This window comes from Coregonus clupeaformis, chromosome 36 (genome assembly GCF_020615455.1).
Source record: "Coregonus clupeaformis isolate EN_2021a chromosome 36, ASM2061545v1, whole genome shotgun sequence".
NCBI classification, from domain to species: domain Eukaryota; kingdom Metazoa; phylum Chordata; class Actinopteri; order Salmoniformes; family Salmonidae; genus Coregonus; species Coregonus clupeaformis.
The window spans coordinates 20,564,748-20,636,836 of NC_059227.1; the positions used below are offsets into that span (position 1 = coordinate 20,564,748).

General features: G+C 44.0%; 1 protein-coding gene and 1 long non-coding RNA gene across 2 annotated transcripts; one reads left to right on the top strand and one right to left on the bottom strand.

The window, feature by feature from the left end:
* The first annotated feature begins 4,652 nt into the window (after window positions 1-4,652).
* Window positions 4,653-6,996, top strand: LOC123482719. The gene is made up of 6 exons (XM_045211302.1): window positions 4,653-4,741; window positions 5,607-5,626; window positions 5,794-5,988; window positions 6,095-6,300; window positions 6,390-6,417; window positions 6,635-6,996. The coding sequence occupies exons 1-6, from the start codon at window positions 4,734-4,736 to the stop codon at window positions 6,835-6,837; spliced, it is 660 nt and encodes a 219-aa protein (XP_045067237.1). The 5' UTR covers window positions 4,653-4,733; the 3' UTR covers window positions 6,838-6,996.
* A 40,745-nt stretch (window positions 6,997-47,741) lies between these two features.
* On the bottom strand, window positions 47,742-53,127 carry LOC123482720. The gene is made up of 3 exons (XR_006657844.1): window positions 53,082-53,127; window positions 47,923-47,991; window positions 47,742-47,827 (listed from the first exon to the last, which is right to left on the bottom strand). It is a non-coding gene; the product is annotated as an uncharacterized LOC123482720 (long non-coding RNA).
* Window positions 53,128-72,089: the final 18,962 nt, after the last annotated feature.

The window sequence follows — 72,089 nt, forward strand, 5'->3', positions numbered from 1 at the left end:
AATGAGGAGTCTCTGCAAGCGGCCTTTTACCAGGGTCTGTCGGAGCAGCTCAAGGATGAGTTGATCTCCTATCCGGAGCCTAGTGACCTGGACAGCTTGGTAGCCTTGTCTATTCGGGTGGATAATCGAGTCCGAGAGCGAAGGAGGGAGAAGCAATGGGTTCCATCCAATCGATCAGCTTCTCAGGTTCCAGTCGGGTCGGGGATTGGACCAGAATACGTCGATCATCGTCCACCACACGGGATTAGTGGAGAGGTCCTGTCTCCCGATTCTGAACCAATGCAAGTAGGGCGGCCGGGTTAACCAAGGAGGAACGCCAACTCAGACGTGACTAACTGTTGCCTCTACTGTGGTGGTTCGGGACATTACCTCGCCACCTGTTCCCGGCGGTCGTCAAACTGCGCGGCTCGCTAAAGTTGGGAGAACTTGTAGCGAGCCGTTTCGACCTCTCAATACCTCTGTCAGACCCCGTTTCCCGGCTACCCTTATGAACAGGAATCAGAGCTTAGCGATTAACGCTTATCGATTCAGGTGCCGATGGAAGCTTTCTTGATGCCGAGTTGGTGGAACAGCTGGGGCTTTCCAAGGAGCAATTGCCGGAAGCCATTGAAGCGACCACTCTGAACGGCAGTAGTCTGGCACGTATCACGATGAGGACTGAACCGGTTAAGATGCTGTTGTCGGGGAATCATTCGGAGATGATTTCATTCTTCATTCTGCCGTCTTCCCATGTTCCTCTGGTCCTTGGATACCCCTGGCTGAAGGAACACAATCCCACGTTCGATTGGGTGACGGGCAAGGTAACGAAGTTGGAGCCTTGATTGTCGTGCTAACTGTCTCAAGACTGCCTGTCCCCATTCGGTTCCCAGTCAGGTGATTGAGGCTAAACCCCAGATTTGTCCCTGGTTCCCGAGACATATCACGATTTGGGGGAAGTGTTCAGTAAGCAGAAGGCTCTGCTCACTCCCTCCCCCACCGACCATATGATTGTGCCATCAACCTGTTCCCTGGAGCTGTCTACCCCAAGGGAAGGTTATACAGTATCTCCCGACCTGAACGTGAGGCTTTGGAGACCTACATCAAGGAGTCCCTAGCTGCTGGTCTCGTTCGTCCCTCGTCATCACCCCCTGGGGGCAGGATTCTTCTTTGTGGGTAAGAAGGATGGCTCTCTTCGACCGTGTATTGATTATCGGGGGTTGAATGACATCACGGTCAAGAACAAGTATCCCCCTGCCCTTGATGAGTTCTGCCTTCGACTCCTTACAGGGTGCTACGGTGTTCACCAAGCTAGACCTACGCAATGCGCATCACATGGTCCCGGATCAGAGAGGGGGACGAGTGGTTGACGGGTTTCAATACACCGATGGGTCACTTGGTATCAGGTGATGCCGTTTGGACTGACCAATGCTCCAGCGGTATTCCAGAGTATGGTGAACGACGTCCTGAGAGATATGATCGGTCTCTTTGTGTTTGTTTACCTGGATGACATTCTGATCTTCTCGAAGGAACCTTCCGACCACGTCCAGCATGTCCGGCAGGTTCTGCAGCGATTGTTGGAGAATCGCCTGTTCGTGAAGGGCGGAAGTGCGAGTTTCACGCCCACACGACATCCTTTCTGGTACATCATCTCCAGGGGAGAGATTAGGATGGACCAGGAGAAGGTTAGAGCCCGGTTCTGGAATGGGCTCAGCCGGTACGAGATTGCAGCTCCAGAGATTTTTGGGGTTTGCGAATTTCTACCGCAGATTCATCCGGGATTACAGCCGTGTGGCCGCTCCGTTAACTGCCTTGACTTCCAGTATCAGGACCTTCAAGTGGAATCCGGAGGCGGATCGAGCGTTTCTGGATTTGAAGAGGCGATTCACCACGCACCGATTCTCTCTCAACCGGACACGGCCCGTCAGTTCGTCGTTGAAGTGGACGCGTCTGATGTGGGAGTTGGCGCCATCCTGTCGCAGCGATGCTCCACGGACAGTAAACTCCATCCCTGCGCCTACTACTCGTCGCCTTTCGCCTGCGGAGAGGAACTACGATGTGGGTAACCGGGAGCTTCTCGCGGTGAAACTTGCCTTGGAGGAGTGGCGCCACTGGTTGGAGGGGCGGAGCAAACCGTTTATTGTCTGGACTGACCACAAGAATCTTGCTTACGTGCAATCGGCTAGACGTCTCAACTCCCGTCAGGCCAGGTGGGCGTTGTTTTTCGGACGATTCAATTTTTCCCTGACGTTCCGACCTGGATCTAAGAATGGCAGGCGGGCGCCTTGTCCCGGATGTTCTCCAAGACGGAAGAGAGTGGGTCCAAGACCGAGACAATTCTCCCCCGGAACTGCGTCGTGGAGCAGTTATGTGGAAGATTGAGGAGGAGGTGATGGCGGCCCTTCGGACGCAGCCCGGTCCCGTAACGGTCCACCCGGTCGGTTGTTTGTGCCTGAGTCGGTTCGTCCTGCTGTCCTCAAATGGTCCCACGCCAGCAAGATGGCTTGTCACCCCTGGCGTGGCTCGGACGATGGCGTTTCTTCGCAGACGCTTTTGGTGGCCTGCCGCGGCCGGGGATACTCGGGGTTTTGTTGCTGCCTGTCCAGTGTGTGCGCAGAATAAGAGTACCAATCGGCCCAGCTCTGGACTACTTCACCCCCTTCCTATTCCCCGCGACCATGGTCGCATCTGGCCTGGACTTTGTCACTGGGTTGCCCTCTTCTGAGGGGAACACGGTCGTTCTGACTATCGTGGACAGATTCAGCAAGTTCGCCCACTTTGTGCCAATTGCCAAGCTTCCCTCTGCCTCGGAGACGTCCGAGATCCTGGTTAGGGGAGGTTTTCAGGGTCCACGGGTTGCCCAGTGATATCGTTTCCGACCGTGGCCCTCAGTTTACCTCTGCTGTCTGGAAGTCCTTCTGTTTGGCCATTGGAGCTACAGTCAGTCTCACATCTGGTTTTCACCCCCAATCTAATGGTCAGGCGGAGAGAGCCAACCAGAAGATGGAATCCACGCTACGCTGCCTTGTCTCCTCCAACCCCACCTCCTGGGTCTCTCAGTTGCCTTGGGTTGAGTATGCCCACAATACTCTCCCTACATCTGCCACTGGGATGTCTCCCTTCCAGTTTCTGTATGGCTACCAACCTCCCTTGTTCCCTTCTCAGGAGAAGGAGCTCTCAGTGCCCTCTGTTCAGGCCCATATTCGTCGTTGCCACCGGACCTGGCATCGGGCCAGAAAGGCACTCCTTAGAGTTTCGGACCGGTATCAGCTCCAGGCGAATCGTCGCCGGATCCCCGCTCCCACCTATACCATCGGAGATAGGGTCTGGTTGGCCACACGGATCTTCCTTTACGGACTGAGTCTAGGAAGTTGTCACCGAAGTTCATTGGTCCGTTTGTGGTGAAGGTGATCAATCCGGTGGCAGTTCGACTCAAACTACCGAGGGACGCTCAGAGTCCATCCCACCTTTCATGTCTCCTGCCTCAAGCCTGTTCTCCTCAGTCCTCTGTTGCCTCCTCCGCCTCCTCCTCCTCCTCCTCGGATGATCGGAGGTGGTCCTGCCTACACGGTGCGACGCATCATGGATTCCAGACGGCGGGCCGGGGTTTCCCAGTATCTCGTGGACTGGGAGGTATGGTCCTGAAGAGAGGAGTTGGATTCCGCGGCGACAGATCCTAGATGCTGACCTCATTCGTGACTTCTACCGCCTCCATCCTGGCGCTCCGGGGAGTCCGCCCGGTGGCGTTCGGTTCGGAGGGGGGGTACTGTAACGATCCCTGCAGTCTGAGTCGGTTTCTGTCTGGGTACTGGTTTTTCTGCTCGGGATCTCCAGTTTCCCGAGGGTTCTGGAACGCCTCCTGCCTGGTTGCCGGGCAACGTTGTTAGGCGGGAGCTCTCTTGATTTCCGCACCTGCATCCCATCAGCAATCTGCACACCTGGTCCTGATCATCACCCTTCTTAGGCTCTGTCCTAACATCCATTCCCTGCCGGATCGTTAGCCATGAACAGTATGTTTATCAGTGGATCAGCTTAGAGCATGTAGCGTTAGTTTTGTTGTTTTGCACCTTGTTTGCTTGTTTTGTACTTACCTCCGTTTTGTTCCATCTGCAGTCACTCATCCGAAACCTTCATCCAACCTCGGCCTGATGGTCGGCGGCTGCCGAGCCAGTACTGGACCTACCACTGCACCCTCAACAACCCATCCACGCCACCCGCTCTGTTCCCTGGATTATTCAGCCTCACTCGTGGATCTATTAAATAAACACTCACCTTTGTTTCAACCTACCTTGTCCTGGTCTGCTTCTGGGTTCTGGCTTAGTAAACCGTGACACCAACATCATTCCCCTACATGGTCCCCAAGCCTTATAGCTGGTCCAGAGACAGTGTCTAACAATACTGGATGTGATTTCTGTATTAATAATACTCATAGTGTTGGTGACATGTTATATCCCTTTATTTTTTATTTTTTACTTTTACAATGAATGTTAAAGAGGCTTTTTAGGTTGTTTTAGAGGCTAATGGTTCACTATGGCATACCAGCCTTTAACCAAATGCCAGTTGAATAAAATAGGTGATGCTGCAGTTTTAAAAGCCTTCTATAGTGTCTCTTCAATATGAAAGTGAAACTGTTTCTGATAAAATCATCTCCCCCTCCCTTTTCCCTCAAGCTGTGTATTTCACTTTCCTCTGGGCATCAAAGAACATAGTCTGATTGTCTTTCAATAGTCATCATCCAAAGAAATTCACACACTATTATGGTTCAGTAAGTACATTTTCCTCTTTACATTTAGCACTAACTTACACATGATACAGTTAAAGGCAGATCTGATCTGAGTATTGTTCGTTCAATTGATATCCAGACTTAAACAACAAAGACAGATAATAATTTCCGAATTGATAGGCACACAGAATAATTAATGGCATCATTGGCTGCATTTACACAGGCGGCCCAATACTAATCTTTTTCCGCTAATTGGTCTTTTGAACAATCAGATCAGCTCTTTTGTCAATAAATGGTCAAAACTTCAGAATTGGTCTGCCTGTGTAAATGCAGCCATTATGTTGCAGATTAGTTGTTCTTAGGAGTGCACCTGTCTGAAAACTCATGCATTGCTCATTATTCATCCTTCGTCCAGTTATCTTATTTAACACCACTATGATTTATCAATAAGTAAAGTTGATGTGGTGTGTATAGGCTACTGGTGCAGACATGAAAATAGAATGGGTTTTATGATGCTAATTATATGGGTGTAAAATAGATGTGAGCAATTCACTTTCACTTTCTTGTTTCCTGTAGATCACATGGTCAAATAAAGGCAAGAAGGGTGCCAAGTAGGGAGGTGGGTGGGAGACTGCATAGCTTATCTCAGAGGGAACTGTCAGTCAGAATGAAAGTGAAAGATGACTATGATGTAAAGTGGTTGTCCCACTGGCTATCATAAGGTGAATGCACCAATTTGTAAGTCGCTCTGGATAAGAGCGTCTGCTAAATGACGAAAATGTAAAAAATGTAAATGTAAATATTTACATTGTCTGCACACTGGTTGTTATAGTATACAGTAAGATATGTATTTTATTGTCTGTTACATGATTAATACATATTTTTTCCCTGTTCACTCCCCTTACAGATCCAAAATGGAACGCGGAGGTAATTATTTTAACAGGACACAGGTCTACCACTTATTTAAATAATGTTTAAGGCAGATCTTAGGTTAGGCTTATATCTGTCTGGGCAGTGATCTAAACCAAAACATTTCTACTTTTAGTTTTAAGGTCTATACTTGACTTTTCTATTTTTTGTCCATTACAAAACAGAGGTGCCAATGTTGATGAAATACTACACCATCACCACTGGCAATACTATGGGTTCTCATATCCAGTTTATGAGACAACTTGGAGGAGGCTGTACTGAAGTGATGTCACCAGAGCAGAGTGATGTCATCATGGCTTTCTGTCCCATTGTCTCTCGTGCTGGTACTGATATTGAGGCAGCACTGCAGCAGATTCCAGGTAATTTAGTCAGGGCAGAATCAATCCCTCCAAAATGAATGGGAAAATAGGGCAAACAAAATAAAATGGTAATGAGGTGATGTGTATTTTGTTTTCTTTTTGACAGCTGGTAAACCTGTCATTCTGGTAGTGCTGCATCACACCTTCAACCCAGACTACACCGTACCTGACAGCAGCAGCCTAGTGACCAGAGGTGATGTAATACTCACAGTGGACTGTCTCTTCCATGAGACCCAGGGAGGACTACTGGAGTGTCATCACAATGAAGCAGCAGTCGAAGATAGTCTGAAGAAGCTTAATATACATCCTGTGGTATTTACTCATCACCACCATTTTGACACTTTGTTAATGATGTACTATGAGAACTAAAGATAACGTTTTAATCTTTCTTTCTTTTACAGACTGAATCTGGATCTGCAGTCAGTCGTTGTAAGTCCACCATTAATTCAAACTAAATTCTACAACATAACACTTTATTTACAACTAATAACTATATAATCCATATACATAGTTGTTGGTAATTATGACATGTTTTTATACAGAGGTTATATTGTTTGCATTTCAGAAACATTGACTCTATTTTGATAATTGTACTTTACTGTAGCTAACTAACATACAGCTTTTTATGTTTGCTACTATCTTACAGGTCGCCAGACACCACCATTTGTATTTGTTGTTGGGCTTGTTATTTTTGTTGTTATTTTGTGTTTGGCTGTATTTTTATTGTTTCTAGCAAGAAACAATGAGATTTATCAAAATAACCTAATGGAAATAGAGCAAGTAGCTCTAAAAAGCAATAGAGGAATAAACTGTAGAAATTACACAGACAACACAGATAGACTGACTTAATTATACATTAAAAGTAATGAATAAAGCCTAATAAAGCACCTACTCTACCTACCTCTATCTATCAGGATAGTGTATTAGTTTAAGATGGCACGATGCTCATGTAATATTGTAGGCCTACTCTGATTGTATATTCTGTGTTGTCACTTTATTCTGTTTCGACTGCCCTTCTTTTTAAATATTAAGGTCATTGAATTTCAGTTGCTGTATGAGTGTGAGTCAATTATGAAGCACAAATAGTCATCATTACACTTTGACATTAAAAACATGACACCTGTGTTGGGGTAGGAGTGATGCTGCGTTGTTAACCAAGTGGGAAGGTGCTATTTACCAGTTGTGAAGTCGTAAATACCAGTTTGCACTCGTTGAGAAACCCCTTGACTCTTTCCATATTTTGTTACGTTGCATACTTATTCTAAATTGGATTCAATAGTTTTTTCCCCTCATCAATCTACACACAATACCCCATAAAGACAAAGTAAAACAGGTTTTTAGAAAAAAAAATTGAATTTATAATAAATAATAAAATGGAAATTAACATTTACATAAGTATTCAGACCCTTTACTCAGTACTTTGTTGAAGCACCTTTGGCAGCGATTACATCCTCGAGTCTTCTTGGGTATGACGCTACAAGCTTTGCACACCTGTATTTGGGAGATTGTCCCATTCTTCTCTGCAGATCCTCTCAAGCTCTGTCAGGTTGGATGGGGAGAGCGCTGCACAGCTATTTCCAGGTCTCTCCAGAGATGTTCGGTCGAGTTCAAGTCTGGGCTCTGGCTGGGCCACTCAAGGACATTCAGAGACTTGTCCCAAAGCCACTCCTGCGTTGACTTGGCTGTGTGCTTAGGGTCGTAGTCCTGTTGGAAGGTGAACCTTCGCCCCAGTCTGAGGGCCTGAGCACTCTGGAGCAGGTTTTCATCAAGGATCTCTCTGTACTTTGCTCCGTTCATCTTTCCCTCGATCCTGACTAGTCTCCCAGTCCCTGCCACTGAAAAACATCCCTACAGCATGATGCTGCCACCAAAATGCTTCACCGTAGGGATGGGACCAGGTTTCCTCCAGATGTGATGCTTGGCATTCAGGCCAAAGAGTTCAATCTTGGTTTCATCAGACCAGAGAAGTTTCTCATGGTCTGAGAGTCCTTTAGGTGCCTTTTGGCAAACTCCAAGCGGGCAGTCATGTGCCTTTTACTGAGGAGTGGCTTCTGTCTGGCCACTCTACCATAAAGGCCTGATTGGTGGAGTTCTGCAGAGATGGTTGTCCTTCTGGAAGGTTCTCCCATCTCCACAGAGGAACTCTGGAGCTCTGTCAGCGTGACCATTGGGATCTTGGTCACCTCCCTGACCAAGGCCCTTCTCCCCCGATTGCTCAGTTTGGCCGGGCGACCAGCTCCATGAAGAGTCTTGGTGGTCCAAACTTCTTCCATTTAAGAATGATGGAGGCCACTACGTCCTTGGGGACCTTCAGTGCTGCAGAAATTTTAAGGTCCCCTTCCCCAGATCTGTGCCTCGACACAATCCTGTCTTGGAGCGCTAAGGACAATTCCTTCGATCACATGGCTTGGTTTTTGTTCTGACATGCACTGTCAACTCTGGGACCTTATATAGACAGGTGTGTGCCTTTCCAAATCATGTCCAACCAATTGAATTGACCACAGGTGGACTTTCAAGGATGGTCAACGGAAACAGGATGCACCTGAGCTCAATTTCGAGTCTCATATTAAAGGGTCTGAATACCTATGTACATTTTGTTTTTTATTTTTAATACATTTGCAAACGCTTTGTCATTATGAGGGTGTTGTGTGTAGATTGATGAGGACAAGGCTGTAATGTAACAAAATGTGGAAAAAGTCAAGAGGTCTGAATACTTTCCGAATGAACTGTACATACAGTTAAAGTCGGAAGTTTACATACACCTTAGCCAAATACATTTAAACTCAGTTTTTCACAATTCCTGACATTTAATCCTAGTAAAAATGCACTGTATTAGGTCAGTTAGGATCACCACTTTATTTTAAGAATGTGAAATGTCAGAATAATAGTAGAGAGAATGATTTATTTCAGCTTTTATTTATTTCATCACATTCCCAGTGGGTCAGAAGTTTACATACACTCAATTAGTATTTGGTAGCATTGCCTTTAAATTGTTTAACTTGGGTCAAACGTATTGGGTAGCCTTCCACAAGCTTCCCACAATAAGTTGGGTGAATTTTGGCCCATTCCTCCTGACAGAGCTGGTGTAACGGTGTCAGGTTTGTAGGCCTCCTTGCTCGCACACGCTTTTTCAGTTCTGCCCACAAATATTCTATAGGATTGAGGTCAGGGCTTTGTGATGGCCACTCCAATACCTTGACTTTGTTGTCCTTAAGCCATTTTGCCACAACTGAACCAGACTTGTGGTCTACACATTTTTTCTGAGGTCTTGGCTGATTTCTTTTGATTTTCCCATGATGTCAAGCTAAGAGGCACTGAGTTTGAAGGAAGGCCTTGAAATACATCCACAGGTACACCTCCAATTGACTCAAATGATGTCAATTAGCCTATCAGAAGCTTCTAAAGCCATGACATCATTTTCTGGAATTTTCCAAGCTGTTTAAAGGCAGAGTCAACTTAGTGTATGTAAACTTCTGACCCACTGGAATTGTGATACAGTGAATTATAAGTGAAATAATCTGTCTGTAAACAATTGTTGTGAAAATGCACAAAGTAGATGTCCTAACCAACTGCCAAAACTATAGTTTGGTTACAAGAAATGTGTGGAGTGGTTGAAAAACGAGTTTTAATGACTCCAACCTAAGTATATGTAAACTTCCGACTTCACCTGTACATACAGTCTACTACTCAATGGGGAGAGCATGTACAGCAACAACACCGGGACACAGTGCCTTTCGCTCCCGCTTGACAAGCACTACTGTCCGGCAACAGCGTGGAAAGTAGCTACCTAGTAGTCAATATAAGGGTGACAGTCACCGTAAGCACACACATACAACGGATGAAGCAACAGTACACCCATCATCAGTACTTTTATTAAAAAATAATCAATGGTCAGTTTTATAACTGAACATTGACAATTTTTTGTTTAAAACTAACAGTGAAATACAGCTCAGATTCATCCTCTGGTTTCAAAACAGAAGTCCAAACTCTTGCAGTATGGTAGCTCAATATACGGTAGTTCCGTGGTTAGAAACAGAAGGAAAAAAACACAGCTTAATCACACCTCTACAGCAGAGCGCTTTCGACACACACATTCCTTTCGGTACACCAACTCCTTTCCACACGCCCACTGCTTTCATTTCGACACACCCACTTGCCCATACTCCGGTCGCCATATTGGGCTGCAGCTACCCCTTTCTCGTTCTCTGAGATCACTCACTCTTGACTGTAATGAAATAAACGTCATCATGCTACCACCATAGAGGTACTATATTTACGGCTACCACCTCTTCACTCGCTGTAAGTTTGACTTTCTCTCATAATCAAACAGATCAACTGGCAAGAACCACAAGGCTACAAGGTATGTCATGTTTACTTTTTCAAATACATCGCAACTTAAACATTAAACATTAGGCTGTTTTAATCAAACCAACTTTGGACCTGTTTGTTGTTGATTGTGTGTCGAGGGAAATGTCAATAGTTACACTGTTGTTTTTGTTGCATGTGGAAATCCTTCAAACATCCAAAAACTCATCCCTGTTCCAGGCATTAAAAAGGAGTAAAAGAGTAATGTTGGAGTTTGGCGTAGAATTAGAAATAAATGGATTCCTATTAGATAAGAGGCTACACTGATATTGCTTTCTATTGATGATAGTACGCCTACTAGTGAAGGTGAAAGATTATCGTTGGAAACAGTCACACAGAAACAGTCACAGGTTGTGAAGTAACAAATACTTTATTTTTATTTGTTTCTTTTCCTACAGAACCACAATGGAACACACAGGTAATTTTCAATAGTACATCATGTCTTTGAAAATTTTTGTCATTTATACTACTACAGTCACCTCCCAAATTATTGGCACCCTTGATAAAGATTAGCAAAAAACACTGTATAAAATAAATACCAAAAATACTGAGCAATGTTGTATGGTCCAACATTTTTGAAATTTAATTTATTTTATACTAATACAATTGCTTAGAGAGAGATTTTGTTTAACAAGTAATATATACTTTTCTCTCAAAAAGATAGGTGTCAATATTGTTGGCAGCCCTAAAGATTCTTATATACTGAGTGTACAAAACATTCGGAACACTTGCTCTTTCCATGATATAGACTGACCAGGTGAATCCAGGTGAAATGTATGATCCCTTATTGATGTCACCTGTTAAATCCATTTTAATCAGTGTAGATGAAGGGGAGGAGACAGGTTAAAGAAGGATTTTTATCCTTTGGATTATTGAGACATAGATTGTGTATGTGTGCCATTCAGAGGGTGAATGGGCAAGACAACATACACTGCTCAAAAAAAATTAAGGGAACACTTACAATGTAACTCCAAGTCAATCACACTTCTGTGAAATCAAACTGTCTACTTAGGAAGCAACACTGATTGACAATACATTTCACATGCTGTTGTGCAAATGGAATAGACAACAGGTGGAAATTATAGGCAATTAGCAAGACACCCCCAATAAAGAAGTGGTTATGCAGGTGGTGACCACAGACCACTTCTCAATTCCTATGCTTCCTGGCTGATGTTTTGGTCACTTTTGAATGCTGGCGGTGCTTTCACTCTAGTGGTAGCATGAGACGGAGTCTACAACCCACACAAGTGGCTCAGGTAGTGCAGCTCATCCAGGATGGCACATCAATGCGAGCTGTGGCAAGAAGGTTTGCTGTGTCTGTCAGCGTAGTGTCCAGAGCATGGAGGCGCTACCAGGAGACAGGCCAGTACATCAGGAGACGTGGAGGGAGGCCGTAGGAGGGCAACAACCCAGCAGCAGGACCGCTACCTCCGCCTTTGTGCAAGGAGGAGCAGGAGGAGCACTGCCAGAGCCCTGCAAAATGACCTCCAGCAGGCCACAAATGTGCATGTGTCTGCTCAACGGTCAGAAACAGACTCCTCCAAACGAGCTTCAATGCCATACAACAATCCTTCAGTAACCTCCAACTGCTCTTAAACACTAGTAAAACTAAATGCATGCTTTTCAATCGAACGCTGCTGGCACCCGCCCCACCCGACTAGAATCACCACTCTCGACGGGTCTGACCTAGAGTATGTGGACAACTACAAATACCTAGGTGTCTGGTTAGACTGTAAACTCAACTTCCAGACTCACATAAAGAATCTCCAATCCAAAGTTAAATCTAGAATCGGCTTCCCTATTTGCAACAAAGCCTCCTTCACTCATGCTGCCAAACATGCCCTCGTAAAACTGACTATCCTACCGATCCTTGACTTCGGCGATGTCATTTACAAAATAGCCTCCAACACTCTACTCAGCAAATTGGATGCAGTCTATCACAGCGCCATCCGTTTTGTCTCCAAAGCCCCATACACTACCCACCACTGTGACCTGTACGCTCTTGTTGGCTGGTCCTCACTACATGTTCGTCGTCAAACCCACTGGCTCCAGGCCATCTATAAATCACTGCTAGGCAAATCCCGCCTTATCTTAGCTCATTGGTCACCATAGCAGCACCCACCCGTAGTCTGCGCTCCAGCAGGTATATCTCACTGGTCATTCCCAAAGCCAACACCTCCTTTGGCCGCCATTCCTTCCAGTTCTCTGCTGCCAATGACTGGAACAATTGCAAAAATCTCTGAAGCTGGAGACTCTTATCTCCCTCAATAACTTTAAGCATCAGTTGTCAGAGCACCTTACCGATCACTGCACCTGTACACAGCCCATCTGAAATTAGTCCACCCAACTACCTCATCCCTATATTGTTATTTATTTTGCTCTTTTTGCACCCCAGTATCTCTATTTGCACATAATCTCTTGCACATCTAGCATTCCAGTGTTAATACTATTGTAATTATTTTGCACTATAGCCTATTTATTGCCTTACCTCCATAACTTGCTACATTTGCACACACTGTATATATATTTTCTGTTGTATTTTGACTTTGTGTTTTTTACCCCATATGTAACTCTGTGTTGTTTTTATTGCACTGCTTTGCTTTATCTTGGCCAGGTCGCAGTTGTAAATGAGAACCTGTTCTCAACTGGCTTACCTGGTTAAATAAAGGTGAAAAAAAAAAAAAAAACTTTATGAGGGTGGTATGAGGGCCCGGCGTCCAGGTGGGGTTGTGTTCAGCCCAACACCGTGCAGGACGTTTGGCATTTGCCAGAGAACACCAAGATTGGCAAATTCGCCACTAGCGCCTGTGCTCTTCACAGATGAAAGCAGGTTCACACTGAGCACATGTGACAGACGTGACAGCGTCTGGAGACGCCGTGGAGAATGTTCTGCTGCCTGCAACATCCTCCAGCATGACCGGTTTGGCGGTGGGATCAGTCATGGTGTGGGGGTGGCATTTCTTTGGGGGGCCGCACAGCCCTCCATGTGCTCGTCCAGAGGTAGCCTGACTGCCATTAGGTACCGAGATGAGATCCTCAGACCCCTTGTGAGACCATATGCTGGTGCGGTTGGCCCTGGGTTCCTCCTAATGCAAGACAATGCTAGACCTCATGTGGCTGGAGTGTGTCAGCAGTTCCTGCAAGAGGAAGGCATTGATGCTATGGACTGGCCCGCCCGTTCCCCAGACCTGAATCCAATTGAGCACATCTGGGACATCATGTCTCGCTCCATCCACCAACGCCACGTTGCACCACAGACTGTCCAGGAGTTGGCAGATGCTTTAGTCCAGGTCTGGGAGGAGATCCCTCAGGAGACCATCCGCCACCTCATCAGGAGCATGCCCAGGCGTTGTAGGGAGGTCATACAGGCACGTGGAGGCCACACACACTACTGAGCCTCATTTTGACTTGTTTTAAGGACATTACATCAGAGTTGGATCAGCCTGTAGTGTGGTTTTCCACTTTAATTTTGAGGGTGACTCCAAATCCAGACCTCCATGGGTTGATAAATTTGATTTCCATTGATAATTTTTGTGTGATTTTGTTGTCAGCACATTCAACTATGTAAAGAAAAAAGTATTTAATCAGATTATTTCATTCATTCAGATCTAGGATGTGTTGTTTAAGTGTTCCCTTTATTTTTTTGAGCAGTGTATTTAAGTGCCTTTGAACTGGGTATGGTATTAGGTGCCAGGAGCACTGTTTTGAGCTTGTCAAGAACTGCAACGCTGCTGTTTTTTTTTAGCTCAACAATTTCCCGTGTGCATCAAGAATGGTCCCCACCCAAAAGACATCCAGCCAACTTAACACAACTGTTAGGAGCATTGGAGTTAACATTGGCCAGCATCCCTGTGGAAATCTTTCGACATCTTGTAGTGTCCATGCCCCGATGAATTGAGGCTGTTCTGAGGGCCAAAGTGGATACAACTCAATATTAAGAAGGTGTTCCTAAAGCTTTGTGCACTCTGTGTAAATTAAATCGAACAAAATTATATCTGCATTAATATTCAAGTTTTTAAGTTCATCTCAGCTTAAGAAACGGTATTGTGGCCTTGTGTGGCTTCCTTTACCACTGGGGTATAAAAATGACCTAGCAGGCATGTAAAATCCATTTGTCACCCATCACCATGGGGAAAGGCAAAGAACTCAAAAATGAAAAGAGACAAATGGTTGTTGACGTTCATAAATCAGGCAATGGGCACACAAAACAATAGTTTAAAAAAACAGAGTAAACCAAGTGTTAATATAAGTGTTGTCAAGCAGAGACTCTTTCCCAATCCCAAATTGACTCTTATCACCTATCCACTGTGGACTTGTAGATCTGAGAGGGATGGACAGGTAGGAGTCGATTTCATTACAGTGATGGGCGAAACATTTGTAACAGAAATTGGCAATTAAAAGAAAGGAAACTCACAGTAGGCCCATTGACCTTTTTCTGCCATATGTTACTTTCATCTTTTGGGTCGCCTGGGCATGGGGGTCATCGTTCTATAATATTCAAGTACAGAACTGTAAAGCAGAGATCCAGTGTCCTACAGGACCTTACAAACTTTTATTGTGAAAACTGCAATAAGGACAATCATGCATGGACCAATATTGTCAAAAGGGCTTCAATATGATTTCTGTCTGGAGATCAACATCTATTCTGGTAGTAGGACACTGTATTTTGATGTCCACATAGAATAAGATTGACGTGGTATACCAACCCTTACGAACACAGGATTAGCCTGCGTGTGAATCCAAAGGCAATATGAACTCCTTGGTTCTGTTTTATTCAGTGCAGCAGTGTAGTATTGTAGCCTACTCGAGCAGTGTAGCAGTATCAGTGTTTCTAGAGCCCCAGCCACCATCATTGTCCACGAATAGCCACACAAAAAAGGGGAATGGTTGCCTTGCACCGATGTTGCAGCAAATCTATACTTTGGATGCTGATATAATGTAACCTTTCTAACCGTGCACTACACGCGCTCAAACAACATGGCTACAATGTAGCCACCTACTGATTTAATGGTTTGATACACTTACATTGTGAAATGTCTACCCATACTGTACACTTCCCTTAGCAAGGTTAGCTGCCATTTCTCCATGTTTGAATCCCCCTCTGTCATTTTCCCCTGACAACGATCCACATAACCAGTGTTTGTATTCGGTTATTTGAATAGCTATGCTGTGCTGATATTTCCAATTGGCTATCTACTTATGAAAAATATTGCCCAGACAAACATTGCCAGAAGATACCGTTCTTACCGTTAAACTTGTTTATACTGAACTGCACTGTGGTCAGAACGCAATCATTGTTACATTAAGACACAGTGGAGACGGCGTGAGACATGGGTAGGAAGACGTAGGGATGGTTTAGTTAGGGGTGATGGTATATGCTAGGGGTGATGGTATATGCTAGGGGGGATGGTATATGCTAGGGGGATGGTATATGTTAGGGGTGATGGTATATGCTAGGGGGTGATGGTATATGCTGGGGTGATGGTATATGTTAGGGGGTGATGGTATATGCTAGGGGTGTGCCGACATGGCCATACTCGTATTCGTAATCGTATCCGTAAATTGACAGTTGATAGTCATATCGGATCAGATGACAGTCGTGATCTGAAAAAAACGAATCTGTTTTTAATATGCCTAAGTACAAAGCTCCCTGCACATTCTCACAAAAAAGTCTGCAGATTAGGAGCAGCGTCGAGGGTGCGTGTTTGTCCTCAATTTGCAGCGGGCTGCCATGTTTGCTGTCACTTAGTCAGAATGCACATCAGCGTTTCATATTTTTTCCCTATCCTTTCCTGTCACGATCGTCGTAAGAACCGGACCAAGGCGCAGCGTGATAGGCGTACATCTTTTAATGAGTACTTTAACACCAACAACAAAAAAACAAAACGATGCGTGAAGTCTAAAGGTTCACCAACACAAACCTATACAGATCAAGATCCCACAATTAACTGTGCCAAACAGGCTGCCTAAGTATGGTTCCCAATCAGAGACAACAAGAATCAGCTGCCTCTGATTGGGAACCACCCTGGCCAACATAGAAAACAACGATCTAGAACAGAAACCTAGAAAACTAAACATAGAAACTAACACCCTGGCTAAACATTAAAGAGTCCCCAGAGCCAGGGCGTGATAGCCCCCCAAAGGCGCGGACTGCGACGCACCAACCAAACACCACAGGGAGGGGGCCGGGTGGGCATTCCGCCTCGGAGGCGGATCCGGATCGGGCACGACCACCACTCTCTCTCTCGCCCTCGTGGTCTGGCCCTGCTGGCCGGAGCTGGACTGAACACCGGTGGGAGCGGATTGCTCTGGCTCCGGCGTGGAGCAGCTGACCGGTGCGGACCAGGCACAGGTGGAACAGGCACGGACCCGTGCCGGACTGGCGGCGCGTACCACTGGCTTGGTGCGGGGAGCAGGAACGGGCCGGACCGGGCTGGCGACGCGCACCACTGGCGGTGCGGGGAGCAGGGACGGACCGGGCTGACGGCGCGCACCACAGGCTTGGTGCGGGAAGCCAGAACAGGGCTGGACCGGGCTGGCGCAGCGCACCACTGGCTGGGGTGCGGGGAGCGAGGCGGGCCGGACCGGGCTGGCGACACGCACCACAGCTGGTGCGGGGAGCAGGAACAGGCCGGACCGGGCTGGCGGCGCGCACCACTGGCTGGTGCGGGAGCAGGAATAGGCCGTCCGGGCTGGCGGCGCACCACTGGCAGTGGGGGTGGGAACGGGCCGGACGGGCTGGCGACGCGCACCACTGGCGAGTGCGGGGAGCGGAAGCAGGCGGAGCGGGCGGACCGGGCTGACGACCGCGCACCACTGGCTTGTGCGGGGAGGAGGAGCCCGGGCCGGACGGGCTGGCGGTCACGCACCACAGCCTTGGTGCGGGGAGCAGGAACAGGCCGGACCGGGCGCGCGCACCACTGGCTTGGTGCGGGAGCAGGGAACAGGCCGGCCAGGGCTGGCGACCGGGCACCACTGGCTTGGTGCGGGAGCGGGAAGCGGGCCGGACCGGGCTGACGACGCGCACCACTGGCTTGGTGCGGGGAGCAGGAACAGCCGGACCGGGCTGGCGGCGCGCACCACTGCCTTGGTGCGGGGAGCAGGAGCAGGGCCTGAGCCGGGCTGGCGACGCGCACCACTGGCTTGTGCGGGGAGCAGGAACAGGCCGGGCCGGGTTGGCGATGCGCACCACAGGCTTGGTGCGGGGGCAGGAACAGGCCGGGCCGGGCTGGCGCGCGCACCACAGGCTTGGTGCGAGGGGGAGTAGGAACAGGCCGGGCCGGGCTGGCGGCCGCGCACCACAGGCTTGGTGCGAGGACAGGAACAGACCGGACCCGGGCTGGCGGCGCGCACCACAGGCTTGGTGCGGGAGCAGGAACAGGCCGGACCGGGCTGGCGGTGTGCCACCACAGGCTTGGTGCGGGGAGCAGGAACAGGCCGGACCGGGCTGGCGGCGTGCACCACAGGCTTGGTGCGGGGGAGCAGGGACAGGCTGGACCTGGCTGGCGGCCGCGCACCACAGGCTTAGTGCGAGGCAGGAACAGGCCGGACCGTCACTGGGAACACACACCACTGGACTTGTGCTGGGATCAGAGCAGGGCCGGACCGGACTGGTAACACACCCCAGTACCTCTCGCCGTGCCTCTACACTCTCCTTCCCCCTCATGACCAATGGCCCCCGTAACCTGGTGGCTTCCTCTCCTAGTTCACAAACTTCGCCCTGTAGCTGCCTCCAGCAGCCCCGTCGTCCATGCCGTGTGCCCCCAAAATGTTTTATTAAGGGTTGCTCTCGCCCTGTCCGGCGGCGGCACGGTTGCGCCGTACCTCCTCTCTCGCCAGGGCTTTAACCTTTGCCCATGGCCCTTTGCCTGCGAACATGTCTCCCAAGACCACCATTTGGCCACCTGGGACATCGCCAACTTCTCCAGTTCCTTTCCCGGTGTTTGCTCCTGAACACGCTGCTTGGTCCTTCTATGGTGGGATCTTCTGTCACGATCATCGTAAGAACCGGACCAAGGCGCAGCGTGATAGCGTACATCTTTTAATGAGTACTTTAACACCAACAACAAAACAACAAAATGATACGTGAAGTCTAAAGGTTCACCAACACAAACCTATACAGATCAAGATCCCACAATTAACTGTGCCAAACAGGCTGCCTAATATGGTTCCCAATCAGAGATAACGAGAATCAGCTGCCTCTGATTGGGAACCACCCTACCAACATAGAAAACAACGATCTAGAACAGAAACCTAGAAAACTAAACATAGAAACTAACACCCTGGCTCAACATTAAAGAGTCCCCAGAGCAAGGGCGTGACATTTCCCGCTTGTTAGATATTATGCACATTGATAGCTTGATAGCAAACGTCCTCACCATGTGATGTATTATAGTAGCAGGCAGCAGCAATCTAAACAGTGGAGGCTCCTCAGAGGAGGAAGGGGAGGACCATCCTCATCAGTGAATTAAATAAAAATAGTGAAACATTAAAAAGTTAATATTTTTAGATAAAACTATACTAAATATATTCACGTTACCAAATAATGTATTAAAACACACTGTTTTGCAATGAAGGTCTACAGTAGCCTCAACAGCACTCTGTAGGGTAGCACCATGGTGTAGCCGGACGACAGCTAACGTCTGTCCTCTTCTGGGTACATTGACTTCAATACAAAACCTTGAAGGCTCATGGTTCTCACCCCCTTCCAAAGACTTATACAGTAATTATGACAACTTCCAGAGGACGTCTTCCAACCTATTAGAGCTCTTGCATTATGAACTGACACTTTGTCCACCCAATCAAAGGATCAGCGAATGAATCTAGTACTGAAAGCATAAGCTATATCTAGGTAGCACTGCAGTGCATCAAATGTGGTGAGTAGTTGACTCAAAGAGAGAAAGACAATAGTTGAACAGTTTTTGCACAAATACATTTCTTCCAAAATGAAGGAGAAATGAGAGAGAGAGAGACTACAAAATTGCTTTATCACTGTACACTGTCCTGCATGATTGTAGCGGGTTTACTAACGTGTTAGTTCTAGTAGTTCTCGTTGACTATGATGTCATGACTTGCCCTCGTGGGCTGAGGTTCAAAGATGCCGGCTAGGCAAGATTTGAACATCCACTCTCCTGGGGGCCAGTTTTATGACCCGGTCGTAAATTCCTTGCAGAAACTTTATTTTCCGTGCCATGCAGTATTGGGAGAGGGAATTTCCCTGTGGAACAAAGGAAGTCTTCCGCCAAGACTCCAACATCCAAAAGTGGATAATGAAACAATATTCCTACTTCAAAGAATGTGGGGAAATGGTCGAGTGGGGACTTAAAGAACAATCCTGTCTAATTCGTTACTATGTTGTGATGTCATTAAAGACGGTGGAACAACATAACTTGCTCTGCAGACCAGCTCGGCTCTATTTCTTGTGTAATAAAGTGTATCTTGATTCTACAAAACTCTGGAAGTGCTTTATTTTTAATGAGGATAAGGACGATTTTCCACAACACTTCGGCCAAGAAACACAAGCTCCAGACCAAAGGAAATTTGTCCTTTGGTCTGGAGTCAAAATGTGAGACTATTGGTTCCAACCGCTGTGGCTTTGTGTGACGCGGTGTGGGTGAACAGATAATCTCTGCATGTGTATTTCCCACCGTAAAGCATGGAGGAGGAGATGTTATGGTGTGGGGGTGCTTTGCTGGTGACACTGTCTGTGATTTATTTAGAATTCAAGGCATACTTAACCAGCATGGCTACCACAGCATTCTGCAGTGATACGCCATCGCATCTGGTTTGGGCTTAGTGGGACTATCATTTGTTTTTCAACAGGACAATGACCCAACACACCTCCAGGCTGTGTAAGGGCTATTTTACCAAGAAGGAGAGTGATGGAGTGCTGCATCAGATGACCTGGCCTACACAATCCCTCAACCTCAACCCAATTGAGATAGTTTGGGATGAGTCGGACCGCAGAGTGAAGGAAAAGCAGCCAACAAGTGCTCAGCATATGTGGGAACTCCTTCAAGACTGTTGGAAAAGCATTCCAGGTGAATGATTGAGAGAATGCCAAGAGTGTGCAAAGCTATCATCAAGGCGAAAGGTGGCTATTTGAAGAATGTCAAATCTAAAATATATTTTGATTTGTTTAACTTTATTGGTTAGTACATGATTCCATATGTGTTATTTCATAGTTTTGATGTATTCACTATTATTCTACAATGTAGAAAATAGTCAAAGTAAAGGAAAACCCTGGAATGAGTAGGTGTGTCCAAACTTTTGACTGGTACTGGACGTTGCACACTTTCATTCATAGGCTAGGTTGTAGCAACCTCATGATGGGTACATTGAACATTCTAGTATCATGTAGTAGCCTAAACCTATGCTGCCATGCTCATTAAAAAAAAAAATCCTCCCTCATCTTAAAAGGCCCCAACTGCCACTGAATCTAAATGATCAGACCAAAAACATGCAAGGAAAACTGATCGGGTGAAATTATGAAGCAAGTGGCTGGAGAAATGCAGCTCACTCTATCCAATCAGAGCTTGCAGGATCAACGTACAACCCGCCCTTCTTTTTACAGACAGCCAGTTGAGTTATACAGAAAATTGCCCATATCCGTTACTACTCGGCACAATCCTACTATATGCCACTGTATTCAAAATGTTACCTTTTCAACACTGATATATCGAGAAGATTGAAATACTGCTAGTTTTACAGAAGACTGCCCTTTTCGTCCTCATGCTAGATAGCAGTAGCCACCACAGCCATTTAGAATGGCAGTGTCAGCCAATCAGGTCCTTTGTTGTTCAACGCTACGTGCCATTCCATAATGGCTGTTGTGGCTAGTGGTAGCTAGCATGAGGACGAAAAGGGACGTTTTCTGGGAAAACTAGCAGTATTTCAATCTTCTTGATGGAGCAATGTGGATAAAGGTAACATTTGGAGTACAGTGGCATATCCCATCCCTGCATTGAGGTACGTTTTCTGACCAATATCTGCCGGCGTCTTCCACGGTGTCTTGATGTAACCATGATTGCGTTCCGACCTCAGTGCAGGAAGTGTAAACAAGCGCAACTGTTGTCGATATCTTCTGGCAGCAACAAACACTGCAGTATAAATTCTCCATATTGAATACCCTCTTCGAGATTACTTCATTCCTGAAACGCCTTCTTTGCAGAGACAACAAATGAGATTCTCATCTCATTCACCACGACAGTAAAAGGGGCAGCCTCTTGTGGCCAACCAGTAGGAACAGGTTTTGTGTTGAGCAGACACAAAACATGCATTCCCCTACATGGTCCCCAAGCCTTATAGCTGGTCCAGAGACAGTGTCTAACAATACTGGATGTGATTTCTGTATGAATAATACTCATAGCGTTGGTGACAAGTTCAGTGATGCCAATTTAGCAATTTTGTTGCTAGATTTAGCAACTTTTCAGACTACCCTGGCAACTTCTTTTTCAAACAGCACCTAGCAACAAATTTAGCTACTTTTAAAAATTTATTTGGAACTTTTAGCAAATTTTTTAAAGTGACTCAAACGCTAAAATGCACGCATTTTCCCTCTAAATGACACAAAAACTATTTTCTCTGTCACACACTCATTCACAACACACGTGCCTGGCTGCAAAAGTGCATTGTGAGTGATGTCAGCAGCAGGCCAACAGCAGTTTCAGCAAATTGCAAATAATTGTTGGCTGACTGCAGCAGCCGTAGTATGCGTTCGGCGAGACAAACACAATGAATATAGTTGGTCACAAATGTTTGAGCTTGAACAGAACTTACAACATCAATCAACATGTCTCAATCAAAATTGTACAGCCAGAAGTACAGAAAAGAGTGGGAGTCTGTACCTGAATTTAAAGTGTGGCTGAAGCCAGTAATTGAGGAGGATTGTCGGGCATACTGTGCGTACTGCAAATCAGATATGCTTGCAAAAATGTATGACATCAAAAAACACTGTGCTACAGCAAAGCATATAGATAAATCAAAACTGTACAACCCCGCAACGCAGTCTATATTACCGCAGTTGGTTAAGAAAGTGGATAACTGCAAAAGCGCAGAAGCTACTATGGCAATGGCCATTGCGGATCATTGTTCACTGCTAGCATGCAACCATTTAGGTATGGCTTGTAAAGCTGCCTTTTCAGATTCTGTGGCAGCAATGTGGGGGATGAGAAGTTCAGTCTCCTTTTGGATGAGTCCACTGATGTCAGTGTCTCGAAATACCTGGGTGTGGTGATTCGGTATTTCAGTGCTAAAAAAATAACCGTTGTGTCCACATTTCTCGGGTTGGTTGAATTGGAGGGGCGATGCCAGATCAATAGCAAAGGCAGTAGTTGAGTTTCTTGAGAAGTGTAACCTTAAAAAAGAGAATCTTCATGGTATTGGAACTGATAATGCGTCCGTGATGACTGGGGTACTATGCGGGTGCACAAGATTTTAAAGGAAGAATGTGCATTGCCCAATTTGGTACTCATCTGCTGTGTGTGCCATTCTTTACGCAGCATCCAAAGAAACCATCCCTAGGAGCGTTGAGTACTAAATCAGGGAAACCTACAACTGGTTTTGATTTCCCCAAAATGGTGCAAGGCATATAAAGCAGTTTATGCCACCATTAATTGTGGCCAGAAACCCTTGCAGATCACCAAAGTGTGTGCCACACATTGGCTATCGATTGAGCCTGCGGTAACTCGTATATTGAGCCAGTGGGAAGAACTGAAACTCCACTTTGAGTTGACCAAGGCCAGTGAGCATTGCTACATGGCGGATGTGCTCCACGCCATGTACATGGACAAGACCAACTATGTCTACCTGACATTCTTGAAATCAATCTGTCCGGTACAAGTTGCAGTGAAGTCATTTTGAGGGAGAGCAAACAGATCCTGTCAAGCTTTTGGACAATCTGGTACACCTCTTAACATCAATTTGCAGCAGAGTAGTCAACCCTATGGCAAAAATTGATGTCCTGAAGGATGCCATTGATGAACATCTCAGTCCATCACCATACCTTGGGTACCTTTTCGAGAGCACGGTGTACCAACTCAGTCATGCGCCAGAGGACGAAAAGGTCATTCGGAGACAGTGCATCAACTACATGTGTTGCTTTAAGCAAGGAGCTGCAAGCAAGGCTCCCAGACATCCTAGAAGCCTTGCGAAACATGGCCTTGTTCAGTGTTAAGGAAACGCTAAAGCACAATAAAGGCACCACTGAAATTATTAAAGTAGTTGAGCTACTGGGGTACCAGCCCCAAACAATTGATAACATTGTTTCCCAAAGGAGAAACTTCCATCTGTTTAGGTGGGACTGAAAATACAGTCGAGTTTAGGAGTGAAGTGAATAACTACACGGACTCTTCCGGGTCCAATCCATTTGAAGAACTGTGCAAAGCTGCAGTCGCTGCCCTCTCATTGCCACACTCAAATGCGGAGGTTGAACAGCTGTTCAGCCAAATGAGTGTGGTCAAGTCAAAGTTAAGAAATAGAATGTCACTGCACACTCTCAACTCCATACTCCTGGTGCGGACTGAAGCTGGCTGGTGATACCTGTTACCAGCATAAACTACCAAGTGAAGTTCTGCAGCAGTTTGGCACCACAGCAGCATACAGCTTTAAGGCCACTCCATCCTCTTCTGCTGGTTCCAGCTCTGTGACAATGCAGTTGGACAGTGAAGATGAAGAGGATTTCCTTGCCAATCTATGATTCATCATATTTACAGTACGTCTGCAAGGAGTGGACTTTCTGGAACTAGCGGAGACACAAAGCTGATGGTGGCAGTGTGCACTGTAGTGTGAAGAACAGCGGCAATATTTCTGGAGGAAACCATTGAGCAGCTAGCCAGCCAAGCAGCACAACAACCTGGAGAGAGCTGGAGAGAGATGCCTAGCGCACACATCATTATTTGAGTTAAGTTGCTTGTTCAATAAGATAGCATATATACCTTGTTATTAGCTTGTACCTATAATTGTTGATCATTACATTTACATTTTAGTCATTTAGCAGGCGCTCTTATCCAGAGCGACTTACAGTTAGTGAATACATATTTTTTTTATACCGGCCCCGTGTGATCGAACCCACAACCCTGGCATTGCAAAGCGCCATGCTCTATCAACTGAGCTACATCCCTGCGGCCATTCCCTCCCCTACCCTACCCTACCCTACCCTACCCTACCCTGGACGACGCTGGGCCAATTGTGCGCCGCCCATGAGTCTCCCGGTCGCGGCCGGCTGCGACAGAGCCTGGATTCGAACCAGGATCTCTAGTGGCACAGTTAGCACAGCGATGCAGTGCCTTAGACCACTGCGCCACTCGGGAGTCCAGTTAGGTAACATGTTAACTAACTACCAATTCACTGCTTAAAACTCTAATTGTTCAGAATGTGTAGGTTTACTAGTTAAACAGAAAATAAATAACATGTAATTGTTCAATAATTTGTAATGTGTAATTGTTCAATAATTCAATGTGTTGTGTTTAAAAATACAAATATCTGATCATATAAAATGTGTTGTGTTTATATTACTTGTACAAAGAAAAATATGTGATAATAAACAAACAAATCTAAACTAACAAATCATATTTGTCGCCGAGATGGCCAGTCAATTTGAGTAACGTTATTGTGTATTCTACGTGATGACGCAGTTTAGCAACAAATCGACCTGCATCTAGCAACTTCCCCTGAAAATGAGTTGGCAACACTGGACAAGTTATATCCCTTTTTGTTTTCTTTTTTACTTTTACAATGTTAAAGAGGCTTTTTAGGTTGTTTTAGAGGTTAATGGTTCACTATGGCATACCAGTCTTTAACCAAATGCCAGTTGAATAAAATAGGTGATGCTGCAGTTTTAAAAGCCTTCTATAGTGTCTCTTCAATATGAAAGTGAAACTGTTTCTGATAAAATAATCTCCCCTCCCCTTTTCCCTCAAGCTGTGTATTTCACTTTCCTCTGGGCATCAAAGACGGAAGTCAGATTGTCTTTCAATACTCATCATCCAAAGAAATTCACACACCATTATGGTTCGGTAAGTCAATTTTCCTGCTTACATTTAGCACTAACTTACACATGATACAGTTAAAGGCAGATCTGATCTGTGTATCGTTCGTTCAATTGATATTGTCGTATCGAGTAAATGCTGGCAATTATTGCTGATAAACAAAGGAGTCCGCTCATACTGAACCTTTGATCATAAGTTTATTCATATCACAAGCTTTCAGCATGAGTTACAGGCGTCATGAGACCCGGAGAGCAGTGTCCTCAAATTGTAATGGCTGCTCTAACACCCCCTGCCTCCAGCATATACTTATAAACAATGTAAAAATATGGGTTGCTCCCTCTGCTGTCCAATCACCTGTCTCCCCTGGGGCGTCACCCTACAACTGGCTACTTTTGAACTAAGATAAACATATTTTCTTTGTTCCTCTAGAATAGTCATAATCCTCATACACGACATATCCCCCCTTCGAGACTAACTAAAAGTCTCGAAAACAAACAGAATAGGATTATGACCAGTAACAATTTATCTTATTGAGTATCTTTACCATTAAACCAAAAAAACATTATCCTCTAGAGTGTAAATACCATTCTATGAAATATGAATAAATGTTTATGAAGTGTGAATACATTACTATGAAATATGAATACATCTTTATGGAGTGTGAATACATTACTATGAAATATGAACAAATCTTTATGGAGTGTGAGAGCGAAAAACTGTCTGGCAGCCATCTTTCCAGATCCATCCATCAATCAAGACAGTAAATTCTCTCACGGTCCCTCTGCCCCCGAGGCAACCACCTGAGATACTCCAGATAAACTCATAAATCCTTATCAATGCATTTGAAACTATGATGCAATTAAATACACATGAAAGCCCCTGCAAACAAAATACTATCCAAAAATGTCCACTCTAAGGCTGGTCAACCCATTGGACCCTACAGTGGACCTCTCCTGCCTAGACTCCCTGTCCCTAAGCATTCACGAAATAAACAAAAACATCTAAGATCCCCACATGTATCCAATAACATCAAATATCATTCTACAAAAATTAATACCTAAGAATATGACACAAATTATGTATTACACATGCAAATATGTCTATATTTCATTGCAGACACTGGAATATAGTCCACTACACTTCATCTCCTCCGTAGTCTTGACTTCCAATGCATTGTTGATGATGGAATCGGAATCTTTCTACACCTTCCTTGTTCCATCTCCTCCAGTCATTCTCCTTTCATATTGTCCCTTCATATTGTCCCTTCATATTGTCCTTGTTTGAGTATTTCAATCTCTACATGTTCCCCCAAATGCTTTTGTCACGCCCTGGCTCTGGGGACTATAGTATGTTGAGCTAGGGTGTGAGTTTTCATGTGTGTTGGTTCTAGTTGTTGTATATCTATGTTGGCCAGGGTGGCTCCCAATCAGAGACGGCTGTAGCTCGTTGTCTCTGATTGGGAGTCACTCATAGGTAGCCGTTAGGCATTCATTCATTGTGGTTTTCTTGTTCGTGTTGGTTTGTGTTTGACCATTGACTGTCACGTCATCGTTTTGTTGTTTTGATCGTGTGATCATTATATAAATAAATATGTTAGAATTCAACGCTGCGCCTTGGTCCTCCTCTGTTCCCGACAGGCGTGACAGAAGAAACCACCAAGATTGGACCAAGCAGCGTGTCCAGGAGACATCGCCAGGGAGATCTCTAGCAGATCTCCTTCGCCCTCGACTGGGTCAAGCCGGGTAAGGAAGAGAAGGGCTTGACATGGAAGCAGAAGGCGAAAGGCTGGCGAGGGACATGGAGACCTGGTCCACGGGTGGGAGAGACGCCCAGAAATTTTTTGAGGGGGGCTAACGCCGTGGACGGACGGGCCAGCAGGAGACCGCGGCAGAGCGGCCCAGCGGGTTGGCAGAGGAGGCCGCCAGGTTACGGGGCCACTGGTCGAAGAGGGATGGAAGGTGTAGAGGCACGGCGGGAGGTGCTGGGGTGTGTTACCATTCCAGATCCCTGTGTAGGACCAGTGTGTGTCCCCCAGTACGGTCCAGCCTGTTCCTGCTCTCGCACCAGGCCAATGGCGCGCGTCGTCAGCCCGGCTCGGCCCGTTCCTGCTCCCCGCACCAAGTCAGTGGTGCGCCGTCAGACCGGCTCGGCCGTTCCTGCTCCCCGCGCAAGTCAGTGGTGCGCCCGTCAGCCTGCCGGCTCGGCCGTTCCTGCTCCCGCGCAGTCGGTGGTGCGCTTCCTCAACCGGCTCGGCCCGTTCCTGCTCCCGCCCAAGTCAGTGGTGCGGCCCGTCGCCGGCTCGGCCGTTCCTGCTCCCCGCGCAAGTCGGTAGTGTAGCCCGTCAACCAGCTCGGCCCGTTCCTGCTCCCCGCAGCAAGTCTGTAGTGCGCCCGTAACCGGTTCGCCCGTTCCTGCTCCCGCACCAAGTCAGTGGTGCGCCCCGTCAGCCGCTCCGGCCCGTTCCTGCTCCCGCACCAGTCGGTGGTGCGTTTCGTCCCGGTTCGGCCCGCTCCTCTCCCGCGCAAGTCGGTGGTGGCGCCGTCACCGGCTCGGCCCGTTCCTGCCCCCGCGCAAGTCGGTGGTGCGTTTCGTCAGCCGGTTCGGCCCGCTCCTGCTCCCGCACCAAGTCAGGGTGCGTTTGTCAGCTCGGCTCGGGCTGTTCCTGCTCCCCACGCAAGCCAGTGGTGTGCGTGGTCAGTCGGCACAGCCCGTGCCTGTTCCACTGGTGCCTGGTTCAGCACGGGTCAGCTGCTTCACGCCCAGAGCTAGAGCAATCCGCTCCACCAGTGTGCAGTCAGCTCCGGTCAGCAGGGCCAGACCGGGACCAGGGGGACTTTGGGGGGTTAGAGAGCGAGTGGGGATCATGCCCCGGGCCGGATCCGCCGCCAAGGCGGAGTGCCCACCGGTCCCTCCCCTGTGGTATTTGGTTGGCGCGGTGGAGTCCGCGCCTTTAGGGTGCTGTCACACCCTGGCTCTGGGGACTCTAGTATGTTGAGCCAGGGTGTGAGTTTTCATGTGTGTTGGTTCTAGTTGTTGTATATCTATGTTGGCCAGGTGGCTCCCAATCAGAGACGGCTATAGCTCGTTGTCTCTGATTGGGAGTCACTACTAGGTAGCCATTAGGCATTCATTCATTGTGGTTTCTTGTTCGTGTTGGTTTGTGTTTGACCGTTGACTGTCACGTCATCGTTTTGTTGTTTTGATCGTGTGATCATTATATAAATAAATATGTTCGCATTCAACGCTGCGCCTTGGTCCTCCTCTGTTCCCGACGAGCGTGACAGCTTCTGGAAGAAAAGAAAAGACCAAACAATATCTTTTGCAAAACAACACTTTCAAATTAAACATCAATATCAACTAAGAATATAAAAATGATATATAAATGATGTATGAATCAATATAAATGATAGAATAATGAAATAGGATAATGTGATTCATTCATACACTTCCCCCCTTTGATTCATAACATCATACTAAAATCACACTAATATTGAAAAAAGAATTGAAAAAATTATGAAAACATCAAAAAGGATATTTATCCATCAATTCTCCATCCAGTCCCACTTGTCCCTCTTCATCCAGATCAGGAACAGTCAACAACGGCATCTGAGCGTTGTCTCCAGACATCACTACTCCAACCTATCTCAATATCATAGCTTTCTCAAAGGTCAGTAACAAATTACAAACATCACACACAGTGTTATCAAAGCTGCTATTAAAATGTAATCCATCACTGCTCCTACTGGCCTAACTGATCTTGCAACCAAGTCTTCGCTGACCATCCAGCTCTTTAGATCTACCAAACGCATCCCTTATATTCTTTCAATGCATATATAACCCTAGTGATAATATCTGAACTATCTGGACTCAAGTATAACTATTATTATCAATATGATCTTCCCAAATGTTACACCATACCATGGAAAAAGTCCCCCTTCTCTCTTAGACTTATCCTCCAATGATAGGCCTCAAGACTATGAAATGTGCCATGTCTCTTTTCACCCTATTTTCAACCCTAGCTTCAGATTTATCTGTGTCGGTGCTACCCCTCTTTTAATGGTAAAGCATCATATGGAAGCTTCAACGTTGACATGTAACAACATCCTGTCCATCCATAGGTAAGAATATATATGCTTCATCACCACAAACCCTACAAATATCTCTAAAATTCCCAATAGTCACATTGTCAGGCGAAAGCTAATCTTTTAACCATCAAAGTCCTGCTCTTCTTACTAACTGGAACATAAAAAGTTGCATTATATTTGTCATCTCTAACCTTATGTTCATGCTTATCCAAAGTCATCATATAATCATCACAATCTGATATTCCATAAACATACCCCTTACATCATATGTTTTATTAGAACAAAAACAACTTTTAGCCCTCACGGGTTTCACCTCCAATGCTTCAGGGTTCGCTGTTACCTGATTTTCCTTCCCATCTAACAAATTCCCACAAGTTAATTCACTTAACCCAATAACACTTGAACCTAGGCTTAAACAAATGTTTTGACAATGACATTATTTTATCTGTTACTGATTGTTGCTGATACCACAGTCATGACAAAGCATAAGATTGACACACACTTGATAGAAGTCGAACCCCACGTGTCTGGTGCTGGAATTCTCAACAGACATGGACCCTCAAGATTCCTCACTGATCTTACAGAATGAGCTAGCCGCTGGAACCAAAGATTCCTACCTGCCCATCTATCTTTAATTTTCACAACAGAAGAATCAAACCCATCCATTTAGTTTTCTCTCTTCCCTAACGAGCGGTACCTGATCAGATACCTCTCCTTGTCTGTCATTAAAATCAAAGACCTCATCCTGTACCTCCATGATAGTATCCTTCACTATTTCAGATGAATCTATATTCTTCTCTACCACTATCTGCTCTCCTATTTTAACCCTATCCTTACTACCATTTACAGCACTCTCCATCCGTATCATTTCAGAAAAGTCGTTGTTTGTGTCTGTGTCATACTTCCTACATCTGTTACCGCCGTAGCATCATTAATCCCTTCCAAAGTTACCATTAAAGTAATTGATTTAGTTGATGTATTAACCTTAACTACTTCTAGTGGGAAAGCTACCGATATCCTCTGTGTATTATTTACTGTTGGAGTGGCTACTGTAATAATATACTTCTCTGACCTCCTTTGGTGACTGGAAGCTTCGACAGACTTCAAATCTTCCATTATAAGCGTCACTTTATGAATTACATAGCCTTTTAACCAATAATTCTTAACCGGAACAAATTTTAATGCTTGCACTAGATAAGTACACATATATTCTCCTAATCTTTCTCTCTGTAACATTACGCAAAATAAATGAACAATCACTCATAACCCTCTTCCACTTCATATCGTTGAACAACCTATACCTCCTTTGACTAGGTGCAACAGCTTCTACTTCTGGTCCTGATAACAATACTTCTTCTCCATAATTATCCCTCCATGTGGGAGGAACGTCCCCATCCTAACCCCAAAAACAGTCTTTTCCCCCTAAAATTGCTGCTGGAGCTATTGGTTCCCTTATAATCAAATGCGATATATTTATGGCTTTAATAACTATCAATGTTGAAAGAGTTCAATTGCTTCTCACTGTTGTTTTAATATACTGAAGTGTTAATGTCATTATTGTTACTTCATCTAGTTTCCCCAAAGCTTTGTCTTTGTTGTACTTCCATCTATCACCACTAGTGTCACTTTTTTTAAACTCTCAGTCCTACCTCTAATCCCTGACTTTCAAACTTTTGATTATTAAAAAAATACACCCACAATTACCTTGATCTTCCTGCTGGGAATTGTAAATATAGATACTCAATCACCCTCAATCTTCTCTTATCATTCAGCAACGCATACTTTCTCAATGCATCTGCTCCTAACAGATCTAAACTCCTACCATATCTATCTTCCCACTAAACTCTAAAATGTCCTTCACCACTGTTCTCTCTCTCTTACCTACTAACTAACATTGAAACTTAGCTTACTGTCTTAGAGTTCCTTCAACCCTAGTTCTCCTAACTTTTTTAATCTAATATTTTCTCCTAACCTTTAAAAACCTTTCCCACTGATTTATTCACAAAATCCTTTACCACCACTTTTTAGAATATGTGATTGGGAAGTCCCCACCTGCTTCTGACTTCTTTACACACAGACTTGGCAAACGACTAAACACCTTTTAGCCTAGTTTGAAATCTCTTGGTGTAGGAATGTAACCCAGAATAACAGTCACCCCTTTTAACTTTATTTTCCAGACAGATTGTCTAATAGGCAGTCTAATAGATTATCATCCTTCCTATGATATTATCTTTTTAAGCAAATATGATTCCCAAAAACCCTATTCTTTTTAAAATCCTCTACCACACAGCCGTCTAGTGTACATCTTATTGTACAGTTCAATTTACACAATGCATCTCTTCCCAACAATGCAATAGGTATATGTTCTAATATTAGTATGTCTATTTTAATTTCTCTTTGGAGTTCTATAGCAGAGCTCAATTGGTTCCTTAAGTAATTAACTGTTTTACTACCTCCAAATCCCTATCCTAATTAGTTAATTTTACATAGTGAGATGTTTAACCTCTTTAGGCTGAACACAGATAAAAGCTTTTCCCCTATTCACTATCACTTCTCATAGTCCTCTGTTTTTACTTCAATTGTTGGATATTTTCCCTTCTTCTGTAATCGATGCTATCAGCTGACACCCCCCCCCTTCGTATCTTCTAGGCTCTAGAATCCTTCTCCGGACCCCTGTAGGGTTCACCTGTCCTCAGATGATCTTGACTGGCCCCTGTATCTTCCTCTGAAATTCCTCTGATGTTTCCTCCTGACTTATTGCACTCACAGGTAAAGTAACCAACCTGTCCATAATTATAACAGTCTTCTGGAGATTGCTGGAAGTGTAGCTGAAATCTTCCTCCTCCTTCAAAGCTTCTCGTCCTCTTCCTCTCCAAATCTGTGTCTATCCAGAAGCTGGCTGTGGATATGAAACACCTGGTACCCCCTTGGTGGCTGGTACAATTGCATTTGATCTTGTTCAGTTGAAGCTGTAACAGTGATTGTTGATTTGGTTCACTCTGATTCTTCACTAACCAAAAGCTTCTCTTCTCCTTCTCCACCAGTTGTATGATTGAGGTTTTTGAGAGCTTCTTTATCCTGTTCTTCCTGTTGTTGACATATCAGTATTCTTCAAAGCTTATATTCTAAGTTCTGTCCTCGAAATATCATCTTCCATCATCTTCTTACTATTGGCCTTTCCTTGACCTCAATGTATTCTTCTCCTCCAATTCTTGGGATTCTTTTCTCAGCAGTTTTCTTCTCTTCTGTATCTTCATCCTCATCTTTCGAACCTCATTCTTCTCTTAGTTTCCAGACATCTCGGTTTTTCTTACTTCTGAGTTTTGGATTCATCTTTCTGGTCGTTTCTGCTTGTCCTCTATCTATTGTTCGTTCATCTTCATCTCTGATGCAATAATCACCCTCCTGGATGATCACTGGAAGCTGAGGATAAACATCCTAAGCTCTACTTCCTTCTCATAAGGTGGGGGTGTTTTTGCTGAATCCGTGTTGAGAAAGGTGTACTAACTTCTGCCATTAGTTTTTCTGTCGCTCTTCTCTTCCTTTAGCATTTTCTCTATACCTTTGTTTATCTTATCACTGGAATCTTTTATCAGTTTTTGTTTGAGAATGAAGGGCAACTTTTGTTTCATTTGCCGGATAACCTCGCAATACCCTTAACTAAAGGATTACTATTCTCAACTATATCAACCGGTGTAATGACTTTCATAGCCTTGCTGTCCTTTCTCCCCATTGTAACAACCCTTTTATATTCCTTTATTGTGAATTATTTTATTTTAGACTATATAGCCTATGGCTTCCCCCCTTTAATTATTAATATAAACCATACATACCATATAAATATTATTTTTTAAACCAGTCAATAAAAATATGAATATTAAAAAAAATCAATTAAAAAAATGTATTCAAAATATATTTCTAATTAAAATAAAAAATCTATTAAAAATCTATTAAATGTATGAATAATTAAAACCAATTTCTTATTTCTATATCCTATCTTACCAATTTATCAATTAGTGGCTATCTTACCACAACCCATCAGGAAAGAAAATGCAAGTAGTCAACTTCAGACTACAATCCTAAAAACAAAGCCTCTAACCCTACCATTACTACACTACCCATAAACCCCCTTGCTCTATAAGCACCTAATTATTTAAATTTTACAGAATAATGTCAGTCCTCGATTCCCAACACAACCCCTAATCAAGCCAAGTGATGCACAGAGCCTCCAAAATGCAATTTTTAATGAATCAGTATTTGCCAAGCCTATGTGAAATTGTCATAACATCAAATATCCTGTAGGGGAAGATTTTGTAAACAGACAGTACCAAAACCCCTTGACTCGATCCTTTCCTTGTCACGTGACGTGTACGTCAGCACCTCTCTTTCTTTCTCCCTCTCTCTCCTCTCGTCTCGTCCTATCGTTCCTCTCATATGACAAAAGAACAGAGACACAGAAAAAGATTTTAGTAGTTAATGCAATACTGAGTTACTTCCAGCATTCAATATTCCCCCACTCACATTCGCTCTAAGACTTAACTCAGGACTAAATAGATCGCTCAAAAACATTTTTATTTATTTTAATCGTCATTTAATTTAATTTATTATAATCCGTCAACATATATCTAATTTATAAATTCACTACATCTCAACAAATAGTTTCATTTTCAAAACCACAGCCGCTTTAACAACTAAAGATTCGTGTCCAAATCTCTCTTGTCTGTGGCTATTTCTCTGTCTCCCCCTGCAGCACGCACAGCCCAACAGAAATATAACACTTTACCCACAATCCCTGTGTTGTAGTTTTAGTAACCAACGTGTTGTAGTCTAGTGCCGTAAACCAACGTCTCATAATCTCGTGCCATAAACTCCCCCGTTTTGTAGTGTAGTGTCGTAAAATTAAACGCATGCGCAAATACATTCAACGATACGATTCCCAGACAATAGAACGCTAGCATTCCGCTACAGCTTCACTATTTTATACCTTATAATCAAACAATTACACTTAACAGAGCTCACAATTGCATAGAACTCTGAATTCTACACACACAAACATAATTTAAGAGGCTTTATCCCATCGCAATGGCCCCCTAAGGACACCCGTTAGCATGTAGCACGCAACACAATTAGCATTAGCCTTTATGTACAATGTGGCATGAAACACAACCAGCATTTAGCATTAGCATTAGCCTTTAGCTAAGCTGTGGCTTGCAACACGCAACAGGTTCCCTGCATTGTGCCTAAATTATTTTCCTTTTTCCACTAACTTTATGCTGCCGTGAGTTCATAGATATCCTATGAGAGGTTACGTCAGACAAATGCTTCGTCAACCACCAGCTGAGAGATAACATCAATAGAATGTATATTCCAAAACCTCGTGTTCCCAGAACACACCTAATCACACCGAATGCGTTATCAGGATTTATGGCCCATCCTATATGATGGCCTCGTTCCGAGGTCTTATCAGATTCACAATGCCCTAATTGTGTATACGCATATCTGCCTTATTCATCTGCCTTATTATTTTCGCCGTTTACCAATGCAACCCAATTTTAGAATAATTATTACAGACCCCTAGTTCTCAGCAATAACGCCACACGAGGCACATTTCGGTCCTAATGGTACATTTCTCCAGTGCACAATCACATAGCATCCAAACTAACAAACTTCCAAAGCGGTGAGGAAAAACTCACCCTTTTCTGGCCATGACTTCAGAACGAGTTAGCTTGGCGGCAACGACTGAAGCAAAGGAGATCAGACCAGCCCCACGTTGGGCGCCATTTGTCGATGTCGAGTAAATGCTGGCAATTATTGCTGATAAACAAAGGAGTCCGCTCATACTGAACCTTTGATCATAAGTTTATTCATATCACAAGCTTTCAGCATGAGTTACAGGCGTCATGAGACCCGGAGAGCAGTGTCTCGAATTGTAATGGCTGCTCTAACACCCCCTGCCTCCGCTATACTTATAAACAATGTAAAAATATGGGTTGCTCCCTCTGCTGTCCAATCACCTGTCTCCCTAAGGCGTCACCCTACAACTGGCTACTTTTGAACTAAGATAAACATATTTTCTTTGTTCCTCTAGAATAGTCATAATCCTCATACACGACAATATCCAGACTTAAACAACCTAGACGGATAATCAATGGGTTTTATGATTCTAATTATATGTGTAAAATAGATTAGCAATTCACGTACAACTTTCACGTTCTTGTTTCCTGTAGGGTCAAATAATGGCAAGAGGGGACTTGGGTGGGAGACTGCATAGCTTATCTCAGAGGGATCTGTCATAGTAAGAATGAAAGTGAAAAAAGACTTGAAATATTTACACTGTCTTCTTGTAATATTATACAGTAAGATATGTATTTTATTGTCTGTTAAATGATTAATAAATATTTTTTACCTGTTCGCTCCCCTTACGGATCCAAAATGGAACGCAGAGGTAATTATTTTAACAGACACAGGCCTACCACTTCTTTAAATAATGTTTAAGTAATGTTTAAGGCAGATCTTAGGTTAGGCTTATATCTGTCTGGGCAGTGATCTAAACCAAAACATTTCTACTTTTAGTTTTAAGGTCTATACTTGACTTTTCTATTTTTTGTCCATTACAAAACAGAGGTGCCAATGTTGATGAAATACTACACCATCACCACTGGCAATACTACGGGTTCTCATATCCAGTTTACGAGACAACTTGGAGGAGGCTGTACTGAAGTGATGTCACCAGAGCAGAGTGATGTCATCATGGCTTTCTGTCCCATTGTCTCTCGTGCTGGTACTGATATTGAGGCAGCACTGCAGCAGATTCCAGGTAGCCAACCCCCAAAGTATCCTCCAAAACAATATTACTGTCTCTTCTAGCTATTCTATCTCTATATCAGAGTTGATCTTGAACATGTATCAAGACGCTAATGATATGAATAAATTATTTGTTTGTCCCTTGTTTTTTGGACAGTTGGTAAACATGTCATTCTGGTAGTGCTGCATCACACCTTCCACCCAGACTACATCATACCTGACAGCAGCAGACTAGTGACCAGAGGTGATGTAATACTCACAGTGGACTGTCTCTTCCATGAGGATCAGGGAGGACTACTGAAATGTCCTTGCAATGAAGAAGCCGCTAAAGAGATTAGGAAGAAGCTTGACATACATCCTGAGGTGGAGCATCAATTTATCAATATCTTCACTCTGTTGTTGGCAAATCTGAGTGGGTGGGTTTGTACTTGTGGGACTATTTTATTGGTTCCCTTTGCTAGGCAAGCTAAATCAAGAAAACAACTAATATGAGTTGATGATGGACTGTAAGAACCTATCTAATGTGCTTCTTTTTTCTTTTTTCTTTTTAAAGACCAAAGACCCGATGGACATTATGGTATGCCAATATTTTTTTCTATTAGACATTTCTAACATATTATGTTATATTGACCAATTTTCATATTGCTTTTGTACTGTCATGATCCCTACACATTTTTAATTCTGAAGAAAATATCCTGTCTAATATTATTTTTTCTTCTTTTTTACAGTGTTGATTATCTGTGTCTTTTTTTGTGGTATAGTTGTAATCTCGGCCATTGGGACTTTAGTTAAGAAAATGATTTCAGAGAAGATGCTTAGCTTTTTTGGCTGCATGGCTGTTCCAACCATGAATAAATGATAACCTCACAGCTGTGGAAGGAAGGTCAATTGGAAACATGTTTCCCATCAGATATACATTTTCCAATGTGATATCCTTGAAAAATAATAAGAGCATAGATGACTTGCCACTTGCTTTGTATCATTTTTCCCACTAACACGACACTCAAATGATCTCAAATTCAAAAGACAAAATTGAGCCTGTAACCACAGTTACTGCCAGCTAGCTACTGAAACTAGAGTTGTTCTTGCAGTAAATGTTTTCTATCTAATCAGTCAAGGAGCATTCACACAATTATTATTTAAAGTTAATTCACAGTCAGATAAGGCTTGGTCTGGGATTAGGGTTCAGCTACATCCTTATTTCAATTCCGGAGTGTACTGTACCTAACAGCAGCAGACTAGTGACCAGACCTGATATAATACTGGAGTGGACTTGACTTGTCTGTTCCATGAGAACCAGGGAGGACTGTGCTGGGACAGATTTTGAAGCAGTACTGCAGTTGCCTGGCTACCCAAACTCCTTGCTCGGCCAAACGCTACGCCACGCCTATGGACGTTAGTTTCTTCTCCACAATGAGTCTGGATTTGAGTACCTCCCTGACAATTTATAGAATGCAAACACATTCTAACCGTTCTGATTGGTCCCAGAAACGGAAGCTGCCACAACCGTTTTGAAAATGAGTCATTGGCTTTGATACTCTGATTGGTTAGAGATGATCCAATCACTGATTACTTTGTTTTGTACAACACCCCTCAGTTTGACGTCACCACAAACGATTTCAATGATGGCAGTCTCAGACTGAAGTGCTGTGTTTAGTGAACATTGTGCAGCGGAATAATTCAGTTTGAGTCATCAGTCAAGCACTGCAGCAGATTCCAGGTCATCAATATCCATTAACTAAGTCGTAAAAACTTTCTGAATTATTATTATAGCAGTTGTTTTTGTTTTGTTAATGCTTACCCTACTAGCTACGTAACTACTACGTAAGTATGACTAAGATCACACTTGTCTATAGCAATTCATGGAACTGAACTTGTCACTAGTCAGTGATCAGAGTTTAGTGTAGTGCTGCATTACACCTTCAATGCAGACTCCACTGTACCTGAGTAGCAGCAGACTAGTGACCAGGAGATTATGTAATGAAGACTGTAAACCTTCTGTTCCATGAGAGCAAGGGAGGACTACTGATGTGTCATCACAATAACAAAGCAATCACAACTATTTGTGCCCAAGGACTCTAAGATAACCTGCCTAAATGACTACCGACCCGTAGCACTGACGTCTGTAGCCAGAAGTGCTTTGAAAGGCTGGTCATGGCTCACATCAACAGCATTATCCCAGAAACCCTAGACCCACTCCAAGTTGCATACCGCCCCAAACAGATCCACAGATGATGCAATCTCTATTGCACTCCACACTGCCCCTTTCCCACCTGGACAAGAGGAACACCTACGTGGGGAATGCTGTTCATTGACTACAGCTCAGCATTCAACACCCATAGTGCCCTCTAAGCTCATCACTAAGCTAAGGATCCTGGGACTAAACACCTCCCTCTGCAACTGGATCCTGGACTTCCTGACGGGCCGTGCCCAGGTGGTAAGGGTAGGTAACAACACATCTGCCACACTGATCCTCAACACGGGGCCCCTCAGGGGTGCGTGCTCAGTCCCCCTCCTGTACTCTCTGTTCACCCATGACTGCATGGCCAGGCACGACTCCAACACCATCATTAAGTTTGCAGACGACACAACAGTGGTAGGCCTGATCACCGACAACGATGAGACAGCCTATAGGGGAGGAGGTCAGAGACCTGGCCGTGTGGTGCCAGGGACAACAACCTCTCCCTCAACGTGACCAAGACAAAGGAGATGATTGTGGACTACAGGAAAAAAAGAGGACTGAGCACGCTCCCATTCTCATCGACAGGGCTGTAGTGGAACAGGTTGAGAGCTTCAAGTTCCTTGGTGTCCACATCACCACGAACTATCATGGTCCAAACACACCAAGACAGTCGTGAAGAGGGGGCACGACAAAGCCTATTCCCCCAGGAGACTGGAAAAAGATTTGGCATGGGTCCCCAGATCCTCAAAAAATTATACAGCTGCACCATCAAGAGCATCCTGATTGGTTGCATCACCGCCTGGTATGGCAACTGCTTGGCCTCCGACCGCAAGGCACAACAGAGGGTAGTGCGTACGGCCCAGTACATCACTGGGGCCGAAGCTTCCTGCCATCCAGGACCTCTATACCAGGCGGTGTCAGAGGAAGGCCCTCAAAATTGTCAAGACTCCAGCCACCCTAGTCATAGACTGTTCTCTCTGCTACCGCCACGGCAGCGGTACCGAGTGCCAAGTCTAGGTCAAAGACTTCTCAACAGCTTCTACCCCCAAGCCATAAGACTCCTGAACAGCTAATCATGGCTACCGGACTATTTGCACTGCCCCCCACCCCATCCTTTTACACTGCTGCTACTCTGTTAATTATTTATGCATAGTCACTTTAATTCTACCCACATGTACATAATACTCCAACTACCTCAACTAGCGGTGCCCCCGTTACTGACTCTGCACGGTACCCCCTGTATATATAGCCTCCCTACTGTTATTTTATTTTACTTCTGCTCTTTTTTCTCAACACTTTTTTTTGTTGTTGTTTTATTTTATTTATTAAAATAAATGCACTATTGGTTAAGGGCTGTAAGTAAGCATTTCACTGTAATGTCTGCACCTGTTGTATTGTTAGCATGTGGCCAATAAAATTTGATTTGATTTGATTATTTTGAAAACGATAAAGAAACAGAAACGGAGTGAGGCGGGCGGTTGTTGCAGCATTTCCTCATGAAAGGTCCAAGAGACCAGGATGTGCACACTACCTCAATATTTAATGGCTGACAGGACCAACATGTCATTAGAAAGTGTGTGAGACAGTGTAATCAGCAGTAATACATAAACACCACTCTAATTATTGTATGATTCAATAATTCACCCTAACATCCAGATTGGCTTTTTGGAAAGCATTCTGTGACAGTGACATACAAGCTACATTAAATCAATTGTATGAAGTTCATTTTCCAGCAATTTGTTGTTTTAATGCATATTTTGTGATACTTTGTCTATGAACACAATCTCAAATAGCAGAAATTACCACAGTGAGCTTTTTCCAAGTTGTTTACTTGGGGCTGATATTGAAGCACCACTGCAGCAGATTCCAGGTAATCAATATGAACGCTTGCCTAGATTTAAGGAGCTCATACTTATTCGCCTAATGGGGAATCAATATGACTGACATTGGATCATACGGCGAATGTGGACAGTAGTTGTACACATGAAACACTATCCTGATAATAACATGGTTTATCAAGCACCACACATTGTCTGGGCCTTTTGCCATGCATTTGACTGAAGCTAAATTAAATCAAATGAAATTAAGGGATTTTATATGTATATTTGCACTAGTAGGCTATAAGCTATTTGAAAGCATCTTACACGTGCATGCACATGAAGACACTTGTGAAATCATTCAATAAATGAGCTCAATAAATGTCTACCCGTACTGTCCCTTAGCAAGGTTAGCAGCCATTCCTTCCTGTTTGAGTCCCCCTCTGTCCCCCTGACAACGATCCTCATAACCAGTGTTTGCATTCGGTTATTTGAATGGAGAGTCCATCAAATGTCTATGCTGATATTTTCAATAGGCTATCTATATACTTATGAAAAGTATACTGCCAGAAGATACCATTCCTACCGTTAAGCTTGTTTACACTGACCTGCACTGAAATCGGAACACAATCATGGTTAGATTAAGACACAGTGGAATCGGCGTGAGACATGGGTAGGAAACATTTACATTACATTACATTTTAGTCATTTAGCAGACGCTCTTATCCAGAGCGACTTACAGTTAGTGAATACATATTTTATATTTTTTCATACTGGCCCGCCGTGGGAATCGAACCCACAACCCTGGCGTTGCAAACGCCATCCTCTATCAACTGAGCTACATCCCTACCGGCCATTCCCTCCCCTACCCTGGACGACGCTGGGCCAATTGTGCGCCGCCCATGAGTCTCCCGGTCGACAGAATATGGATTCGAACCAGGATCTAGTGGCACAGTTAGCACTGCGATGCAGTGCCTTAGACCACTGCGCCACTCAGGAGATATAGGGATGGTATATGCTAGGGGTGATGGTATATGCTAGGGGTGATGGTATATGCTAGGGGTGTGCCGACATTGTCATACTCGAATTCGTAATCGTATCCGTAAATTGACAGTTGATAGTCATATCGGATCGGATGACAGAGATGTTCTGAAAAAACTAAACTGTTTTAATATGCCCAAGTAGATGTTGGCAAAATACCTCCCTACACATTCTCACTGCAAAAAAAGATGCAGAGTAGGAGCAGCGCGCGGAGGGGTGCGTGTGTGTGCTCAATTTGCAGCCGGCTGCCATATTTGCTGTTACTTAGAATGCGCATTAGCATTTCATATTTTTTCAACAACAAATGCAAATGGTGATGTCTGGCAACCTGTAAGATAGTAGCAAACATAAAAAGCTGTATGTTAGTTAGCTACAGTAAAGTACAATTATCACAATAGAGTCAATGTTTCTGAAATGCAAACAATATAACTTCGGTATAAAAACATGTCGCAATTACCAACAACTACGTATATGGATTATGCTGTTATTAGTTATGAACAAAACGTGTATATAAGTAACTGTAAATAGTGTAATGTTGTAGAATTTAGTTTTAATTATTGATGGACTTACAACGCCTGACTGCCCTGATACAACCAAGGATCCAGGAACACACCATCTGGAAATTAAAACAATTGGAAAAAGACCCATTGGCTTCTGAACCTTCATTATAGTATGGATGTTATAATAAAACGGCTGAATGGAAATGTGCAATTCAATGTGTATCACAAATAAATAGCTGTCGGAGCTGTGACCACCCGGAAAAAAATGTCATTGTGGATTCTATTCTGATCTGCTGTATCAATGTCTTTGCTACAATGTTTCAGCACTATTTTCAGAACCATGGATAGCGCCCATATAATTTACAACGTTTCGATCTGACATTCAATTTATCCTATGCATAGACCCGACGTGCGCTGTTTTCAGGACCATGGACAGCGTCCCTGGAAACCAAGGTTCTGGAACTATCAACCAGCACTTGGGTAGTTTTGCTTTACATGGCAGTCAATACGAAAAGAACTAATGACCAAAGAATGACCTAAAATGTCACTTTACAACCAGTGTTAGTGAATGTAGCATCATGTTTTGTTTAAAAATGGATGGTTTGGGAAATAGTTTTGATTTTTAATGCTGGTAACCCGTTGTATAAAGCTTCTCGTGGCTATGACCACATCACAGCCATGATAAAAATGTCATAAAACATGGCCTCTTATGTATTATTACTTAATTACTCTATGGTATCTTTGTTTGATTCCACAACAAGATTAAACTGATAAGAAACCATGCTACTGAGACTGTGAACTTCTATTGGGATCACTGCTTTAATTTCTCAGTTGGAAAATATTTCAGTTGTTATTACAAATCAGTTTTTGTTTTTTACGTTAGTAAAATGTTTTACTTCCAGTGTATTGGCCTAAGATATAAACTTGTAATCGATACTTTTGCGAGGGGGCATGTTTTGCTTTATTTTAATTTTTATGTCATAAACAGGATGGATAAAGACTATGTTTTGAAATATGCAATAGCTTTTGAAATATTCATAGCTAGTAATTGACAGTGTTTCACTATAGTTTTGCCTTTGTTCAAGCTGTGCTGGCCTCTGGGAGAATGGTGGTTGGGAGTGTGCGTAGGCGAGAACTGCATTCACTCTAGTTGATGTGAAGTGCAGCTTCTGGTAATAGTCAGGTCAGCCAGTCTCCCCTCCCGTGCCCTCCTTGTCTGATCCCAGCTATTACCTTTGTGTTCTGGAAACGTCCTATCCTACAGTAGTGGAAAAAGTGCTACGTGTTCATACTTGAGTAAAGTAAAGATACCTTATTAGAAAATAACTCAAGTAAAAGTGAAAGTCACCCAGTAAAATACAACTTGAGTAAAAGTCTAAAAGTATCTGGTTTTAAATGTACTTAAGTACAGTGGTGGAAAAATACTCAATTGTCATACTTGAGAAAAAGTAAAAAAGTAAGTAAATACTATACATAAAATTCCTTATGTTAAGCAAACCAGACAGCACAATTTTCTTGTTTTTATTTTATTTACGGTCACCGGCACACTCCAACACTCAGACATCATTTACAAACACAATATTTGTTATTAGAGTGTCTAGTTTGAGAAACAGATGCCTCACATGTCCTCAACTGGCAGCTTCATTAAATAGTACCCAAAAACACCAGTCTCAACGTCAACAGTGAAGAGCCGACTCCGGGATGCTGATCTTTTAGGCAGAGTTGCAAAGAAAAAAGTCCAGTGTCTGTGTTCTTTTGCGAACTTAATCTTTTATTTTTATTGGGAGGTCTGAAATGTGGCTTTTTATTTGCAACTCTGAAGGTCAGCATCCCGGAGTCACTTCACTGTTGACCGTTGAGACTGGTGTTTTGCGGGTACTATTTAATGAAGCTGCAGTTGAGACTGAGAAGGTCTGTTTCTCAAACTAGACACTCTAATGTATTTGTCCTCTTGCTCAGTTGTGCACCGGGGCCTGCCACTCCTCTTTCAATTCTGGTTAGAGCCAGTTTGCGCTGTTCTGTAAAAAATTGCTTTTCTTTCGAAAACAAGGACATTTCTAAGTGACCCCAAACTTTTGAATGGTAGTGTACAGTGAGGGAAAAAGTATTTGATCCCCTGCTGATTTTGTATGTTTGCTCACTGGCAAAGACATGATCAGTTTATAATTTTAATGGTAGGTTTATTTGAACAGTGAGAGACAGAATAACAACAACAAAATCCAGAAAAAGCATGTCAAAAAATGTTATAAATTGATTTGCATTTTAATGAGGGAAATAAGTATTTGACCCCTCTGCAAACATGAATTGTACTTGGTGGCAAAACCCTTGTTGGCAATCACAGAGTCAGATGTTTCTTGTAGTTGACCACCAGGTTTGCACACATCTCAGGAGGGATTTTGTCCCACTCCTCATTGCAGATCTTCTCCAAGTCATTAAGGTTTCGAGGCTGATGTATGGCAACTCAAACCTTCAGCTCCCTCCACAGATTTTATAGGATTAAGGTCTGGAGACTGGCTAGGCCACTCCAGGACCTTAATGTGCTTCTTCTTGAGCCACTCCTTTGTTGCCTTGGCCGTGTGTTTTGGGTCATTGTCTGCTGGAATAACCATCCCACGACCCATTTCAATGCCTGGCTGAGGAAGGAGGTTCTCACCAAGATTTGAGTGCATGGCCCCCGTCCATCGTCCCTTTGATGCGGTGAAGTTGTCCTGTCCCCTTAGTGAAAAACACCCCAAAGCATAATGTTTCCACCTCCATGTTTGACGGTGGGGATGGTGTTCTTGGGGTCATAGGCGCATTCCTCCTCCTCCAAACACAGCGAGTTGAGTTGATGCCAAAGAGCTTCGATTTTGGTCTCATCTGACCACAACACTTTCACCCAGTTCTCCTCTGAATCATTTCTTTGTCAGTGGGCAAACGTACAAAATCAGCAGGGGATCAAATACTTTTTCCTTCACTGTATATATATTTTTATTTATACTCCCATCAAAAGGTGTCTCAAGCATTACATTACATTGTCTTTATATTTATCTACATTAATGGAGTTAATTATTCCCCAATTTTGACAAAACACACTTTAGCTGTTCCAGACTCACTTAGGCTATACGTGCATATTCTAAGGTTTATAGTTAGTTATATTTCTAGGGTTCAATTGCCAAATGTTTTGACTAACAATAGACATTTTTCTAAATCAGACTTCAATCCACTTATTCACTCATTATTACAACTTAATGGCTGGGGAGCAATGTGCTTCATCCTCATTTTGCACTTCATGATCACACACAGGCACTTCATCTGTTGCAGTGGTTGAGGTAAGACTCAGCGATTCTGGCCAACCCACCCTTTGCCAACCTAAAGAAACAAAACCACATCAGATGTTACTGATAGTATCTTGGCCTGATATAAATCTAATATCCTGCAGCTTTATGAGCCACAGGCCCTTATTGTGTCATCTAAACCCTAAACACCATTGGATATGTTTTTCATTAAAGGGGTGGCAGGTAGCTTAGTGGTTAAGAGCGCTGGGCCAGTAACCTAAAGGTCACTGGTTCGAATCCCCAAGCCGACTAGGTGACAAATCAGTCGATGTGCCCTTGAGCAAGGCACTTAACACTAATTGCTCCTGTAAGTCGCTCTGGATAAGAGCGTCTGCTAAATGTAAATGTATACTTAGGAATTTTGGCAAAGAGGCCCTTTATCTACTTCACCAGAGTCAGATGAACTCGTGGATACCATTTTTATGTCTCTGCAGTTTGAAGGAAGTTTGTTAATTAGTGCTAGTGCAATTGCTAACTAGTGTTAGCGCAATGACTGTAAGGCTATGGGTCTCTACTAGCATGCTAGCAGATACCCATGACTGGAAGGCTACGGGTATCTACTAGCATGCATAGACATAAAAATCATATCCACAAGTTCATCTGACTCTGCGGGGGAAGTAGATAAAAGGGCCTCATTGCCAAAATCCGAGTATCCCTTTAATGTTCCTGTTATTCATAAGGCAATGTCAGCATCATTGACTTATTCACACTATAAACACCCAGGCACAATTAACACAGTACAAATAGGGAGCTAGTGTGGTATCAGGTTGCAGAATTCAATTTTGATTACTGATGCTAACATAACATTTGAAATTGTACTTTCATCTTATCTTGATGTGATATCAATTTGACCTGTGTTCATGTAATTACAATGATAATATCAATGAATATACCTACATGAATTTAGAACTGACTTAAACAATTGGAAAACCTCAGTTAAGAACCACCCGATGATCATACGAGGGTCAAAGGAAGAAACTGCAATCTGTGAAAAAATAACAATAAATAAAAACTGGTTCTCCTTGTATAAAAATTATTCTATAGAGTCACATTGTATTTAAAATGGTGTAAAAATGATAGAATACCTCAGGATGTATATTAAGCTTCTTCAGAATCTCTTTGACTGCTTCTTCATTGCGATGACACTCCAATAGTCCCTTGCTCTCATGGAAGAGACAGTCCACTGTGAGTATTACATCACCTCTGGTCACTAGTCTGCTGCTGTCAGGTACGGTGTAGTCTGGGTTGAAGGTGTGATGCAGCACTACCAGAATGACAGGTTTACCAACTGTCAAAAAGGAAACAAAATACATGTCAACTCTTAGCCATGGATATGTGTAGCCTATTAATGTATGCTAAATGTAAAAATATGCATAAATTACTGTTGCCATTGTCAATTACTTTTATTTTGACCCTAAACATGGAAGACAGTAGCTGTCAGAGGAATTTGGTCAGATTACTGAACTACCTGGAATCTGCTGCAGTGCTGCCTCAATATCAGTCCCAGCACGAGAGACGATGGGACAGAAAACCAGGATGACATCACTCTCCTCTTGTGATGTCACCTCCAGTACAGTAGTGGTTGCGGTGAGTTGCTGTGTTATGCCCTCATGAGACCCCAGAGTATTCCCAGCTACAGTAACTAGTATAGCTATCTTTGGCTCTACAGAGAGAAAAAACATGTATGTAAAAAATGCCTGTGCTGCAACAATGGTACATTGTGGTACATTTACAAAGCGACAAAATTGCAATGAAATACATAGTTGACATTTCTGAAATATGCCCCTGATTGTGCAGTGATATCCGGCTTTGCAGCAGCACTTTTCTTAACCTGTGCTGCAGCGCAGGGAAACGTAATAAGCTGCCCACCTCTGGGTATAATATCAACGTTCAATTTGTAACAGGTAGTTACTTACTTTTTGGAGAATCCTGCTGCAACAGAGAGAAGTTCAGAAATGAACCCAAAAAGTAAATTCTCTCAACTTTGTATAAAAGTTAACTGTTTTTTTGGTGCTGTGACTCACTCTGATCACCCAATCAATGTCTATCAGCTGCTGGGGTTGCTACAGAGAGGAGGTCAAAGGGGGTGTAGTGTAGCCATGTAATAAGTAACCCTGCTGATTGTTTCATTGCTGATTGCTTGTTTTTAGCTCCCAGAGCTAATGCCTGAGCTTTAGCTAAGTGGGATAATGTGGTGTTGACAGTCCAGATTCAATACATTTAATCATCCCTAGGAAAGTGTCTGGACACCACGCATAATATATTGTATATTTTTGTATAATCACATCAGCCATTGCGCAAAGTAGCAAAGTTTGAAATTAGAAAATAAATACCTCCAGGTTTTTTATACTCAAAGGGCTTCACTGAGTTCAATAAACTCCCAGTCAGTCTGCAAGTTAAAATACACAGTATAGAGAGAAAAAGTTCAGAAATTACACAACTTTGTATCATAAACAATTGATAAGATTACAAAGCTTTATTGTATGATGATGTAACCCTTATTAACATCGCATATTGAACATTTAATTAAACGTCGCATATATACCATTTAATTAATATATACTAATTTAATTGTACAGTTGTTAATATCAGCTGATAAGAACCAAAGTTTGTTTACAATGTCAGGGTCTTTGTTAACGTCTGTAGGAAGTTGGTTTTGGCTCTCCTGTTGCTGTGTGGTCACCCATTGCATCTGACAAGAGGTCCTCTTGAGGCCTACTTAAAGGTGCTAAGATTTCCATCTGCAAATATCCCTAATGTCAATAACTTATCAATAGAATAAAATGAATAAAAAACTAGGAAAGAGAGGTCGATTGAACATTTGCAGCATCTTTACCTCCTTATTGTTCATGACTGACTGTATTTCACTGACCCTGCAGAGCGACACAGACAGGATCACCTGTAACTGAAATATAGACAAGGGGGTAGCTGCATCCCAATATGGCGACCATATCAATATGGGCGAGTGGGTGTGTCGAAAGGAAAGTAGTGGGTGTGTCGAAAGGAAAGTAGTGGGCGTGTGGAAAGGAGTGGGTGTGTCGAAGCGCTTTGCTATAGGTTAGACGGTTTTGATTGAACTGTGTTTTATTCTTTCATTTTTTATCACGCAACTACCTTAAATTGAGCTATAGTTTGGACTTCTGTTTTGAAGCCAGAGGATGAGTCTGAGTCATATTTCACTGTTAGTTTTACACAAATAATTGTACATTTTCAGTTATAAAACTGACGTAATTGTTTTATTAAAAGTATTGATGATGGGGTGTACTGTTACTTCATGCGTTGTATGTGTGTGCTTACTGTGACGGTCACCCTGATATTGGCTACTAGGTAGCTACTTCCCACGCTGTTGCCGGACAGTAGTGCTTCGTCAAAGCGGGACCGAAGGGCATTGTTTCCCGGTGTTGTTGCTGTTCATGCCCTCCCCATTGAATAGTAGATTGTATGTACAGTGGGGAGAACAAGTATTGATACACTGCCGATTTTGCAGGTTTTCCTACTTACAAAGCATGTAGAGGTCTGTAATTTTATCATAGGTACACTTCAACTGTGAGAGACGGAGTCTAAAACAAAAATCCAGAAAATCACATTGCATGATTTGTAAGTAATTCATTTGCATTTTATTGCATGACATAAGTATTTGATCACCTACCAACCAGTAAGAATTCCGGCTCTCACAGACCTGTTAGTTTTTCTTTCGAAGCCCTCCTGTTCTCTACTCATTACCTGTATTAACTGCACCTGTTTGAACTCGTTACCTGTATAAAAGACACCTGTCCACACACTCCAATCAAACAGACTCCAACTTCTCCATAATGGCCAAGACCAGAGAGCTGTGTAGGGACATCAGGGATAAAATTGTAGACCTGCACAAGGCTGGGATGGGCTACAGGACAATAGGCAAGCAGCTTGGTGAGAAGACAACAACTGTTGCGTAATTATTAGAAAATAGAAGAAGTTCAAGATGACGGTCAATCGCTCTCGGTCTGGGGCTCCATGCAAGATCTCACCTCGTGGGGCATCAATGATCAGGGGGAAGGTGAGTGGATCAGCCCAGAACTACACGGCAGGACCTGGTCAATGACCTGAAGAGAGCTGGGACCACAGTCTCAAAGAAAACCATTAGTAACACACTACGCCGTCATGGATTAAAATCCTGCAGCGCACGCAATGTCCCCCTGCTCAAGCCAGCACATGTCCAGGCCCGTCTGAAGTTTGCCAATGACCATCTGGATGATCCAGAGGGAGGAATGGGAGAAGGTCATGGTCTGATGAGACAAAAATAGAGCTTTTGGTCTAAACTCCACTCGCGGTGTTTGGAGGAAGAAGAAGGATGAGTACAACCCCAAGAACACCATCCCAACCGTGAAGCATGGAGGTGGAAAGTAAAAGTATAAATAATTTCAAATTCCTTATATTATACAAACCAGACGGCACAATTTTCTTGTTTTATTTAAATGTACGGATAGCCAGGAAAACATTCCAACACTCAGACATTCATTTACAAACGAAGCATGTGTTTAGTGAGTCTGCCAGATTAGAGGCAGTAGGGATGACCAGGGATGTTCTCTTGACAAGTGCTTGAATTTCACCATTTTCCTGTCAGAATGTAACGAGTACTTTTGGGTGTCAGGGAAAATGTATGGAGTAAAAGTACATTATTTTCTTTAGGAATGTAGTGAAGTAAAAGTAAAATTTGTCCAAAATATAAATAGTAAAGTAAAGTACAGATACTTAAGTAGTACTTTCAAAAGTATTTTTTAGCTTAAGTACTTTACACCACTGCCTCCCAGGCCCACCCATGGCTGGGGCCCCTGCCCAGTCATGTGAAATCCATAGATTAGGGTCTAATAAATTCCTTTCAATTGACTGATTTCCTTACATGAACTGTAACTCAGTAAAATCATTGAAATTGTTGCATGTTGCGTTATATTTTTGTTCATTATAGATGGTTATCAAATTAGTTATTTCTTGTGTATGCTAGGCTGCTTTCCTACTTTAAATAAAATCACGTGAGAGAAACAATGGCCACCTTAGCTACCGCTGACACTACCATGATACCAAGTAGGAAGCACCTTAAGTCGGCAGGCACGTTTACGCAACACTGGTGCAATGGTCGCCTGTTTACTTGTTGTGCGGCCCAATCAGCCACGCAACGGTTTTGAGTGGCAACAAATCTGCCCAATTAGTTTACTCGCTTTCCATACTCTCACTCCTTTCGACACACACACTCGCCCATACTCCGGTAGGCCATATTGGGCTGCAGCTACCCATACATGGAAATACAGTACATAGCCTAATTACATGGTTTGTGGCTGGGGCAAGAATAATACACCCAATTTAAGAATATCAATTTGTTTACCTGCACCATACTCTCACGATGTCAACCAACACAGAAATGAAACAAACTAGTCACAACATCAGGTTTGGATGAGAGAGGGTCTTCAAATACCAGAACAAAAGTCATATTATCTTAACATGTTATGTAAACACGTCTGTACTGCTTCTATTTTCACTCTTGAAACGTCCTCCTGATTTCTAGTAATCAGAAAGTGAAAGTGTGAGTATGCACAGCCCGTTGGTCGGGGATAACGTTCAACGCATAATCAGCCAACACTCTTTTGCTCTGACAAAAATAATGTATCTATTCGTTTTTATTGGTTACTTTCACAACAGTTCAGTCATGTCACAACAATAAACAATTTTCTGATAAAGAAAAGGTCAAATTGCATTATACAATGCAAGTATTGATTGGTATAACAATAATAATCTGTACGAATTTGTGAGCTCATTGACTGACTGTATTTCACTGACCCTGCAAAGCAACACAGACAGGATCACCTGTTAATGAAATACATAGGTAATTACATAGATTGTGACTGAGGCAAGAAAAATATGTGCAATTTAAGAATATAAATTAGTTTAGCTACTTACCGCACAATACTGTCACGATGTCAACCAAGACAGAAAATAAACAAACTAGTCACAAACATCAGGTTTGGATAAGAGGGTTGTCAAATACCAGATAATAATAATAATAATAATATGCCATTTAGCAGACGCTTTTATCCAAAGCGACTTACAGTCATGCGTGCATACATTTTTGTGTATGGGTGGTCCCAGGGATCGAACCCACTACCTTGGCGTTACAAGCGCCGTGCTCTACCAGCTGAGCTACAGAGGACCACATTATCGTATTATCTTAACTTGATCTGTCTGTTTGTACTTCTTCTACTTTCACTCTTGAAATGCACAGATAAAACAATGAGACAGATATTTCACCAGATGTATAAATGTGAAGCATCTGCTTGGCGTTTCCACTCACTAACAAATATGGTAGTGAGAAGAAGTCCTTCTTCTTCAGTGGGGTTTATCGGCGGTTGGCATCCAACGTTATGGTGCATTACCGCCACCTACTGTACTGAAGTGTGGCCAGAGACAGGGAGAAACTAAATCCTACTTGCCAGCCCCCTTGCTCTTAAAAAAGATAACAAAATATTTGAGACTATATCTAATGACGTTCTACTCAATATACTCTGTAAACTAATTTCCTGTATACCCTTCTCCCTCATACTAAATCTCATCATCTCTCTTTCCCTCTGATACTGCCCACACTGTAGAAATACATGCTCCACGGTCTCTGTTTCCTGACAATAAATCACTTTCCTGTTGGATGCTTTCCTATCACATTTTAATGTCTTATTCAACTGGCTGGGTCCCACCCTTAATCTTGTTTAAAAAAATAGCCTCCTCTCTCCTGTCCCTTCCTGCCGTCCTCCCTCCCCGACTTTCCTCTGTACTTGAAATACATGCCTTCCCCTTATTATCGTAATTCCACTGCTCCTGCCATCACTACCATCACTGTATATATCAGTCTTTTTGCCTCTGCCTTGCTCATTGAAACTTCAACATCAACATCCCCCACTACTAAGTGCTTGTTTAGCCATTTCATCTACTGCCTCGTTCCCCTCCACCCCCACATGGGTTCGGACCCATGTAAATCTTATCTGTATATCCATCTGTTTAATCCTGTCATGGGTTTGTGAGAGGAAGCCCACTGGCCGGCAGCGGGAGAAGGATGAAACTAGATGGATTTTGGCCGACATTCTGCACATTTTCTCGATGAAACATTTTAACTCAATACAGTTTTCTGTTCACAAAACTAGAATATGTTATGAACAGAGTGGACTAAGTTTTGTAAACTTTACCCTTTTCAAAAGTTTTTTAAAAATCACGTTGTTTAGAAGAATTGCAAAAGCGAGTTGAGTTATTACACACGGGTACTTCACAAAATGGGCGTTTTCCCTAACGGAAATATCAAGATACGTGCTAGAACACACCATTAGGATCTCAATAGCTCTACCCACCATCGGTGTGTTCGTAAATTAAATCTGGAGTGTCAGAGTGCGCTCTGGGCATTCGTAAATTCAGAGCATTGTCAGATTGTCCATTTCTACATTCAGAGCATTTCTCTATCGGAGAGTTACTGCGAATATCAATTTGTTTACCTGCACCATACTCTCACGATGTCAACCAACACAGAAATTAAACAAACTAGTCACAACACCAGGTTTGGATGAGAGAGGGTTGTCAAATACCAGATCAAAAGTCGTATTATCTTAACATGTTATGTAAACACGTCTGTACTGCTTCTACTTTCACTCTTGAAACGTCCTCCTGATTTCTAGTAATCAGAAAGTGAAAGTGTCAGTATGCACAGCTAACACTCTTTTGCTCTGACAAAATTATTGGTTACTTACACAACAGTTCATTCTTGTCACAACAATACACAATTTTCTAATGAAGTAAAGGTCAAATTGCATTACTCAATGCAAGTATTGATTGGTTTAACAGTAAGAATCTGCATGTGAGTTCATTGACTGACCCTGCCAACAAACGAGACAGCAACACAGACCCTGCAAAGCAACAGACATCGATTGTGGCTGAGGCAAGGAAAATATGTGCAATTTAAGAATATCAATTAGTTTAGCTACTTACCGCACAATACTGTCACGATGTCAACCAAGACAGAAAATAAGCAAACTAGTCACAAACATCAGGGTTTGGTGAGAGGGTCGTCAAAAAACCAGATCAAAAGTCGTATTATCTTAACTAGATCTGTCTGTCTGTACTTCTTCTACTTTCACTCTTGGAAACGCACAGATAGAACAATGAGACAGATATTTCACCAGATGTATAAATGTGAAGCATCCGCTTGGTGTTTCCACTCACGACCAAATATGGTCGTGAGAGGAAGCCCACTGTCCGGCAGTGGGACAAGGATGAAACAAGATGGATTTTGGCCGACATTCTGCAAATGTTCTCGATTAAACATTTGATCTTTATACAGTTTTCTGTTTCCAAAACTAGAATCTGTTATGAACAGAGTGGACTAAGTTTTGTAGACTTTACCCTTTGCAAACTTTTAAAAAATTGTTTAGAAGGATTGCAAAAGCTAATTGAGTGATTGCACACGCATACTTCAACGGTGCTGAGCGTTAGTCAATTTATCAATTATTCCTCGCTCTGGCAAACTCAGATGATAGCGCTCTGAAATCGGAGTAGATAGCCAGAGTGAATTCTGAACTCATTTGTTCCCATTGGAAATGACAGGCTGGGGCCTCCCGAGTGGCGCAGTGCTAGCTGTCGTGGCAGGCGACGGGAGACCCATGAGTGGCGCACAATTGGCCCGCATCGTCCAGGGTAGGGGAGGGTTTGGCTGGCAGGGATGTCCTTATCCCATCGCGCTATAGCGACCCCTGTGGCGGGCCGGGTGCAGTGCACGCTGACTGGGTCGCCAGGTGTACGGTGTTTCCTCCGACACATTGGTGCGGCTGGCTTCGGGTTAAGCGGGCGCTGGGTCAAGCAGTGCAGTGCGGCTCGGTTGTGTTGTGTTTTGGAGGACGCTACGACTCTCGACCTTCGCCTCTCCGTGTCCTCACAGGGGGTTGCAGCGATGGAACAGCGACTGTAACTACTACCAATTGGATACAACGAAAAAAGGGGGTAAAATACCCACACACAAAAAAAAGTCAAGGAAACGACAGGCTGGGGTCTAGCTTGGTTAATTTATAAAAAAATATCAGCAGCATCCTTGGCACCCTCTGACAACGTTGAGTCGAGGAAATGGCTGGTTGTGACAACCAATCATACAGCTGTTTGCAACCAACAAGTAACCAACAATTGCACTAGCCAACCAATTCGAGACGCCTGTGCAACCAAGACGTAACCAAGAATAGACCAATGAGAAAAAAGCTATAGAATTGGCCGGAACTAGAAGAGGAGCATCCCTCCTCTCTGTCTCTACCATGAGTATTTAATTAAACAGTAACGTTTAAAATATTTAGCGGCTTATGTGATCATTTTCTGAAATCAGAAGTTTTGTTGTCTGCTGTTTTCGATTGGAATATCTAGCAGTAGCAGATCAGTGCATTAGGCTACATCATGTTAGTACAGTTGGCTAACAGTACTTACAGTAACAGTAGCTAGCTGTGTGTTTTGACAGGTTTTCAAAATAGTTTGTCACATCATCATCAAAATAGTCTGTCAGCTAGGGCTGGGCGATATGGCCAAATTATCATATCATATCGCCCAAATTATCATATCAGGTTCTAAAAATTTTTTAAAGGACACTGACGGTATTTTACGGTATTTTATGTTTAGGAATAATACAAGTTCTACATTTGCTTTATACGTAGTGAGTGAACCTAGGGTGGCAACACATATATTCTAAGTGATTTCAATTGGTCTTTCTCCATTCCGATTGTTTTATACTGTTCAATTCAACTTAAACCAAAAATAATTTTCATCAATTTCTGCATTTCCTGCACTCATTTGAGATCATTTCCACACTGCCACGTAGGGCTGCACGATATGGCCAAACCATTTAGGCCTTATTTTTAACCAAATGTTGCTATTGAGATTTAGAGCAAAACGCCTGGGTAACTGTTGGAATCATGGAAATAGAATGATTATTCTAATTCTATAGTTAGAATATAATAGTGGGCACTTTGAATACGGTGTTTGACATGCCAACTAATGAAAATGCCAGGGAGGAGTTATTTTGACTGGGTAGGAACCAAAGTGATGGTCAGTGTTTCCTAGGGGACCCTATAACCTTTGGCTACATTTAATGTTGTCTCTTAGCTACTTCATGTAGCTAACATATTCATGCTTTACGTAGTCCTCTTTGATTTAGAAGATACTGTTGCACAATCAACATGCTGATTTAGGTCGCACCATCCCTGGTATTATCAGGCTGTATAGCTAGCTACATTTGCCCCGACTCAGTACATTTATTAGCTAGCTGGCTAACTAGCTAACACAATTTCTGCCCAACATGAAGAAAAGACAAACTAGCCGTCTGCAGATGTAAAACACAAACTAATAGTGTAATTATAGAACGCTAGTGGATTTATATTAATAAGCAAAGTGAAAACAGCATCGTTGTTATCAACATTGTTGCATGTGCTGCATTGACCATGCAGACTGAAAGCAAATTGTCTCGTGGTTGAGGAACAACAAATGTGCTTCCATAGCAGCCACATTGTATTCCTTCTCTATTTATCTCTTGCTTCTCCTTCATTTAGGAATAAATTAATGTTAAAAACTGTTCAACTATTGTCTTTCTCTCTCTTTGAGTCAACTACTTACATGTTATACACTGCAGTGCTAGCTAGCTGTAGCTTATGCTTTCAGTACTAGATTATTTCTCTGATTCTTTGATTTGGTGGACAACATGTCAGTTCATTCTGCAAGAGCTCTGATAGGCTGGAGGACGTCCTCCGGAAGTTGTGACATGTACACGTCCGGCTACACCATGGTGTTACAGAGTGCTGTTGAGGCTACTGTAGGCCTTCTTTGCAAAATAGTGTGTTTTAATCAGTTATTTGGTGACATGATTAAATTTAGTATAGTTTTATCTAAAAAGGATACATTTTTAAATGTTTTACCATTTAAAAAAAAATGAAATTCACTGAGGATGGTCCTCCCCTTCCTCCTCTGAGGAGCCTCCACTGCTAGGTAGCTAGCAGTTGATATTGAATAAATATTAACTTGCTTGTGTGTGTGTGTCTGTGTGTTCTAATGTGCTGAGCAAGTTGAGATGTTAGGTAAAGGTTAGACACTTCATTTAATGTTCCATCTATACATCCAATCTGTTCACTGTGATTACATTTGACATCTTATGCTCATCATTAAAAACTTTCCCCCTTATTTCCATTGAAGACATGGAGTGTCCAATCTTCAAGACAGACACCATTGAGAGATCACCACCTGTAAAGGCAGCTGCACTGTCCCTGCACTGGAAGATCACCAAGGACTTCAGCCATGGCCTGTTATCTCCACTTCCGTCTGGTTAGATGGTAATAGAGCATTCACCACCAGGCCATTAATCTGTTGAAAAGCCTAGCTATCCACCTGCACAACCTTCTGTTCACATGCACCTTAGGATACTATTTCCACTGACTCTCTGTAACAGTATTGCTTCCATCCCTCTCCTTTCCCCAACCTGGGCTCGAGCCAGGGTCCCTCTGAACACATCAACAACTTACCACCACAAAGCATCGTTACCTACCGCTCCACAAAAGCTGTGTCCCTTGCGCACGCACGCCGCTCACTCACTCCCATCACTGCTGTTTTATTTATTACTATTTATTTCACTGCTCACTTTCTACTTGTTGACATAGCACATATCATAGTACATACCGATACTGCCAGTTTTACTCCTACTTTTATAACTTTTTGTGTTAATGTTATTTTATATTTTGATATTTCACTGCACTTTTGAGAGGTAGCCCAATAATGGACTAAAGGAGCCTAACGTTACTCCTTATAGTCCAAGGACCTTACATGTTCTGTTTTTAAAGGTGAATTGGCTCTGGAAGCCAAAAAAGCAAATTACTCCATCTAAACGTGAATTGATTCTCAATTGTGGTACGGTTCTAGACACATCTAAATAATTTCACAACTGCAAAATACACACTGTTTTAATTGGATTTAACATAGTTGCAGCCGACAGTATTTTTCAGTAACAACATGTTTGTGGTGTCCGTCTTCCATTTACACACAGGTGTTAGGATACGCAGACAGCTAATTAGCACAGGTAATCGACTCTGTCCTCCGTCTGTTTTCCGTAAACACACGCTGTAACATGGAGATATGGCCGTGTGGAAACACTAACCATATAAAGCTGTGTATCAATTTAACCTTTAAAAAAACTAATAATAATCTCGCTGATATGAAGATAAGGTCCTTAAGCTTCCAAAACTGTACCGCAAACGATGCGTGTTAATGTTCTGACCGAGCGTCGGGACTCTGTAACAAAACTCCCCCTACAGAAGACGCCTTCGTCTAATGACATGTAATGTAATGGAACTGAGAGTCATGATCAAGGGCTATGTTGAGGTAGCTTGCAAGTAAGCATTTCATTGCACAGTGTACACCCTGCTGTATCCTGTGTATATGATGAATAAAATTGGATTTTATTTCATTCCACTTGATTCGATTTTTGACAATAAGGCTGTACTTCTCCGGGTGGCAACCCAGCAACAACGCACACTTGCTGGGCCAACACGAGACTTAGTTCAGCCTTTATAGAAAGCAGACCTTCAAGTGGGTGGTTGAAAATGCTCTGTGGTATGCTGGGTATTTGGTGGCATCGATGAAGAGTGAAGCCAAGAAACATGCCCATCAGATGACTTTCAAGGAGTACTTGGAGGTCCCACCCCACCATCCAGCATCCAGTCCACACCTCTACCCTCATCAGTCCTATGCTCCTCCTCCTCCGCATCACATTTTAGTTTAAGTGTCTGTTTAGTTTATGATTAAAGATCTCACCATGAACACCTTACAAACGTCTACATGACGTCTACATGTACATGATTTTGTAAAAAATATTTTTCATTGCCAGAGTAATCTAATCAATTTCATTTGTCGATTTAGCTAAAATAGGCATATCACCTCATTATAAAAATGCACCTGTGGAATGGTCGTTAAGACACTAACAGCTTACAGACGGTGGGAAATTAAGGTCACAGTTATGAAAACTTAGGACACTAAAGAGGCCTTTCTACTGACTCAGGGTCCCTGCTCATCTGCATGAACGTGCCTTAGGCATGTGCAAGGCAGCATGAGGACTGCAGATGTGGCCAGGGCAATAAATTGCAATGTCCGTACTGTGAGACGCCTAAGACAGCGCTACAGGGAGACAGGACAGACAGCTGATCGTCCTCGCAGTGGCAGACCACGTGTAACAACACCTGCACAGGATCGGTACATACGAACATCACACCTGTGAGACAGGTACAGGATGGCAACAACAACTGCCCAAGTTACACCAGGAACGCACAATCCCTCCATCAGTGCTAAGACTGTCCGCAATAGGCTGAGAGAGGCTTGACTGAGGGCTTGTAGGCCTGTTGTAAGGCAGGTCCTCACCAGACATCACCAGCAATAAGACAGGAATGTCAGTGTTCTGCCATGGCCAGCGAAGAGCCCGGATCTCAATCCCATTGAGCACGTCTGGGACCTGTTGGATTGGGGGGTGAGGGCTAGGGCCTTTCCCCCCAGAAATGTCAGGTAACTTGCAGGTGCCTTGGTGGAAGAGTGGGGTAACATCTCACAGCAAGAACTGGAAAATCTGGTGCAGTCCATGAGGAGGACATGCACTACAGTACTTAATGCAGCTGGTGGCCACACCAGATACTGACTGTTACTTTTGATTTTGACCACCCCCCCCCCTTCGTTCAGGGACACATTCTTCAATTTCTGTTAGTCACATGTCTATGGAACTTGTTTAGTTTATGTCTCAGTTGTTGAATCTTGTTATGTTCATACAAATATTTACACATGTTAAGTTTGCTGAAAATAAACGTAGTTGACAGTGAGAGGACATTTCTTTTTTTGCTGAGTTTATATACAATTGCATTGTTTTCCTCAGTCAACAGCTGCAGCTCCCGTCCATACAGCAGGCGATAGGGTGAGTACTCTGGAGGCCTGAACGCTGCTGTTGTGTGCAAAGAGAATGACCTTCAGGTTGTCCTCCCACCATTCCTGGAACCCGTCAAGGGACTTACCCATGACAGTCTTGAGGGTGTGGTTGGTCCGTTCATCCAAACCTGGAGGAGGGGGTAGGAAAGGGATATCTATTGACAATGGAACACATTGAAATGTCTGATTATGTACCATTGAAAAACAAAAACGAATTGTAAAAAAAACTAAAACACCGTTGGTGACAGAATATAACCTATAACATCCGTACGTTGTTCCAGAGTTCACGACCTTCGTCATTCAAGATGACCTCAGGAGAACCGTGGGTGTTGAAGATGTCCATAATCGCCTTGGAGATGGCCTCACCAGTCTTGTCCTTGATGGGGATCATACAAAATAAAATAAATGTTTGGTTCCAAGCACCCTTTTTAAATGTGTTACTGAAGGGAATTTAGAGTTGAGAACGTTCTCTTCCTTTACAGACCTTAATGGGTATTGCCTCCACCCACTTGGTAAAATAAATCGGTCAGCATCAGACACCAGCTGTTGCCATTCCTGGATTACGTGAAGGGTCCGATGAGATCCAACCCTAACATATATGTTCATTCTTAACCGTATCTGTGTCATTCAGTACGCAGATTTTCATATTTGTAAGGATAATGACACAATCTATAATATTGAACTCCGCTGTGGTCAAATAAAGAAACCATTACAAAACAACTTATACACTTACCGATCATGTGCCATGGTGAAAGAACTGATGGGCTTCAACTCCTGCGCCACAGTCTTCACCCTCTCAGGCTAGACAGGTAGTGACCTTTAAGCACAAGGTGACAAAATTAAACATTGTGTTCTCTCTGATATGACATTCATTGAAATCATAATAATTTCAGATTTAATAAAATGTGATCGATAAACAAAAGGTTATTTCACTTGCCCAGCTGTCCACATCCTTGACAATCCCATGCCAAAAGAAGAGTATGTTGATTTTGGCAATCATGCGCTTCACCACGAAATGGCCAACATGCATCTCGGTCAGCATGGCCTCCTTCTCCTCAGTGAAAATCACCCTCCTGTGTGGCTGGCCTAACCAGTTTGAAGACGAGTTGTTGAAATACTCAAGTCTAAGTAATTTTGCCACGACTGTCTTTCTCTGTTTCTCTCTCTCTCTCCCCACCCCCATCTATCACTTTCTTCCCACCTCTCTCTTTCACTCTCCCTTTCTTCCTTTTTTTATGCAGTTGAAACAAAAAATTAAAGAGTAGCAATAAAATAACAATAGCGAGGCTATATACAGGGGGTACCGAGTCAATGTATCAAGGGGGCACCGGTTAGTCGAGGTAATGTGTACATGTAGGTAGAGTTATTAAAGTGACTATGTTTAGAAGCCTCTTGGACCTAGACTTGGCACTCCGGTACTGCTTGCCGTGCGGTAGCAGAGAGAACAGTCTATGACTAGGGTGGCTGTAGTCTTTGACAATTTTTAGGGCCTTTTATTTTTAAATTGTACCTTTATTTAACTAGGCTAAGTCAGTTAAGAACAAATTCTTATTTACAATGACGGCCTACACCGGCCAAACCCGGTCGTCGCTGGGCCAATTGTGCGCCGCCCTATGGGACTCCCAATCACGACCGGTTGTGATACAGCCTGGAATCGAACCAGGGGGTCTGTAGTGACGCCTCAAGCACTAAGATGCAGTGCCTTAGACCACTGCGCCACTTGGGAGCCCTCCTCTGACACCGCCTGGTATAGAGGTCTTGGATGGCAGGAAGCTTGGCCCCAGTGATGTACTGGGCCGTACGCATTACCCTCTGTAGTGCCTTGCAGTCGGAGGTCGAGCAGTTGACATACCAGGCGGTGATGCAACCAGTCAGGATGCTCTCAATGGTGCAGCTGTAGAACTTTCGGAGGATCTGAGGACCCGTGCCCTCTTCACGACTGTCTTGGTGTGTTTGGACCATGATAGTTTGTTGTTGATGTGGACACCAAGGAACTTGAAGGTCTCAACTTGTTCCACTACAGCCCGTCAATGAGAATGGGGGTGTGCTCAGTCCTCTTTTTTTTCCTGTGGTCCACAATCATCTCCTTTGTCTTGATCACGTTGAGGAGAGGTTGTTATTCTGGCACCACACGGCCAGGTCTCTGACCTCCTCCCTATATGTTGTCTCATCGTTGTCGGTGATCAGTCCTACCACTGTTGTGTCATCGACAAACTTAATGATGGTGTTGGAGTTGTGCCTGGCCATGCAGTCATGGGTGAAAAAGGGAGTACAGGGAGGGACTGAGCACACACCCCTGAGGGGCCCCCGTGTTGAGGATCAGCGTGGCAGATGTGTTGTTACCTACCCTTACCACCTGGGGGCGGCCCGTCAGGAAGTCCAGGATCCAGTTGCAGAGGGAGGTGTTAAGTCCCAGGGTCCTTAGCTTGGTGTTGAGCTTTGAGGGCACTATGGTGTGGAAGCAGCTGAGCTGTAGTCAATGAATAGCATTCTCACGTAGGTGTTCCTCTTGTCCAGGTGGGAAAGGGCAGTGTGGAGTGCAATAGAGATTGCATCATCTGTGGATCTGTTGGGGCGGTATGCAAATTGTAGTGGGTCTAGGGTTTCTGGGATAATGTTGTTGATGTGAGCCATGACCAGCCTTTCAAAGCACTTCATGGCTACAGACGTGAGTGCTACGGGTCGGTAGTCATTTAGGCAGGTTACCTTAGTGTTCTTGGGCACAGGGACTATGGTGGTCTGCTTGAAACATGTTGGTATTACAGACCCAGTCAGGGACATGTTGAAAGTGTCAGTGAAGACACTTGCCAGTTGGTCAGCGTATACTCGGAGTACACGTCCTGGTAATCCGTCTGGCCCTGCGGCCTTGTGAATGTTGACCTGCTTAAAAGTCTTACTCACATTTGCTACGGAGAGCGTGATCACATAGTCATCCGGAACAGCTGATGCTCTCATGCGTGCTTCAGTGTTGTTTGCCTCGAAGCTAGCATAGAAGTGATTTAGCTTGTCTGGTAGGCTTGTGTCACTGTGCAGCTCGCGAATGTGCTTCCCTTTGTAGTCTGTAATAGTTTTCATGCCCTGCCACATCCGAGAAGCGTCGGAGCCGGTGTAGTACGATTCAATCTTAGTCCTGTATTGACTCTTTGACTGTTTGATGGTTTGTCGGAGGGCATAGCGGGATTTCTTATAAGCGTCCAGGTTAGAGTCCTGCTCCTTGAAAGCGGCAGCTCTACCCTTTAGCTCAATGCGGATGTTGCCTGTAATCCATGGCTTCTGGTTGGGGTATGTACGTACGGTCACTGTGGGGACAACGTCATCAATGCACTTATTGATGAAGCCAGTGACTGATGTGGTGTACTCCTCAATGCTACCGGAAGAATCCCGGAACATATTCCAGTCTGTGCTAGCAAAACAGTCCTGTAGCTTAGCATCTGCGTCATCTAACCACTTCCTTATTAACCGAGTCACTGGTGTTTCCTGCTTTAGTTTTTGCTTATAAGCAAGAATCAAGGGGATAGAGTTATAGTTAGATTTGCCAAATCGATGGCGAGGAGAGCTTTATGCGCGTCTCTATGTGTGGAGTAAAGGTGGTCTAGAGTTTTTTTCCTTTGGTTGCACATTTAACATGCTGGTAGAAATTAGGTAGAACGGTTGAAGTTTCCCTGCATTAAAGTCCCCAGCCACTAGGAGCGCTGCCTCTGGATGAGCGTTTTTTACATTTACATTTAAGTCATTTAGCAGACGCTCTTATCCAGAGCGACTTACAGTTAGTGAATACATATTTTTATACTGGCCCCCGTGGAATCAAACCCACAACCCTGGCGTTGCAAACGCCATGCTCTATCAACGGAGCTACATCCCTGCCGGCCATTCCCTCCCCTACCCTGGACGACGCTGGGCCAATTGCCGCCCAGAGGCTCCCGGTCAGCGGCCGGCTACGGCAGAGCCTGGATTCGAACCAGGATCTCTAGTGGCACAGTTAGCACTGCAATGCAGTGCCTTAGACCACTAGCGCCACTCAGGAGTACGTTTTCCTGTTGACTTATGGCCTCATACAGCTCATTGAGTGTCAGCATCGGTTTGTGGTGGTAAATAGACAGCTACGAAAAATATAGATGAAAACTCTCTTGGTAAATAGTTTGGTATACAGCTTCTCATGAGATACTCTACCTCAGGCAAGCAAAACCTTGAGACTTCCTTAGTATTATGCACCAGCTGTTGTTTACAAATATACACCGCCACCCCTTGTCTTAACAGAGTCAGCCGTTCTATCCTGCCGATGTAGCGTATATCCCGTCAGCTGTCCGTTATCAATGTGCCGTCGTTCAGCCACGACTCGGGGTGAAACATAAGATATTACAGTTTTTAATGTCCCGTTGGTAGGATAACCTTATTCTTAGGTTGTCCAATTTATTTTCAAATGATTGAACATTGGCTAATAGGACTGATGGAAGAGGCAGTTTACTCAGCTTGCCGTCGGATCCTTACAAGGCACCCCGACCCTACGTCCACGAAATAATTGTCTCTTTCTCATGCGAATGATAGGGATTTGGGCCTTGGGCCTTGGTGTTGGCCACCAAGTTGAGGTATTCGGGGAAATGCGAACGGGAGGTAGTGTCTGGACTTTCCACTGTGGTTGCACCAACGGAAACAGCTAGACACCTACCCTGACACTCTCACAACCACCCCGTGAGAACCCTCTGTGGCCATGAAAAGGTGAGGTTGTGTAGTGTGAGCCAGGGAAGACCCAACACAACAGGGAAATCAGGGGACTCAATAATATAAAAAGTGATTTGCTCCCTATGGGTCTCCTGCATAATCATCGTGACGGGTACTGTAACCTCCCTAACAAAACCTGACCCTAATGGTCGACTGTCAAGTGCTTTGATGGCCAATGGAATCGGTAGGGGAACCAATGTGATACATAACCTATTAGCTAAAGACCTGTCCATAAAGTTCCCAGCTGCGACTGAATCGACCAGCACCTTACACTAGGGAAGTACCGTGTGCTCAGGGAGGTGGACGTGTATGGTGAAGTGCGCAGCAGAGGGCTTTGACGAGTGTGGGTTTGCGCTACCTGGGGTGACACGAGTGCCCCTGCCTGCCGCCTCCAGACCCAGAAGAACCCTGACGACAGCGCGCAGCAGAATATCCTCTCTTGCCACAAGAGTGACACTGGATCTGTCGTCCTCCGTTCTCCCGGATCGCTGCACCGCCAGCCCATCGGGCGTAATCCGGGCTGCAGGGGGTGAAATGGGCAGGCCCCTTCCAGGACGTCCTCTGGAAGCCAGCAGGTTGTCCAACCGGATGGCAATGTCCACAATCTGGTTGAAGGTCAACGTGGTATCCCGACAGGCTAGCTCCTTTGGGACGTCCTCCCGCAGGCTGCACCGGAAGTGGTCGACGAGGGCCCGCTCATTCCACCTGGAACCCGCCGCTAGAGTTCTAAACTCCAGGGCAAAGTCTTGCGCAGTCCTCGTCCCCTGCCTCAGATGGACCAGGCGCTCGCCAGGCTCTCTTCCTTCGGGGGGATGATTGAAGACTGCCCTGAAGAGGCAAGCGAACGCCCCGTAGTTGTCCAACGCGTCTCCTCCTTCACCCCAGACCGCGTTGGCCCACTCCAGGGCTTTCCCCGAGAGGCAGGAGACGAGGCGGACATATTCTCCCACTCCGAGGTCCAGCTGCAGGAAGAATCCCTGGCAGCGGGCCGCTGTCCCGTCATACTCCCTTGGTTGGGATAGGTGAATCCCTCTGGGTGCTGGGGTGTGGGTGGCTGGATCCGGTCGCTCAGCTGGTCCCGGGGTTGGGTCCCTCTCCTCCAGGCGTTGGACGACCTGGAGAACCCGATCCATCGCTTCGCCCAACTGGCTAGCATATTGGAATGCTCCCCGGACCCGCCCCGACTCCAGGCATATTCCTGTTTCCTGCTGACTCCATGCTGTTGGGTGTGTGATTCTGTAGCGGGTGATTTGGACGGAGTCAGGCACAGTAGTGTAAATCACCAAATAAATAGTTTATTCAGCAGTACAGCGGTACACAGCAATGTGTAAAACACTCCAATGTGGTAAATACGGCGCACTGGAGAAAACAAGGCACATGGGTGAATATCCCGGCGATACAAAATACAGTATACAGTGAGGGAAAAAAGTATTTGATCCCCTGCTGATTTTGTACATTTGCCCACTGACAAAGAAATGATCAGTCTATCATTTTAATGGTAGGTTTATTTGAACAGTGAGAGACAGAATAACAACAAAAAATCCAGAAAAACGCATGTAAAAATGTTATGAATTTATTTGCATTTTTTAATGAGGGAAATAAGTATTTGACCCCTCTGCAAACATGACTTAGTACTTGGTGGCAAAACCCTTGTTGGCAATCACAGAGGTCAGACGTTGCTTGTAGTTGGCCACCAGGTTTTCACAGATCTCAGGAGGGATTTTGTCCCACTCCTCTTGCAGATCTTCTCCAAGTCATTAAGGTTTCGAGGCTGACGTTTGGCAACTCGAACCTTCAGCTCCCTCCACAGATGTTCTAAGGGGATTAAGGTCTGGAGACTGGCTAGGCCACTCCAGGACCTTAATGTGCTTCTTCTTGAGCCACTCCTTTGTTGCCTTGGCCGTGTGTTTTGGGTCATTGTCATGCTGGAATACCCATCCACGACCCATTTTCAATGCCCTGGCTGAGGGAAGGAGGTTCTCACCCAAGATTTGACGGTACATGGCCCCGTCCATTGTCCCTTTTATGCGGTGAAGTTGTCCTGTCCCCTTAGCAGAAAAACACCCCCAAAGCATAATGTTTCCACCTCCATGTTTGACGGTGGGGATGGTGTTCTTGGGGTCATAGGCAGCATTCCTCCTCCTCCAAACACGGCGAGTTGAGTTGATGCCAAAGAGCTCCATTTTGGTCTCATCTGACCACAACACTTTCACCCAGTACTCCTCTGAATCATTCAGATGTTCATTGGCAAACTTCAGACGGGCATGTATATATGTGCTTTCTTGAGCAGGGGGACCTTGTGGGCGCTGCAGGATTTCAGTCCTTCACGGCGTAGTGTGTTACCAATTGTTTTCTTGGTGACTATGGTCCCAGCTGCCTTGAGATCCTTGACAAGATCCTCCCGTGTAGTTCTGGGCTGATTCCTCACCGTTCTCATGATCATTGCAACTCCATGAGGTGAGATCTTGCATGGAGCCCCAGGCCGAGGGAGATTGACAGTTATTTTGTGTTTCTTCCATTTGCGAATAATCGCTCCAACTGTTGTCACCTTCTCACCAAGCTGCTTGGCGATGGTCTTGTAGCCCATTCCAGCCTTGTGTAGGTCTACAATCTTGTCCCTGACATCCTTGGAGAGCTCTTTGGTCTTGGCCATGGTGGAGAGTTTGAAATCTGATTGATTGATTGCTTTCAATGGACAGGTGTCTTTTATACAGGTAACAAACTGAGATTAGGAGCACTCCCTTTAAGAGTGTGCTCCTAATCTCAGCTCGCTACCTGTATAAAAGACACCTGGGAGCCAGAAATCTTTCTGATTGAGAGGGGGTCAAATACTTATTTCCCTCATTAAAATGCAAATCAATTTATAACATTTTTGACATGCGTTTTTCTGGATTTTTTTGTTGTTATTCTGTCTCTCACTGTTCAAATAAACCTACCATTAAAATTATACACGGATCATTTCTTTGTCAGTGGGCAAATGTACAAAATCATCAGGGGATCAAATACTTTTTTCCCTCACTGTAGCTCCACCGAGCTATGGTGACCACCATAATAAACAATCACAAACAAAGACAGGGGGTTAGAGGGAATCCTTATACAGGTACCAATGAGGGGATATGAACCAGGTGTGTGTAATAAACAAGACAAAACAAATGGAATGATGAGATGAGGAGCGGCAGTGGCTAGAAGGCCGGTGACGTCGAACGCCGAAGCCTGCCCAAACAAGGAGAGGAGGCAGCTTCGGAGGAAGTAGTGACAGATGTAAAATGTTCTCTCTTGACTTTCAATTTCATCATCATCTACAAATGTTAGATGTACTATTCTTTAAAGAAAAATGTTGTGGATTACTTTAATTTGGGAACTTTAAATTGAGAGACAACTTCGCATTAAGGAGACTGGGAAACAGACTTTGCAGTCAGTTTCACATTGCTCAGCACTTTAATGGATGCCAACTGTTCTTTCTGTGTTTTTAAATTACATTTGATTTGAATGAAATTTAAGTGAAGTAATATTATTTTAGATAATGATAATGTGAGATATTATTTTAGAAAAAGTCAACACAAAAAGTACATGTTTGGTGGATTCAATGGTGTTATACTTACTGTCTTTCACAATTCATCCACTGTGTTAACTATACAGCAAATTTGACATTGTTCAGCACTTTGTTTAATAAAATAAAATAAAAAAAGTTTTGGGCCACAAGTATAGTTTCGAAAGAGTTACTTGTACCAAACCAATGAGTGGTGTGATGCATGTCTTTTCTATCAAGTTTTTATAATACAAACATTAGATCCTGACCATACAAAACGTGTTAAAAATGTATTAATAAAATGCACTGACATGATTTGATGTAAATGTAATTTGATGGATAGTTTAAGAGTTAGAGGAAAACAGCACAACGGGTAATGACATGCTTAAGCAGTTAAAGATTTTACGCAAGGGAAATAAACGCAGCAAGGAAATGGATGAATAGGCCAACCTTAGGTACAGTGGATGATGCATGTTCTATGTATTACTATTGGAATGCACAATTGACATGGTGTTTAAATCAAATACTACGGTGTCAAAAATAAAATAAAACGGCAGTATATGCAGTTAAAAGCTTAAAGACAAATAATATAGCTGTAGGCGATTTTAAAGTGTAAGGCTTTTTTGGGGGGGAGTTTGACTACCATGACATTTTGGTTTCTAGACTGCACTTCCTGTTTAGAAGAATCAAGTGTTTTATGATGCAAGTAGATTTTTGTTTGGTGTGTTGTGAAAAGCACAGCAAAACATAACAAATAATATATTAAACATCAGATTGTGGTTCAACAGGTTTTGAAAATAACTACTAGTGTTAAAGTGGCTAGTGTTCAATTTCTTAAAGTGGCCAGTGCTTTCTAGTCTATGTCTATAAGCAGCAGCCTCTAATGTGCTAGTGATGGCTGTTTAACAGTCTGATGGCCTTGAGATATAAACTGTTTTTCAGTCTCTCAGTATCAGCTTTGATGCACCTGTACTGACCTCACCTTCTGGATGATAGCTGGGTGAACAGGCAGTGGCACGGTTGATTGATGTCCTTGATGATCTTTTTGGCCTTCCTGTGACATCGGGTGCTGTAGGTGTCCTGGAGGGTGGGTAGTTTGCCCCCGGTACCTCTGGAGAGCCCTGTGGTTGTGGGCGGTGCAGTTGCCGTACCAGGCGGTGATACAGCCCGACAGGATGCTCTCAATTGTGCATCTGTAAAAGTTTGTGAGGGTTTTAGGTGCCAAGCCAAATTTATTTTGCCTCCTGATGTTGCAGAGGCTCTGTTGTGCCTTCTTCACAACACTGTCTGTGTGGGTGGTCCATTTCAGTTTGTCAGTGATGTATACGCCAAGGAACTTGAAGCTTTCCACCTTCTCCACTGCGGTCCCGTCGATGTGGATAGGGGTGCACCCTCTGCTGTTTCCTGAAGTCCACGATTATCTCCTTTGTTTTGTTGACGTTGAGTGTGAGGTTATTTTCCTGGCACCACACTCCAGAGCCCTCACCTCCTCCCTGTAGGCCAGGGCTGCCTAACCCTCTTTCTGGAGATCTACCGTCCCTGTGGGTTTCAGTCCAACCCCTAATATAACACACCTGATTCTACTTATTAGCTGCTCAACAAGACCTTAACTAGCTGAACCAGATATGCTAAATTAGGGTTGGACTGAAAACCTACAGGACAGTAGATCTCCAGGAAGAGGGTTGGGCAGACCTGCTGTAGGCTATCTCGTCATTGTTGGTAATCAAGCCTACTACTGTTGTGTTGTCTGCAAACTTGATGATTGAGTTGGAGATGTGCTTGGCCACGTAGTCATGGGTGAACAGGGAGTACAGGAGTGGGCTGAGCACGCACCCTTGTGGGGCCCCAGTATTGAGGATCAGCGAAGTGGAGGTGTTGTTTCCTACCTTCACCACCTGGGGGCGGCCCATCAGGAAGTCCAGTTCAGTTACCTTTGCTTTCTTGGGTACAGGAGCAATGGTGGCCATCTTGAAGTGTGTGGATGCAGCAGACTGGGATAGGGGAGAGATTGAATATGTCCGTAAACATACCAGCCAGCTGGTCTACGCATGCTCTGAGGACATGGCTAGGATGCCGTCTGGGCGGCAGCATGCGAAGGTTAACAGGTTTAAATGTTTTATTCGGCCACAGAGAAGGAGAGCCCACAGTCCTTGATAGCAGGCGCGTCGGTGGCACTGTGTTATCCTCAAAGCGGGCGAAAAGGTGTTTAGCTTGACCGGAAGGAAGACGTCGGTCTCGGCGACGTGGCTGGTTTTTCCCTTTTGTAGTCTGTGATTGTCTGTAGACCCTGCCACATACGTCTCGTGTCTGAGCCGTTGAATTGCGACTCCACTTTGTCTCTATACTGACGTTTTTTCTTGTTTGATTGCCTTGTGGAGTGAATAACTACACTGTTTGTATTCTGCCATATTCCTAGTCACATTGCAATGGTTAAATGCAGTGGTTCACGTTTTCAGTTTCGCGCCAATGCTGCCATCCATCCACGGTTTCTGGTTAAGGTAGGTTTTAAGAGTCACAGTGGGTACGACATCTCCTATACACTTCCTGATATACAGTGAGGGAAAAAAGTATTTGATCCCCTGCTGATTTTTGTACGTTTGCCCACTGACTAAGAAATTATCAGTCTATAATTTTAATGGTAGGTTTATTTGAACAGTGAGAGACAGAATAACAACAAAAAATCCAGAAAAAACGCATGTCAAAAATGTTATAAATTGATTTGCATTTTAATGAGGGAAATAAGTATTTCACCCCTCTCAATCAGAAAGATTTCTGGCTCCCAGGTGTCTTTTATACAGGTAACGAGCTGAGATTAGGAGCACACTCTTAAAGGGGGAGTGCTCCTGATCTCAGCTTGTTACCTGTATAAAAGACACCTGTCCACAGAAGCAATCAATCAATCAGATTCCAAACTCTCCACCATGGCCAAGACCAAAGAGCTCTCCAAGGATGTCAGGGGACAAGATTGTAGACCTACACAAGGCTGGAATGGGCTACAAGACCATCGCCAAGCAGCTTGGTGAGAAGGTGACAACAGTTGACCAAAATCGAGCTCTTTGGCATCAACTCAACTCACCGTGTTTGGAGGAGGAGGAATGCTGCCTATGACCCCAAGAACACCATCCCCACCGTCAAACATGGAGGTGGAAACATTATGCTTTGGGGGTGTTTTTCTGCTAAGGGGACAGGACAACTTCACCGCATCAAAGGGACGATGGACGGGGCCATGTACCGTCAAATCTTGGGTGAGAACCTCCTTCCCTCAGCCAGGGCATTGAAAATGGGTCGTGGATGGTTATTCCAGCACTCAAAAATACAGAAAGGAGTGGGAATCAAACCCTGAATTCAAAGGCTGGTTGAAGCTGTTTATTGGAGATGATACACAGGCATACTGCCTGTATTGTAAGGCTGATTTCTACGCCAAACTTAGTGATGTAAAAAAACACATGACAACTCAAAAACATATTCAAAAGGCAAAGCCTTATAACAGTTCCACCCAAAACAAGCTGCCATTTATGGTTAAAAAAATTGACTCTGGAAAAAAGGCTGAGGCCACCATGGCATTAGCTATCGCTGAACACTGTTCCATGCTGGGATGTGATCACATTGGAGAAGCATGTAGAGCTGCTTTCTCAGACTCCACTGCTGCTACCCACTTCAAAGTGCACAGAAATGATTAATGGTGTTCCTAGCACCATACTTTCTGAAAAAAGTTGGTGGCAGATGTGGGTGACCAGCATTTCAGCCTCCTCCTCGATGAGTCCACGGATGTAAGTGTTTCTAAGTACCTGGGGGTTGTGATAAGGTACTTTAGTGACACCAAGCAGACAATTGTATCAACATTTCTGGGGCTTGTTGAGTTGGAGGAGGACATTCCAAATCTATAGCCCGTGCTGTTGTGAGCTTTCCTCGAGAAGTGTTGTCTTAAAAAAGAGAAACTCCTCGGGTTATGGACTGACAATGCCTCTGTTATGACGGGGATTAACAATGGGGTCCATAAAGTGCTGAAGGAGGAGTATGGCCTCAAAGATCTGGTTCTTATTCGCTGTGTATGCCACTCTCTGCAGCTTGCTGTAAGTCATGCTTCCCCCATGGTGTGGAGTACTTGGTACGAGAGACTTATGACTGGTTTTCAGTGTCTCCAAAGCGCAGGGAGGCCTACAAGGCCATATATGAGACCATCAACTGTGGGGAGAAACCTTTACAGAAAACCAAGGTGTGTGCCACACGTTGGCTCTCCATTGAACCCGCGGTTTCACGCATTTTGGACCAGTGGGAGGAGCTTAGGCTGCATTTCGCAGTCACCAAGTCCAGTGAACACTGCTACATGGCTGAGGTTTTATACTCCATGTACAGTGATCCTCAAAACATATTGTATCTGACTTTTTGAAGTCAGTGCTGGGTGAGTACAGTTGGCCATCAAGGCTTTTGAGGGAGAGCAAGTAGATCCTCTTAAGCTACTTGACATCTTGGTTAGCCTGATGAAGTATGTGAGCAGCAGGGTGCTGAATCCACTGGCAAATGTTGATATACTCAAAGGGCCAATAGATGGATACATCAGTCCCAAACCGTACCTTGGTTACATTTTTGAGTCAAAGGCAGCTGAGCTCCACCTTGCGCCTGAGGATGAAAACAATGTCCGAAAGCGGTGTGTAGCCTTCACCATCTCCCTCACTAATGAGTTGAGGGTGAGACTGCCGGTCAACATTGAAGCATTGCAGTACATGTCAGTTTTCAATGTGGAGGAAACTCTAAAGCACAATAAGCCC

Excerpts from the sequence above, each read along its gene's own strand:
- LOC123482719 (XM_045211302.1), top strand. Across the intron at positions 5,989-6,094 it reads AGCACTGCAGCAGATTCCAG|CTGGTAAACCTGTCATTCTG; the intron begins GTAATTTAGTCA and ends TCTTTTTGACAG. Across the intron at positions 6,418-6,634 it reads TGGATCTGCAGTCAGTCGTT|GTCGCCAGACACCACCATTT; the intron begins GTAAGTCCACCA and ends ACTATCTTACAG.